Source organism: Sciurus vulgaris (assembly GCF_902686455.1).
Source record: "Sciurus vulgaris genome assembly, chromosome: 18".
NCBI classification, from domain to species: Eukaryota; Metazoa; Chordata; class Mammalia; order Rodentia; family Sciuridae; genus Sciurus; species Sciurus vulgaris.
Genome location: NC_136479.1, coordinates 9,231,071 through 9,297,014, shown reverse-complemented (window position 1 = coordinate 9,297,014; position 65,944 = coordinate 9,231,071). Strand labels below are relative to the sequence as shown.

At 44.9% G+C, this 65,944-nt stretch overlaps 1 protein-coding gene across 2 annotated transcripts; it reads left to right on the top strand.

The window, feature by feature from the left end:
- Window positions 1–29,950: 29,950 nt before the first annotated feature.
- On the top strand, window positions 29,951–62,943 carry ZC3H7A (zinc finger CCCH-type containing 7A). Of its 2 annotated transcripts, none has more exons than XM_079121399.1 (23): window positions 29,951–30,091; window positions 40,993–41,094; window positions 41,799–41,838; window positions 43,346–43,543; window positions 44,456–44,614; window positions 44,990–45,070; window positions 45,160–45,198; window positions 46,083–46,116; window positions 46,335–46,618; window positions 47,969–48,173; window positions 49,179–49,243; window positions 49,758–49,941; window positions 50,873–51,034; window positions 51,673–51,869; window positions 52,456–52,556; window positions 53,318–53,499; window positions 53,888–53,964; window positions 54,530–54,663; window positions 55,074–55,179; window positions 57,588–57,696; window positions 59,472–59,605; window positions 61,232–61,395; window positions 62,034–62,943. In XM_079121399.1, the coding sequence occupies exons 2-23, from the start codon at window positions 41,027–41,029 to the stop codon at window positions 62,221–62,223; spliced, it is 2,913 nt and encodes a 970-aa protein (XP_078977525.1). In that variant the 5' UTR covers window positions 29,951–30,091; window positions 40,993–41,026; the 3' UTR covers window positions 62,224–62,943. The 2 variants fall into 2 exon arrangements, with proteins under 2 accessions (XP_078977525.1, XP_078977526.1); XM_079121400.1 differs by lacking the exon at window positions 29,951–30,091 and adding an exon at window positions 30,513–30,926.
- Window positions 62,944–65,944: the final 3,001 nt, after the last annotated feature.

Below are 65,944 nucleotides of genomic sequence, written 5' to 3'. Positions count from 1 at the left end.
TCCTAGGTTAACAGCACCCAGAAGGCTAGGATGGCGAAGCCTCGGGAAGGGGTCACAGACACTAAAAATGCAGCTTCAAGGACTGGGGATGTAGCTCAGTTAGTAGAGCGCTTGCCTTGCATGCGTGAGGCTCTGTGTTCAATCCCCAGCACAGCAAAAAAAAAAAAAAAAAAAAGGCAGTTTCAAAATTCACTAGCAGCATGCAATTAAAATATCACATCAAATGCCCAGTTAGGAAAATATTGTCATGAAAGGCCAAAGCCACTAGGTCTTATTTATTTTTGGTTTGTTAGTTTGGTGTGTTTTTGTTTTGTTTTTTTTTTTTTCCGAGGTGCTGGGAATTGAACCCAGGCAAATGCTCTACCCCTGAGCTGAATTCCCAGCCCTTAATCATCAGTCTTTGTTTCTAAGTAATCTAAAATTTTGCAATGAACTCCGTGCCACTTAGCATGTAATCTGACAGTTAAAATTTTCATGTATATAATTGCAAAGACAGAACTACTTGCAACTGTAGAAATAGAGATCTTTGAAAATAAAACTAGGGCTATAGCTCAGTTGGTAGAATGCTTGCCTAGCATGCACAAGGCCCTGGGTTCAATCCTCAGCACCACCAAAGGAGAAGAAGAAAACTATAATGCTGGGTATGGTGGTAGAAGCCCATAATCCCAGAGACTTGGGAGGCTGAGGCAGGAGGATCACAAGTTCAATGCCAGCCTCGGCAATTTAGTGAGGCCCTAACCAACTTAGACCCTGTCTCAAAATAAAATATAAAAAGGCTGGGGATATGGTTCAGTGGTAAAGCATCCCTGGGTTCTAGCCCCAGTACCACAAACAAACAAAAACGTTCTTAAACGCATCTCTTAGATTCTAAGTCTGACGGCCACCAACATGCACTCACAGAAAACACATAGAGAGGCCAGGTGTGGTGGCATATGCCTGGAATTCCAGTGACTTGGGAGGCTGAGGCAGGAGGATCTCAAGTTTAAGACCAGCCTCAATAACTTAAGAGACCGTAAGCAACTTAGGGAGATCCTGTCTCAAAGTCGAAAATAAAAAGGGCTGGGTATATTGCTCAGTGGTTAAGTGCCCTTGGGTTCAATTCCTGGTACTGGAAAACAAACAAACAAACAAAAACACATAGACAAACTTTTCATGCTTTTCTCCTTGAACTTTTTTCCCATTCCACTTCCCCCTGGATTTTATATCAATGTAGCATTTTGTTTAACTTTCTAATCACCATATATCACTGCCATGAAAATGTATACCAATTTGAAATTTGATGCCCTGTGACTAAGCTTCCAAGTATTAACTCTGATCTATGATGTGGTTATAATTTTTAGCATCCAATTGATGAAGTGGAGTATATTATATATTTTGATGAAATCTGCTATTTCTGATTTACAGTAACTAGAAATGCCGGGAATTTTTCCCTGTGCCTATTTCCATCAATGATGATTACTTCCTGTTAGCCTGAGCCAGGTGTCAGCCTCTATTTCTTTTTTGTTTTCCCCCCAGTGCTGGGGATGAAACCAGGGCCTCTTGAATCCTGGCCAAGTGAGCTACACTTCAGAACCCATTGGATCCCGTGTTTTCTTTTTCACAGATTTAAGTGCAGAGACACCTGACAGTGGTGGATAAGAACAGAAAGAGGCCTGTAGCAGTGTGCTTTTTTTTTTTTTTTTTCCCCCTAAGATATTGATAGATCTTTATTTTTATTCTGTTATTTACATGTGGTGCTGAGAATCGAACCCAGTGCCTCACACCTGCTAGGCAGGCGCTCTACCATGGAGCCACAGCCCCCATCCCAAACCTTTGGTCTTGTTCAGAGTTATGAGTACATGCTCAATATTGGGCTAAGGATGTGGCCCAGTGACTTGCCTTCCACGTGTGAGGTCCATCACCAGCATCACAAAGGAAAGGGAAAAGAAAAGAAAGAAAAAAGAAGAATACTCAATATTACAGTGATGTCACTGAATCATTTTTACTGAGTTGTCAGCTTGACTTCCACTTGAGGGAGGAGAAGTACAGAAAGCAAAATCCAGAAGTACCCGACCCTAGAACAAAGTCACCCAGTTCTTGGTCACTTTCCCAGGACAGTCATCTGTATGTCAGCTTGGAGCGTCTTCCCAAGGGGCCCCATGGATTCGCGATGACTTAACTTTTCCTCTTTGGAGTTGGTTGTTCCACTTCAAATCCAATAAAAACCCAAACTCATGTAGCTGGGATGGACCAGGTGTGGTAGTAGAAACTCGTCATCCCAGCGACTCAGGAGGCTGAGGCAGGAGGACCTCAAGTTCAAAGCCAGCCTCAGCAATTCAGTGAGATCCTGTCTCTAAATAAAATATAAAAAAGGACTGGGAATGTGGCTCAGCGGCTGAGTGCCCCCCGGCTCAATCTCCAGTACCAAAAACAAACAGGAAAGGAGTCACCAGTTCTGGCCAACCGCATCTCCTTGGAGCATCTTTAGAAGGCATCCCTTGGAACTGTACCCTTGGGATACCGGAGAGAGAGAACATGGTGCCCATTGATAAGCGTGGGACAATTCCCAGCAAGGCGATGCGACTGACCTGTGATCTCTCGTTTTCTTCCCTCGATCGTGGCAGGAATGCGCCGGGATGCACCAGCCTCTCCAGCTCTGTAACCTCAGAATCAAGCTACTGAGAAGGCTGGAGGAGCCCAGATGCTTGTCCTCCTCCGAATGCCTGTTCGCCACCGGCGTGGGGATGCTGATGGTGACTCTAGGGATATGTGTCATTGTGCGCGACTTCTCTGACCCCATGGCCCTCTCTATTGGAATGACGATAATGGCGACGGGCTTTTTTTTCATTGTCCTCACTGGCGCGCTGGCTTTGTGTGCAGCCCGTCAGCACTTGCAGAGAGCCGGGAGGCAGAGACTGGAAGAGGAGAGAAAGGGGAGTCCCCCCGACGGGACTGGGCCTTCGGTCATAGCCAGCACCTTCCTGTGACTCCACGCTGAACCGGGACATCACGGAAATGCCAACGAGATTCCGGTCTTCTGAGCATTATTTTTAAATATAAATAAAATTTGCCTTTTAAACGCTTGTCTTCTGATTTCGTAAAGTTCTTGTTCAGTGCGGCACCATTGGCTCCCTCCGGAGAAGTCCTGATCTTCTCAAGGTCGGGTCGTGGGTCACCCGGGTGCTCAGGGCAGCACCTGCTCACCCTCCTGCTCTCGGCCTGCCTGTCCAGAGGTCAAGCCGACGCCCCTCGAGCTGGCTCTTCACACCGACTCCTGTAGGTCAGTGTGCACAAAGGTGACCAGAGGTGACCTGGAGGACCCCCTCCCCGGGATCAGAGGCGCCTACATACAGGAGGCATCGCATCCTCCAGGGATCCCCACACCCTCCTCCCGTGCACTGTCCCTGCCTTTGGGCTGTCAGTGAGCCTCTCCCATGGTCATGTCCTGAATCCTGTCATCACTGCCACCTGGGAGACCCCAAAATATTGTACACACCCCATTCTCTTATCCTCTCCCTGAGGTCCTGACCTTCCTTCAAGTCCCTCAGCCGGCCCTTCCTGGAGGGGATGGTTACCCGCCATGGCGGCTGCAGTCTCTGCTCTCCCGCGGTGACTTCACTTTCATCCAGAGCTACGTGGGATCCCTCTTGAAAACCCCCCAACTTGGGCCTCCTGCTAATTCCACAAGTCTGGAAGCCCATGAACCCGACACACGCTTCCCACTCTTTATTTTTTTTTATTTTTTTGGTGCTAGGGATTGAACCCAGAGGCGCTTGACCCCTGAGCCACGTCCCCAGCCCTTCATGTTTTTTATTTGAAGGATTTCTCGAAGTTGCTGAGACCTCACTAAATTACTGAGACTGGCGGTGAACTTGGTATCCTCCTGCCTCAGCCTCCAGAGTCCCCGGGGCTAGCTTCCCACTCTGGTATGCAAATCCGTAACACACATCTTGGAGGAAGTCAGGCCAAAATGTAGACTGGTGTCCTTCAAAGCCATGATCACCAGCCTCCGAGGAAACGTTCTACTTCTCTTTCTACATTTTTTCTTTTTTCTCGGTGGGGCTGGGGATGGAGCTGGGCCTGTACATTGTGCACAGTAGGCAAGAGAAGTGCTCTACCACGAAGCAATGGAGATTTTTTTTTTTTTCCTAAAGTAATATTTTCCCTAAAACCAATGTCAAGAAGAAGTATCGCAATAGGGGGGAAAATCTGGGGAGCAAGGGACTGCCACGATTGCACCCAGGGGCACTCTTACCACTAAGCTGTAACCCCAGCCCTGCTTTTGTTTAATTGGAGGCAGGGTCAAGGTCTGAGGCTGGACTCTAGACTTGCTCTCTGCCCATCTCAATTGCTGAATAGCTGCGACCACGCACACGCACCAGTGCCTGGCTAGGGTTCCGTTTTAATAGGATTGTTTCTGGGGGCTGGGAGAAATACTGACTTTTCTTTTTACTTGAATGGTTCCTACAGTTTCCAGAATGTACTCAAAGGATATGTATTGCTTATTCAAAAACCACAATTTTGTAAAACAAATAGACCTCTATAAGTGCCAATATTCCAATGACTTGGTAAAAGGTCATAGAAAATGAAAAATAATCCCAAAGGAAGAGACGTTCTCTGCCCTCTAGCAGCAAGAAGCTGAAAGCTGGTTTGTGGGTACCAGGTTCTCTATCAACCTCATACAGGCAATTGCTTTACGACAGTTACAAAGTCGCTTTTGGGGGGGGGGGGCGGGGACTGGAGAGTGACTCCTGGGGCATTTAGCCACTGAACCACATCCCCAGACCTTTTTATCTTTTATCTTGAGACAGGGTCTTACTAAGTCACTTAGGACCTCACTAAATCGCTGAGGCTAGTCTCTACCTTGCAATCCTCCTGCCTCAGCCTCCAGAGCCACTTTAATTACAGGCATGTGCCACCATGCCCCGCTCACCTGGGTTTTGCCATCACTGGAATACAGATGTTGTGGGAGTGACTGAAAATCTGCAAGAAAATACTACCCCAAAGTCACATTTTTCAAATGAAATAGTGGTGCATTCTCTGATCATCTTCTCTGCATATGTAGAAGCTTTTGTTTTCTTTTTATCTAAGTTTTCAAGGTTTTAGTGATGAAATTTCTGAAGTAGGTAGAAACATTCTCCTCTCCATTGCCTTTCTTTAATTATCTACAATTATTGGTAATGACTTCAAGTTGAAAACGCCCCAAAGCTCCCTCAGTGAGGGAATGGATGAGCCTGGTGTAACTGTACCTTGGGACACACGAAGAAACACGCTGCTATTCCGGAGCAGAGGCAGGAGGGGCCCAAGTTGGAAACGAGGCGAGCAACTTAGACCCCATCTCAAAATTTCAAAAGGTGGGGGGTATAGCTCAGTGGCAAAGCCCCCCCCCCCCCCCCCGGGTGCAATCCCCAGCACACAGGGTGGTCCACTGCATTCTGTTCCACGCATTGGACGCTTCCATTGTTTACGTGCCAGGCACGGGGGTGCTAGGAAGTCATGGCCCATGCTCTTTTCTGTCACCAGGTGAGCTCGCGTGTGTCTACAGAGAGCCACTCACCCTTGCAACTCCTCAGCTGTGAGTTTCTCCTGCGCTTTTTTTTAAAATTGTATTTTTCTTTGTCTTTTTATTTATTTATTTGAGATAAGGGATCTTAACCCTTTGTTCTCTATTTACAAATGTTGGGACTAATAACTAACTCAGGCTGACTACTTACTCCCTGGTGAGTGAGCAAGATCAAGGCCTCAAAGGCGGTTTCAAAAGTTAGTGACAGGGGCTAGCGAGATAGCTCAGTGGGTAGAGTGCTTGCCGCTTGTAAGCACAAGGCCTTGGGTTCGATCCCCAGTACCCTGGGGGGGAAAAAGGTTAATTTAATGACAACAGTTCCAAGAACGTGATCAGCTCGTGCTGAACCTCCATGCCTTGCTGACCTTTAAGCTGACTGGTTCCCGCCTAGCCTTCACCTACATAAAGGCTGTGTGACTTTCCCAATAAACAGTTCCTGCTGTGACTGGTCTCCCTGAGCATGATTGTCCTCCAGCTGGGAGGGCTGGGTGTGGGTGGTCAGTTGACCCCACGTTTCCCAGTCTGGCCTTGTTGGGGAGTGCTCCCTTCCCTTGTCTCTGGCTGAGAAGAGGAAGAGGGCTAAAGACCCCAACAACAGAAGGTACACCCCCCAGACTGACCTTTATCACAACTTTGCATAAGGTGTCTTGTGCTGTTGGGGCACATTTTTCCCTTAAGGCATCTCTATTTCACTGTTTCAATTAAAGAACAATGTGGGCTGGGGTTGTGCCTCAGTGGTCTTGCCCTCGCCTAGCATGCATGAGGCCCTGGGTTCCATCCTCGGCACCGCATAAAAATAAAGGTATTGTGTCCACCTACAACTCAAAAATTAAAAAAAAAAAAAAAAACAAACAAACCAAGGTTCAGATTATCTAGCAAAACTGAAGATAAATAAAACTTGACATTTAAACTGAAGAATAGGGAAGATTGGATGCAGGACATAGTGCCGCACACCTATAATCCCAGTGATTTGGGAGGCTGAGGCAGGAGTATCACAGGTTTGAGACCAGCCTCAGCAATTTATTGAGGTCCTAAGCAACCCAGCAAGATCTTATCTTAAAATAAGATTTTTAAAACTGGGGGCAAAGCTCAGTGGTAAAACGTTTGCCTAGCATGGGCAAAGCCCTGGGCTCAATCCCTAGTATTGCCAAAAAAAAAAAAAAAAAAAAAAAGAAAAAGACATAAAACTGACAAAAATGTGTAATTACAATATTGTTCAGCCCCAGGGCTGCAAACGCCCCAAGCGTATGGTTTACTGATCCCACAGAAAGAACTTGGAGTACCCAGCAGAGCGGGTTTGGACATTTTACCTCTCAGGGCAGGAGGTCACGATGTGGAGGAGGCCATCGCCATGGCTGCAAGCTGAGCAAGCCCCGGGCCCAGGTGGAGCAGGTGGAGGTCCGCAGATGTTTCCAGAGGACATGCCTTCGCTTTACAACCAGGGTCATCTGTTCAGAGACAAGGAAAGTGGCCAGCTGCCCTCTCCGTTTCCTTCCTCATCATGTTCTTTAGAGTCCTTTCCAGTCCTCTCTGAGCTCCCCTAAGCCCTGAACAGTGTCTACCCAACAAATAAACGCAATGTTGGTCATATAAAATTATAAGCTATATTATGATTCTACAAGTACATGTATTATATGTAGAATACAGGAGCAGAATGATAGGTAGCGAATTGAAAATAAGCATAAAGCTGTAGTGAAGAATATAATGATGAACTCCGTAGAGAACTTTCTCAAAAGAAAGAATATTATGAAAGCAGTGGGCCCAACCTAGATGTCCTTCAACAGATGAATGGATAAAGAAAATGTGGTACATATACACAATGGAATATTACTCAGCCTTAAAGAAGAATGAAATTATGGTATTGGTAGGTAAATGGATGAAACTGAAATATCATGCTAAGTGAAATAAGCCAATCCCAAAAAAACCAAAGGCCAAGTGTCTTCTCTGATAATCGGATGCTGATCCATATTGGGGGGTGGCAAGGGAAGAATGAAGGAGTTTTGAATTGTACAAAGGGGAGTAAGGGGAGGGGTGGGGCGATGGGGATGGGAAGCACGGTAGATTAAGACAGACATTATTACCCTATATACATGTATGAAAATAATTGTTTTTTAAGAATATTTATTACTGTCAAAAAAAAGATAATGAAAAAATAAATAAAAGAGAGAATACAGTGTCTCTTGAAGAAATTGTTTTGTGGTATTTCCAATGAAAACACAGAAATATCTGTGTGTTCAGGGCGAAAGCAGGAAAATCTGAGAGACAACTCAAAGGGAAAATTCCAACTGGCTCACAAGAGAGTAGCTGGGCGGGCACATCTCAGTGCTGGGGAAGAGGTGGGGGAGATCTGCCCAAGGGGGTCGGGCGCTTTCCAGTTGTGAGGGTGACCTTCCAGATGAATGGGGAGGCCGGATGGGAATACTTGGCTCTTTATTTAGGAGGACAGAACAGTTCATTTCGTGCTACGTATGACATTCTCAGTGGGTTCGAATGGAGAAAGATCAAAAACAGAGGGCTGGCCGATTGCTCACTGTCAGGCACCTGTCATCCATTTGCCTGCCTCCTGCCTGTCCATCACCTGCCTTTCACCTACCCATCACCCACTGCCCGAGGTTCACCTCACAATCATCCGACAGCAGTCAACAGACCAACTGCAGATCACCAGTGGAGCGCCAACTGCCTGCTGTTGCTGGAAGTCCACTGTCACAGTACCTGCAGGTTTGGCTGCCGCCATTTTGAGACAAGAGCCAGGCCCCGTAGGATCCCTGGTCAGACTGACTGAGTCCCGTCTCCAGGATCCCTCAGCCTGACCCATCACTCCCTGACTCCGGGGCCCTCACATCAACTGACTGCTCCATGCCACCAAGACCCCCAGACCAACTGATTGCACCCTGCCTCCAGGATCCCGCAACCAGACCAACAACACCCCACCTTCAGGACCCCTGCCCAACCAACCACACCCTGCCTCCAGGACCTCCAGCCGACCACGCCCACACCCCAAGCTGCAGCTCCCCATTTGCCAACACATTTGGAAGCCACAGTAGCCATCTTGGATTATCCTGGGAGCTGTATCTTCCATCTTTAGGTGGGGCAAATCCCATCCTGAGACGCCTGCTGGAGACTTGAAGCTCATTGTCAGGTACCTCTCATGCATCAGGCTACTGAAGAAGGAGGTCTGAATACTATATGACTGTTATAGTGCAGATTTTCTTTTTTCTCCTTATTGAAAAATTTTGTTTTAATTTCTTTACTTTTCTCGCTCTTTTCCTTTTGGTTACCTGTTCCCTCAGAGTCTCTTTCTCCCTTTTCCCATGCTAACAACCAACTTCTTTTGATTACACTCTCACTCTATTATCTAGAACTTCTATATATACTTTTCTTATCCCATTAAAGCTACATCCTACACCCCTCCGCATCCTCTTTGTCCTCCATTAGAAACTGCAGACCTTATTGCAAATCTATTTGTTATACTGAAGATAATAATTGAACTCATTCTGTTTATTATGACAATATTGTTAACGTCCTCATAGGGGCTATTTGGTCTACAGTTGCATACTCTCTGAACTGGGCACTGCTAATATTGATCTCCCCCTAAAGAAAAGGTTTTGGAAACCTATAGGGCCACTATAAGCCTATAAAGAAGAAATGGCAATACCCCAGATCTGCAGTGCTAGAGGGGAGGATACATGAACAACATGAAAAAACAAGGGAAGAAAATGATCTAAACAAATCTAGATTCTATATTAATAGAATCCAGTGATGGTACGGTAGAAGAAATGTCAGAAAAGAATTTCAGATTATACATGATTAAGATGATTCATGAAGCAAAGGATGAGTTAAGAGAGCAAATACAGGCAATGAATGGTCATACCAATAAGCAGTTGAAAGAGCAACTGCAGGAAGCAAAAGATCATTCCAATAAAGAGATAGAGTTCTCAAAAAAAAAAAAAAAAAAAAAACCAAATGGAAATCCTTGAAATGAAGGAAACAATAAAGCAAATAAAAAACACAATGGAAAGCATCGCCAACAGATTAGCCCACTTGGAAGACAGAACCTCAGACAATGAAGAAAAAATATTTAATCTTGAAAATAAAGTTGCCCAAACAGAGAAGATGGTAAGAAATCATGAACAGAATCTCCAAGAACTATGGGACATCATGAAAAGACCAAATTTAAGAATCATCAGGATTGAGGAAGGCACAGAGATACAAACCAAAGGAATGAACAACCTATTCAATGAAATAATATCAGAAAATTTCTCAAGCCTGAAGAATGAAATGGAAAATCAAACACAAGAGGCTTACAGAACACCAAATGCACAAAATCACAACAGATCTACATCAAGGCACATTATAATGAAAATGCCTAACATTCAAAATAAGGATAGAATTTTGAAGGCTGCGAGAGAAAAGCATCAGATTACATATAGGGGAAAACCAATACGGATAGCAGCTGACTTCTCAGCCCAGACTCTAAAAGCTAGAAGGGCCTGGAACAACATATTTCAAGCTCTAAAAGAGCATGGTTGCCAACCAAGAATTCTATACCCAGCAAAACTAACCTTCAGATTTGAAGATAAAATCCTTCCACAATAAACAAAAGTTAAAAGAATTTACAAATAGAAAGCCTGCATTACAGAATATTCTCAGCAAAATACTCCATGAGGAGGAAATGAAAAACAACAATGCAGATCAGCAAAGGTAGGAAATACCTTAAAGAAAAAAAACAATCAAAGGAGAAACCAAGTCAAGTTAAAAAAACAAAAATAAGCCCAAATGACTGGGAATACAAATTATATCTCAATAATAACCCTGAATGTTAATGGCCTAACCTCATCAATCAAAAGACATAGACTGGCAGAATGGATTATAAAGAAAGACCCAACAATATGCTGCCTGCAAGAGACTCATCTCATAGAAAAAGACATCCACAGACTAAAGGTGAAAGGCTGGGAAAAAACCTACCACATGCACAGACTCAGTAAAAAAGCGGGGGTTTCCATTCTTATATCAGATTAAGTGGACGTCAAGCCAAAGTTAGTCAGAAGGGATAAAGAAAGACATTTCGTACTGCTTAAGGGAAATGTCAATCAGGAAGACATAACAATCGTAAATATTTATGCCCCAAACAACAGTGCATCCATGTACATCAAACAAATCTTTCTCAATTCCAGGAATCAAACAGACCACAACACAATAATTCTGGGTGACTTTAATACACTGCTGTCACCACTGGATAGCTCTTCCAAACAAAAATGAAACAAAGAAACCATAGAACTCAATAACACAATCAATAACCTAGACTTAACAGACATATATAGAATATTCCATTCATCAACGAGTGAATTCACTTTCTTCTCAGCAGCACATGGAACCTTCTTGAAAATAGACCATATGTAATGCCACAAAGCAGCCCTTAGGAAATTTTAAAAAATAGAGATACTGCCTTGTGTTCTATCATTTTATAATGGAATGAAATTAGAAATCAATGACGAAATAAAAAACTGAAGTTACTCCAACACCTGGAGACTAAATAATATGCTATTGAATGAAACATGGATAACAGAAAACATCAGGGAGGAGATAAAAAATTTCTTAGAGGTAAATGAAAATGACACAACATATCAAAATCTCTGGGACACTATGAAAGCAGTACTAAGAGGAAAATTCATTGCATGGAGCACATTCCAGAAAAGAATAAAAAGTCAACAACTAAATAACCTAACATTACAGCTCAAAGCCCTAGAAAAAGAACAGAATAACAGCAAAAGTAGTAGAAGACAGGAAATAATTAAAACCAGAGCTGATATTAATGGAACAAAAGAAATAATTCAAAACACTGACAAAACAAAAAGTTGGTTTTCTTTGAAAAAGTAAACAAAACAGACACTTAGCCACGCTAACAAAGAGGAGAGGGAAAACTGAAATTACTAAAATTCATGATGAAAACGGAAATATCATGACAAACACCACTGAAATACATAACGCAACAAGAAGCTACTTTGAAAATCTGTATTCCAACAAAATAGAAACTACCGAAGACACTGACAAATTTCTAGAGACATATGCTCCTCCCAAACTGAACCAGGAGGACATACACAATTTAAACAGATCAATATCAAGCAATGAAATAGAAGAAGCCATTAAAAACCTACCATCCAAGAAAAGCCCAGGACCAGATGGATTCTCAGCCGGATTCTACAAGACCCTTCAAGAAGAACTCATTCCAATACTTCTCAAAGTATTCCAGGAAATAGAAAAGGAGGGAACCCTATCAAACTCATTCTATGAAGCTAATATCACCCTCATACCCAAAGCAGGAAAAGACACATCAAGGAAAGAAAATTTTAGACCAATATAGATGCAAAGATCCTTAACAAAATACTGGCAAACCGAATCCAAAAACATATTAAGAAAATTGTGCACCATAATCAAGTGGGGTTCATCCCTGGAATGCAAGGATGGTTTAACATCTGTAAATCAATAAACGTAATCCATGGTGTCAGTAGACTTAAGGATAAGAATCATATGGTTATTTCAATTGACGCGGAAAAAGCGTTCAACAAAATACAACACCCCTTCATGCTCAAAACACTAGAAAAAATAGGGATAGTAGGAACATACCTGAACATTGTAAAAGCTATTTATGCTAAGTCCATGGCTAATATCATTCTTAATGAAGAAAATTTGAAAGCATTCCCTTTAAAAACAGGAACAAGACAGGGATATGGAGGAAGGAAAGACTGTATAGAGGGAAAAGAGGGGTGGGAGGGGCGGGGGAAAGGGAAAAAAATAACAGAATGAATCAAACAACATTACCCTATGTAAATGTATGATTACACAAATGGTATGCCTTTACGCCATGTACAGAGAAACAATATGTATCCCATTTGTTTACAATAAAAAAAAAGAAAAAAAAAGAAAAAAAAAGGGGGGAAGGAAGGGTTTTGGGATGTATCTCAGTGATAGAGTGTTTATCTAGCAAGCATGAGGCCCTGTGTTCAATCCCTAGCAGTGCAAAAAAACAGAACAAATAACATGAGGTAAAAACTTTAGCCAGGCAAAATAAATGTCAACAACAAATGTCATTTCTAGAAAAAAAAAAAAAAAAAAAGACAGGGATGTCTTCTTTCTCCACTTTTATTCAACATCGTCCTGGAAATACTAGCCAGAGCAATTAGACAGACTAAAGAAATTAAAGAGATACGAATAGGAAAAGAGGAACTCAAGCTGTCACTATTTGCTGATGACATGATTCTCTATTTAGAGGATCCAAAAAGCTCCTCCAGAAAACTTCTAGACCTCATAAATGAATTCAGAAAAATAACAGGCTATAAAAACAACACACATAAATCTAAAGCATTTTTATACACAAGTGATGAAACATCTGAAAGAGAAATGAGGAAAACAACTCCACTAGCAATAGCCTCAAAAAAAAAAAAAAAAAATACTTGGGAGTCAATCTAACCAAAGAGGTAAAAGATCTCTACAATGAAAACTCCAAAACATTGAAGAAAGAAATTGAGGAAGACCTTAAAAGATGGAAAGATCTCCCATGTTCTTGGATAGGCAGAATTAATATTATCAAAATGGCAATACTTCCAAAGGTGCTATACAGATTTAATGCAATTCCAATTAAAATCCCTATGACATTTCTCATAGAAACAGAAAAAGCAATCATGAAATTCATCTGGAAGAAAAAAAGACCCAGAATAGCCAAAGCAATCCTGGGCAGGAAGAGTGATGCAGGAGGTATCACTATACCAGAACTTAAACTCTACTGTAGAGCAATAGTAACAAAAACATCATGGTACTGGCACCAAAATAGACAGGTAGATACAGGATAGAAGACACAGAGACATACCCACATAAGTACAGTAACCTCATACTAGACAAGGGTGCCAAAAACTTACAATGGAGAAAAGATAGCCTCTTCAACAAATGGTGCTGGGAAAACTAGAAATCCATATGCAGTAAAATGAAATTAAACCCCTATCTCTCACCCTGTACAAAACTCAACTCGACATGGATGAAGGATCTAGGAATTAGACCTGAGACCCTTCACCAAATAGAAGAAAAAGTAGGCCTGAATCTCCATCACGTTGGCTTAGGACCAGACTTTCTTAACAAGACCCCCATAGCACAAGAAATAAAAGCAAGAATCAATAAACGGGATACATTCAAACTAAAAAGTTTTTTTCTCAGCACAGGAAACAATCAATAATGTGAAAAGAGAGCCTACAGAGTGGGAGAAAATCTTTTCCACACACACACACTTCAGACAGAGCACTCATCTCCAAAGTTTATAAAGAACTTAAAAAACTTACACCCAAAATACAAAGAACCCAATCAACAAGTGGGCTAAGGAAATGGGCAGACACTTCACAGAAGATATACAGGTGATCAACAAATATATGAAAAAGTGCTCATCCTCCCTGGTAATTAGAGAAATGCAAATTGAAACCACCCTAAGATTTCATCTAACTCCAATTAGAATGACTATTATCAAGAATACAAGCAATAAGTGTTGGTGTGGATGTGGGGAAAAAGGCACACTCATACATTGCTGGTGGAGTTGCAAATTGGTGCAGCCACTCTGGAAAGCAGTATGGAGATTCCTCAGAAAGCTTGGAATGGACCCAGCATTTGACCCAGCTATCCCACTCCTTGGTTAATACCCAAAGGACTTAAAATCAGCATACTACAGTGATGCAGCCATATCAATGTTCATAGCAGCTCAATTCACAATAGCTAGATTGTGGAACCAACCTAGATGCCCTTCAATTGACGAATGGATAAAAAAACTGTGGTATATATACGCAATGGAATATTACTCAGCCATAAAGAAGAATAAAATTATGGCATTTGCTGATAAATGGATGAAGTTGGAAAATATCATGCTAGGTGAAATAGGCCAAGCCCAAACAACCAAAGGCCAAATGTTTTCTCTGATAAGTGCATGACAAGATATAACGATGGGGGCTGGTGTGGGGAAGAGAAAAATGGAGGAACTTTGGATGTTGAAGAGAAAAAGGGGTGGGAGGGAGTGGGAATGGAAAAACAGTAGAATGAAACAGACAGTATTACCCTACGTATATGTATGATGACATGAATGGTGTGACTCTATATCGTGCACAACCACAGAAATGAAAAGTGGTACCCCATTTGTGTACAATGAATCAAAATGTGTCTGTAAAAATAAAAAAATATATATTTTAATTAAAAAGAAAGAAAGAAAGAAAGAAAGGGACAGAGACAGACTTCTCCAGAGAGAAGTGGGGCCCAGAGCTGGGTGAGTGGATGTACCTTACTGTTTTATAGATCTAGAACCCCTACCTTCTCTTTCTTCTCCATATACAAGCTGAGGGGCAGGAAGGAGCATCCCAGGGGATATGTTAGCAACTCTCATCTGCCCAGAGGTCCGCTCTCCTTGTTGTCTTCTCCTTGACAGCCAATCATCTTCACCCCCACCCTGCATTACCTGCACTGGTTGCCAGGCCTTCCACACCCCTGCCTCAGTTTGCTGAGGAAGGTGACATTTCCTGTCCCCTCAGGCCAACTGGGGGTGCTGGCAGATTGTTTTTTAGCAAAGAAAGCATGTGGAGAGTCAGTACAATGGGCTCATTTGATAGAATTATTCTCTTCCGGTTCCCACCATCCTCAGATAGGGATGTGGGCTCCTGCTCAGCCCCCGGGCTTATCCAGACCTTGACGTTCTTTCTTCTAATCCCGGGAATTAGACTGAGCTGCGTCCCAGTTTTTCAAGCTTGTAGAGGAGGAGGTGGTAGCTGAGAATGACGTAGGAAGCACTTCCACAGATATTTTATAAGTGTATCCATTTATTTTATATCGGATTGCTCATTTTACTACTGGCACTTTCCCTCCTCCCATTACACATCTTCCTTCCTCCCTTGCGATGATAATGGTGGCTTCTGACATTGCTTATTTTGGCCATTACCAGAATGTTCTTGTGTGAAGCATGTCAACAGTCAGAGGAATCCACTTTTAGGCCCAGAAGAATCACCAAAGCTTAGAAATGCCCAGAGACTTGGAAGAATCTATTCTGAGTATCAAATGGAGGTGCAACCCCACTGCCTGACCATGATGTTATACCAAATTCGATATCTCAGGGTCTGTGGATCTTTTCAAATCCCTTGGAGTGCTGTTTTAAATGAAATAAAGTCTGACGGCTGAAAAGCCTGTTGTCTGGTTTTGGAATGGCCTGGTCCTATATGGCCTTGTTAGAGAGCTGGGGCCTTCCAAGAAACTGACACTGTGAAGACGCCCTCTGCAAACCCCGATTCTTGCTACCAAGTCAGGCAGATTTCAGACAAGTCGCTCAGAGTAACAGGAATGAGTTTACTGAAGGGACAGGAAAAGGGAAAGGGGACACTCTCAAGGGAGAGAGTGGGTCCTTTCCGAGAAGAGAGGGCCAACGTGCCTCTGTCCTGCACTCCAGTTTTACTGAGGAGCCCAGAGAAGTTTCCAAGAGTCCTGCCCAGCTCCACCCCTTGACTTTTGACTGACCTCAGACTTTCAAATCCCCACTGTCATGGCAACTCCAGGTCGCCTTTGCTCATGCTGACTGGTTCTAATTGGACTTTTAAAAAAAAAATATTCAGGGAACTTTATTTTTCTAAATGGATTCTTAGCTATACATTCTCACAGATTTTATGGTTAGGAGGAATTATTCTTATCTCCCGGAGTTTCAGAATCTAGTCACAAGTTTCCTGCGTTCCTCCTGTTGACATTATCTTGGGCCTGCATTTCTCCTGAAGATAACAGGAAGTTTGTGAGGAATGTGACAGATCCTGTCCATGGAGGCCAGGCAGGGCTGCAGGCAAATTGCTTCTCGGAAAAGAGAGCTTGTGGGGTCAGCACCATGGGCCCATTTTACAGAATTACTCTCTTAACCTCATGTTCCCACCTCATGTCCTCATCTGTCTGTCCCCTGTCAGCCTCAGTGAAATATCTATTCCTGTGAAAGGAACCTAGGGTTCTCTAAATCGCCAGCCCTTTTTCTCTTTTCTTTTGAGGCAGGGCCTTGCTAAGTTGCTTAGGCTGACCTTGAACTTATGATCCTGCTGCCTCAGCATCCGAGTGGCTGGGCCCCCAGGTGAACACCCGTTCCTGGCCTGAAAGTTTCCTTGACATGTCAAAGCGCTGGTATCACAGATGTGTGCATATAAAATCGTGAACTCTGCGAGTTGTTCAGATCTTACTTTCCTGGGTTTTTTGTGGGTACTGGGGATCAAACCCAGGACCTTGTGCTTACAAGGCAAGCACTCTACCGACTGAGCTATCTCCCCAGCCCCTACTTTCCTGGTTTTGATACTTAAAATGTTAACATTGGGGGGGCCACAAAAAGGAAGTTCGCTACATAGTTCTTGGCAACCTTCTTTGAATCTCTAATTATTTCAAAATAAAAGTTAGAAATGTAAACAATATCAAAACACAGAATATGTAAATGAAAACAAAAGTCAGTTTTTCTAATTTTACATTCAAAAGGGACACAAAAATGCTATTGTAATCATAAGACGTAGCCACGTGGGGTCGCCAGTGGTCTGTCATAGTCCTCTGAAATACCTCTGCCCTCCCCTCCACACACACAAAAAAGCTATTATTCATAAAGAAAGGTATTGACTGTCTTAAAGATTAAAGGATATAAAACATATTTATATCATATTTAAACAGTTTTTTTTTCTTCTTTTTTTATGATTTGGAGCATTGTGAAAAGTCAATATCTCACTCTCTCTCTCTTTTTTTTTTTTTAAGTTGAAAACACTGAAAAACCTTACAAAGGAATAGAGTTAAAAGGTGGCACATGGGACATTTCCTAGAGGAGTCTGGCTTCTCAAAGTGTGGTCCATGGACCAGCAGCACCAATAGGGTCTAAGGATTTGTAAAAAGCACACACCTCAACCCTCAACTACTAAATTAGATTCCTAACAGCCTCAGGGCACCCATGTGGCTGCGCTGTGGACCACACTTTCAGTAAGAATTCCAGGAGAGACCAAAGAGAATGGACGAAGCCATGGAAAACATCAGCAGTTGCCAGTATGATAAAACTTCCTAATTTTGAGCTCACTGAATTAAAATTATAATTTTTCATCTGGATTAGATTTAATCTAACAAATGGATCATTTGTGCCACATGCATAATTATAGACACAGAATATGCAGAATTATATCCACAGAATAAACGGGTCATGCCTGTAATCCCAGTTACTTGAAGCTGAGATGGGAAGATTACTTGAATCCAGGAATTCAAGGCCAACCTGGACAACTTGGAGAAACTTCATCTCTAAATAAGTAAATAAAATATGCACAGAATAATGGTTTCATGTATATAAATACACACATATATAAATAGATTTCAAAACTGTGTTTCTGCTTTTTTTTGGGGGGGGTACTGAGGGTTAAACTCAGGGAACCCTTAACTACTAAGCCACAACTCCATCCCTTCTTTATATTTTATTTAGAGACAGGGTCTCACTGAGTTGCTTAGGGCCTTGGTAAATCGCTGAGGCTGACCTCTAACTTGTGATCCTCCTGCCTCAGCCTCCCCAGTAGCTAGGATTACAGGTGTGCACCACTGCACCCAGTTTTGTTTCTGATTTTGCAAAAAGTTTTCTTTTTTTTTTTTTGGAAATTTACATCAAAACATCAATAATGGAAGCTGGGCATGGTGGTGCACTGGGTCAGTTACCCACTGTAGCACCTCTGTAATCCTAGCGGCTTGGAAGGTGGAGGCAGGAGGATCCTAAGCTGGTGGTGAACCTCAGCAACTTAGTGAGATCCCGTCTCAAAATAAAATAAAATTTAAATAAATATATAAGTAGAAATGGAACGTAGCTCAGTGGTTAAGCGATCCTGGGTTCAATCCCCAGTATTCCCAGCCCGGGCGATAAAACTAATAATGGTCGATGCTCACCTGTTGATTTTTTTTTTTTTTTTTTTTTTTTTTTGTACCAGGGATTGAACTCAGAGGCACTCAACCACTGAGCCACATCCCCAGCACTATTTTGTATTTTATTTAGAGACAGGGTCTCACTGAGTTGCTTAGTGCCTCGCTTTTGCTGAGGCTGGCTTTGAACTCTAGATCCTCCTGCTTCAGCCTCCTAAGCTTCTGGGATTTACAGGCATGGGCCACTGTGCCTGGCGATTTATATATATATATATTGTTGTTTTTTTTTTTTTTTTTTTTTTTTTAGTTGTAGTTGGATGCAATACCTTTATTTTATTTTATGTGCTACTGAGGGTCCAATTCAGGGGCTCATGCATGCTAGGCGAGCGCTCTACCACTGAGTCCCAACCCCAGTCCTCTGACCTGTTGATTTTTTTAGTTAAGTAGTGTATTCAATTATCATTACTGAATTCAAAGAAAATGTTAGGTGTCATTGCCTGTCTTTAGATTGGCATTGTTAAAATGCTTAATAACAGTTTTAAAAGTTACCAGGTTGCTGTCAGAATATTCTGAACAAAGCTGTCAGAGTTCAACGGGAAACATTTTCCCCTAGCACTTTTTAATGGTTTGATATTGGGTCATTTAGATCACTTCATTCTCTAGAAGTTCATGAGCACAGTTCCCTTTCCCTCACATCCTCACCCTGATTTGTATTTGATCCATAATATCCTGGAATTCCTCTTGGGTCTTCTGCCTACAAGAACGTATTCTTAGAAAGAAAGGTTTTCTGCCCACAAACTGAAAAGGTCCTCAATGTTTTAAAGTTGTTTTGTTTACTTCATTATTGGCTTTAAGAATTTACTTAAGCCAGCTCTGTATGGTGGCACATGCCTGTAATCCCAGCAGCTTGGGAGGCTAAGGCAGGAGGATCTTCAGTTCAAAGCCAGCCTCAACAACTTAGGAAGGCCTTAAGTAATTCAGTGAGACCCTCTCTCTAAATAAAATATATAAAAGGGCTGGGAGAGCCGGGGTTCTGGCTCTGTGGTAGAGCGCTTGGCTAGCACATGTGAGCACTGGGTTTGATTGTTGGCACCACATAAAAATTAAAAAATAAAATAAAGGTGTTGTGTTCATCCACAACTAAAATTTTTAAAAATTAAAAAAAAAAAAAAAAAAACAGGGATTGGGATGTTGCTCAGTGGTTAGAGCCCTTGGATTCAATCCATGGTACCAAACCAAAAAAAATTTACTTAATTGACTCATGAGGCAAATTTCCAGAGCTGCTGTTTTTTTTTTTTTTTTTTTTTTTTAACTGTGGTTGAGGGAAAAAAGTAATAAAAAGCCTCACAACATGAAGTTTACCACCAGAATTGCTGCACTTGTTTGTAAACACATTGACCTTTGTTGGACATTGGCTTCCTTGAAGGACAGTCTGCTCCCTGGCCAATTCCATCTCATTGTGTTTTTTTCCTTCCTTGTCTTTGCCTGTCATTTCCTGGCCTCTTCTCTGATCCTATCAGTCTCTGGTTTCCTCCTGAGCTGATCACTTCTCACACTGATGTCTCAATCAAGACAAATATAAAGAGTTACGCTTGATTGGCATAACTAAATATAAAATGTCACATGCACTTTTTGACTTACGTCTTCCAAGAGCCTTGATGCCACGTGGAGACCTTTTGGGAATCACCTTTTAAATTCTCCCTAGAAGTTCTGGATTGTAGGCAGGCATGGTGGTGCACACCTTTAATCCCAGAGACTCTGGAGGCTGAGGCAGGAGGATAGGAAGTTCAAGGTCAGCCTCAGCAAATTAATGAGGCCCTAAGCAATTTAGCAAGACCCTGCCTCAAAATAAAAAAATAATAATAAAAAAAAAATAGATCTGGGAATGTTGCTCAGTGATCCAGATTCCCTGAGTTCAATCCCAAGTGCAAAAAAAAGAAAAAATTCTTGTGATACAGATCAGTGGTCATCAAGGCAGGGCACATATCCATAACCAGTTCCTTTGCATGGGACCTGATATATTTCAGATTATTTCTCAGTAGTGAACTCTCCCTTTTAGAGTATATTTGTATAGAAATGAAAGACATTTCTCAGTAAATGGAAATACATCAATAGATACTAGGGCTGGGGATGTATCTCAGAGGTAGAGCACTTGCCTAGTATGTGCAAGGCGCTGGGTTCCAGCACTAAAATAAATACATAACATACATACATACCAATCCAGTCAACAAAATGTTGATTGAACATCTATATTATGGACAGTGTGGGAGCCAATAATGAGAACAAAATGTAGAGCCCCTACCTTTAGAGAGATTATAGTCCAGTGAGAGACCAACCTGAATCAAATAATCATGCCAACAAATGTAAGCTTTCAATGTGTTCAGAGAGATTTACCCAATGCCCCAAGTGCCTCCACTGAGATTCGACCTATTCAGGAAAGTTAGCACAGGTTTCCTTAAGAAAGTGTCATCTTAGGAGGGGACAGTCATGAGGTTCAGGAAGTTTTGGACATGTGGTATTGAAATGCTTTTGAGACACCTGAGAAGAGGTAAGTGGACTGCTGAACATATACAGTGTTGGACCTAGGAGGACAGAATATAAGCCATAGAAATACATGTAAGAGTCCTTGGGAGGCTGGGGTTGTGGCTCAGTGGTAGAGCACCTGCCTAGCATGTGTGAGGCACTGAGTTCAATTCTCAGCACTGCATATAAATAAGTGAATAAAATAAAGGTCAATAAACATCTAAAAATTTTTTTTAAAAAAGAATCCTTGGGCCTGGTGGTACATGCCTATAATCCCAGCTACTCTGGAAGTTAAGTCAGAAGGATCACAAATTTGAGACCAGCCTGGGCAACCTAGCAAGACTCTGTCTCAAAATTTAAAAATAATATTAAAAAAGGATGGGCCTCCTGCTCAGTGATAGAGTACCCCTAGTTTTAATCCCCAGAATAGGAAAAAAAAAAAAAAAAAAAAAAAAAAAGTCATGCATATAAGTGACAGTTGAAACCAAGAAAAGAAATGACATTGCTGGGGAAGGCTGCTAAATGGAAGAGAAAGGACCTTTATCAGTTTTTTGTTTTCTTGTATTGGTCATTCCTTTTTGCAAATGTCTTTCTTTAAAATCTGTTCATACAGGGTTGGGGCTGTAGCTCAGTGGCAGAGTAATTGCCTAGCAAGTGTGAGGCACTGAGTTTGATCCTCAGCAGCACCACATAAAAATTAATAATTAAAGTAAAAGTTTTTTAAAAAAATGTGATCAGAGCCAGGTGCAGCAGCACACACCTATAATCCCAGGGCCTCAGGAGGTCTAGGCAGGAGGACTGCAGTTCAAAGCCAGCCTCAGCAATTTAGTGAGGGCCTAGGCAACTCAGTGAGACCCTGTCTCTAAATAAAATAGAAAAAAAGGGATGAGGTTCAGTGATTAAGTGCCCCTGGGTTCAATTTCTGGTACCAAAAATAAATAAAATAAATAAATAAAACCTGTTGATATAAGTTTTTGCTATAAATCAATCTAGAGTAGCAGAGGTCGATTTGTGCTAAGTGTATTTTATAACAACTTCCTAGAAGGAAAAGAGGCTTTGGATGTGTTCATGGAAACATCTGTGTGACTACTTAAGGGAGGACTTGAACATTTTCCATATTTATGATTTCTGTGAATTTCGTAATGAGTTGTGGCTCCTTACCAAATGATGTAAAAGATTGAGCAAAATTTATGATCCTGATAATGTCTTTTTTAAAAATAGTCTGTGGGGCTGGGAATGTAGCTCAGTTGGTAGAGTTCTTGCCGTGCAAGCACAAGGCCCTGGATTCAATCCCCAGCACCGGAAGTCTGGGGCTGGGTTGTGGCTCAGTGGTACAGCACTTGCTTACCACGAGCAATGCACTGGGTTTGATCCTCAGCACCACATAAAAAAATAAAATGAAATAAAGGTATCGTGTCCATCAAAACTGAAAAACTTTTTTTAAAAGTCCAATATAATATTGATGATTAGTTGCATTAAAGGGGCCTGATGGTAGTTTCCATTAATCGAAGAAATAAGGATCTTTCGATCTGCAGCCAGTGGAGCTGTCCCCAGATTTTACACCGTCACTTACACATCTTGACATTCTTGTGTATTGGAAGATTAAGATCTTGGACCCTGTATCCCAACAGATCAGGTTCCCTTAATCTATTTTGCTTCTTCCTGTGTCACAGTTCATTTCCATACTTCACAGCTTGGGGGATCCTCAGCAGGTTTCATTTCGTCTCCTGAGAGTAGAAACCAAGCTGGTGTACTGTGGGATCCAGCACGCTGCTCTGAACACGGTTGACACTTGGTCTGTTGACAGATGAATGGAGCTCCTTCCTTTCCGTCTATAATTCCACGAAGACTAGTTCCAGGTGGTTTGATTTCCAGAGCTTGAAGGTGGCAGAGATGATGGGCAGGAATCACTCCATGCGTCAGAGAATGGAGGGAGGAAAAGCCCGCTGGGAATAGGTTCAGGGTTAAAGGCGGAACACACGGGAGACGGACCTGTATGCCAACAGCGGACCAGGGAAGTCTGGGAGAGAATTGGACACCCATCTGCCATGGGAACACTGATGATTTCCCAGGCTCCTCCACTGCCAGAGGGTTCTGAGAGTTAGACTCCTCTTCTGCATATTAAATGTGTACTCTCCCCAAAAGTAAGCAGGGAACTGATAAATTGTGATTTTTAGACTTGGTATCAAATCTAGCCTGAAAACCAAAGATATTCCTTCCAGAAGCAAAGATCTGCCTTCCCAATGAGCATGCAGAATATGTCCTTTGGTATGGCTTCTAAGAATTACTGGAAAAAAAACAATGGCAAGCAAAATATACAGCCTACCCTATTATCCCCCAAATATGCTCCTTTTACTAGGGTTCTGCTTCCTACGTAATGCTTAGGAGCTAGATTGCACCTAGTTACACATTTCTATTCATGCTCAGGCGATCAGCATCTGGGTAAAGTTTTTAAAGGCTCCCGCCCTTTTTTTTCAGAGTTGAAGAGCTCTCAATAAACAGCAAGAGAAAGGAGAGAGGAAGCAAATGCATAAATCCACACAGTAACTAAAAAAACAAATACTTTATACATTTCTTCAAAGCAAAACTTGCAAGAAACATAATCCAGGTGATTTCTAGTGATTATTCAAATCAGAAGGAATGTCATAATTTAAGTTTTTTCATGCTGTGCACTTAGGTTCCAGCAGATTTCCAGATAAGTATTGACAGAATTTAGTGCATATGGCCTGTCAAAGTATCAGGTGGTCATTTGGCCAACACATACATATGGCCAGGAACTGTGGTGCATGCTTGTAATCCCAGCGACTCCGGAGGCTGAGGCAGGAGGATTTCGAGTTCAAAGCTGGCCTCAGCAAAAGTGAGGCACTAAGCAACTCAGTGAGACCCTGTCTCTAAATAAAATACAAACTAGGGCTGGGGATGTGGTTCAGTGGTAGAGTGCCCCAGAGTTCAATCCCTGGTACCAAACAAACAAACAAACAAACAAACAAACAAAAAACCCTATGTATATACCTTTTATACTTCCTTTTCTGGTCCAGGTATGCAATATTTGCAAACAGATGATTTTATTATTTGTTCTTATTTGAGGTTGGATCTGAGGTCAATACATTCCAGTGAATAACTTGTGCTGATGGTCCTCAGAGGGTGGGATGATCTCCTAGAGTCCATTTCTTTTTTTTTTTTTTTTTTTTTTTTTTTTGTGGTGCTAGGGATTGAACCCAGGCCCTGTACATATGAGGCAAGCACTCTACCAACTGAGCTATATCCCCAGCCCTAGAGTCCATTTCTAAGCTGGTGACTTTCAATCATTTTTTCACCTTAGTGCACCTGAGGGATCTATCACCCTCCTATCATGCCCCTCAGGAAGTTTATCTGAAGGCAACTAACCCAGAGGGACCTGGGATCTGGCCTCACAATCTGTGTATGTGTATAGAGGGACGTGAGGGACTCTTTCCACCCCAAAGACTACTGCTGGAAAGCTGATTTCATCCATCAAAAGGTAGGTGCTGTCTATTGAAAGCATCCTCTGTGCTAGGTGCTGGTATCAGGCTATTTAATCCTTGCTGTGCCAAGAGTATCATTACCCACATTTAAAGATGTGCTCAAGACTTGAAAGGAGTCACCCAGGACCACCCAGATAGGTGAGGAGGGAGCCAGGATTTCCGTCTATGCCTCCTGGACTCTAGCACCCCTCTTCCTCCACCATGGTGGTCCTACTCAGCGCTTAAACGTTCACCTTGTATTTATTTGGAGGTGCTTGAGTGAGAGAGAATGGTATTTATCACAATACAGAGCCCTTTTTCCTCTGGAGGGAACTGAAGGTGTGAATAAACTTTAAAAAACCAAAACATGTTCACTACGTGTGTCTGCTAACTTCAGCTCAGGCAGCTAGTATTGCCCGGGGTGGAGCTGCCATCCAGAGACCCCGTGGACCAAGGAGAAATCACCCCACATTTCCAGATGGGTTCTAGGAGACGAAATTGTTTTCATGAAGACACCTAGGTTGGTGCCCAGCTGAAAAGAAAACGTAGGCAACCTGAAATAATGCTATATACTGATTGCTTCTGTGGTTCAGAATAGGAACACCAGAGGCTGGGGTCTCCAAAGTGGACAAGAAGACTGAAACCACAAGCAGACACAAATCCCTCAGAAAAAACCAAACGCCATGGGAAAGAACAGCCCTTGTTCTCTTTCTCTTGTTTAGAATACAAGTGTCTTGCCCCTGGGGACTCCACCGTGTGTGTGTGTGTGTGTGTGTGTGTGTGTGTTTCATGAATCTGGAAGGTCTGTCTTAAGAGCTTTTCAAATCCGTTTTAGTTCTTCTCCTCCTCCTCCTCCTCCTCCTCCTCCTCCTCCTCCTCCACCTCCTCCTCCACCTCCTTCTCCTCCTCCTCCTCCTACTTCTGCATGGGGGTTTAACTCAGGAGCAGTTTACCATTGCACTATAGCTATGTCTATACTTGGCCCTTTTTAAAATTTAATTTTAAGACAGTGTCTTGCTAAGTTGCTTAGGGTCTCGATAAGTTGCTGAGGCTGGCCTCAAACCCATGATTCTCCTGCCTCAGCCTCCCAGTTTGCTGGGATTATGGGTTGTGCACCACTGCGCTGGGCTCCTTTTTCATTTTTAAGACAGAGGTTTGCATGGCTGTCCCATGGACTCCATGCTGCCTGTGAACATGCTTTTTTGTAATACACAGTGTTTCTTTTTTTTCCTACTGAATTAACTTTTTAAAATAGGGATATTTAGCTAGGCACAGTGTCGCACAACTGTAATCCCAGTGACTCAGGAGGCTGGGGCAGGAAGATTGCAAGTTTGAGGCCAGCCTCAGCAATTTAGCAAGACCCTGTCTCAAAATAAAATGTAAAAACGACTGGGAATGTGGCTCAGTGATAAAGCACCAGTACCAAAGGCATAAAATAGGGCTATTTGTTGTAACAAAATCCCAATTTCTAGTTTATATTGAAATAAGCTTTGGAGTTCAACACAGCTGAACGTGTGAACCCTATGGCAGCCATCAGAGGTGCTGAGAAGCGAGGCTACCTTGGCCAGAGCAGGGCTTCTCCAGTCTTCCCAGTCCCCTGGACAGCCTCACTCCTCTGTCACCAGCTGGACCCCTGCAGGGACATGAGTTTGCAACCCCTGGGGTATGCCTTGGCTCCCAGACCATCTCTTTTATGATGTCTTCTTTCAGCATTCAATGACTAACCACCCCTTTCACTGCTCAACCTGGGGTCTACATCCTGCTCTTAATTAATGCCTCCACTTTCTGTGTTGCTGGCATCCAACACAGGCCTTTGTTCATGCCAGGCGAGGGCTCTACCACTGAGCCACCTCCCCAGCACCCCCACTTTTTCTTTTCAAAGGCATAGACCGGGGTTTATTTAGGAAAGTAGATACACTTTCAGGAGAGAAGGGGGGCAATCTCAAAAGAGAGGTACGTTTGGCATAAAACAGGGAGTGTGCACTCAAGGGAACATGTGGACTATCAGCAGAGACAGCCTCCAGCCCTTTTTTAAGAGCCAGTCTCACTAAGTTGCCCAGGCTGGTCTTGAACTTGCAATCCTCCCGCCTCAGACTCCCTGATTCACTGGGATTACAGGTGTGCACTACCATGCCTGGCTCCCTCTTTACTCTTTTCTTTTTTTGGTACTGGGTAGTGAATCTAGGGATGCTGAACACTGAGCCACATCCCCAGCCTGTTTTTTGAATTTTATTTAGAGACAGGGTCTCACTGAGTTGCTTAAGGTCTCACTAAGTTGCCCAGGCTGATCTTTATCTTGTGATCCTCCTGCCTCAGCCTCCCAAGTCCACACAGGTGTGCGCCACAGTGTCCTGTCCTCTTTACTCTTGATCCCCTTTGGCCTGCCTTTTTCTTTCTTCTTTTTCTTTCTTTCTTTCTTTTCTTTTTAACAAAACACTCAGTGTCATCATTTAGTTATGAGGTGTCCTGTTAATGCAGGACCATTCAGAGGTGAAGGACTGCATTGTGGAAGCTGTGACCTAATCTGTCCATCCTGATTTCAATGGGGTCTGTTTAGTCATTGCCCATAGAGTCTGGCCTACAACATATCCATGGAGTCAAATCTGTCAACCCATCACACAATGTGATCTGTGTTTTGAATACCAACACACCTAGTTTTTGGAGCAGAGGAAGTCCTCAGTAAATACTTGTGGATGGGATGGTTACCCTTGGGCTCCCCACTGTGCCCTGCCTACCCTGTGGCGCCTGGGCTCACTGATGCACCCAGCTGGTACAGGGCAGGTATCTCTATTCAGCTTTGGCACTTCAGAGAATGTACACGTCCATTGTAACAACCAGCAAATGATCTGAAAACTTCTCCCCACTAGGGTAGAGCCCGAGGAGGGAGTGACCCATCTGTTTTACTTAGCACTGTATTGCCCAATGCTATCAGAGGCAAGGGTCACCACCTTGCTGGGGGTAAGAGGTGGAACCCCGACAGTTGGTCCAGTCACACTCGCCCCTGCTTGGCTTTGCTCCCTGTGGCAGGCAGGATAATGGGTCCTCAGAGATGTTCACTTCCTAACCCCAGGAACCTGTGAAAGTGCTACCTCACCTGGCAAAAGAGAATTTGTAGGTGTGATGAAGTGAAGGATCCTGAGATGGGAAGGCCATCCTGGATTATCCAGTGGGTCCAATGCAACCGCAAGGGCTCTAACAAGGGAAGGAGGGAGGCAGAAGAGTCGGAGCAGAAGTGCTGATGGAAGCCCAGAGAGACGCGGCAGGAGCAAGGCCCGACTCGCCACTTCTGGCTCTGAAGATGGAGGAAGAGGCATGATGCAAGGACTGCAGGTGACTTTTAGAAGTCACAAAGACAAGGGAACAGGCTCTGTCCCAAGGCCTCCGGGAGGAACAGGCCCGGCTGGCAGCTTGACTTCAGTCCAGTGAAATCCATCTCAGACCTGGGCCCTCTAGAGAGGTAAGATGAACTTGTGTTGTTTTAAAAGCCGCTGCATTTGTTACAGCAATGGTAGGAAATAAGCAATCCCATCTACTTTTTCCTTGTACGGGCAGACTCGTCTCCAGCTTCCTGTGGTCTGCATCTCTGATCTCACCTCCCTGACATCTTGCTCAACACTCTGGGGCCTACCAGCTTGTCCTTGAGACTAACTTGGGTTCTCTGCTCTCTCTCCACACCCCCTTGCCTCTGTAAATCATCCTTCAGGTCCCACTCCAAGGTTCCATGAGACACCCATTCAAGAAGTACTTAGGGCTGAGAGCACTATTCTGGGACGGGGAATGTAAAATGAAATGAGCAAGGTCTCTTCTCTCCTGGGAGGGGACAGGCCCCAAACAAGTACTCAGATGACTAACCAGGTGATTTCAACAGTGAGAGTACCTTGTTTGCATCCCTGGATCTTGGTGGCATTGGCAATACCAAGCTGTGAAGAACACGTAGGGTACTGTGCTAGTGAGCAGATTTTAGATGGGCTGTCAGAGAAGGCCTTACCAAGAAAAGCCGTTGGAGCTGAGACTGAATGATAAGCAGCCTCAGGCAGCATGACGAGTCCCTTCCTAAAACCTCCCTAAAACCACTGCCCTACCCCTCAGCTCTCCTTGAACTTTTCTGGCTGTGTTTACCTGGTGTTATTGGCTGAGATGTGTCTCGCCAAGTTCTTAGGTTGAAGCCCTAAGCTCCAATGTGTACTAGTAGTAAGGACCTTTAGGAGGGAATTAAGGCCACATGAAGTCATAGGGAGTAGGGCCCCAAACTAATAGGACTGGTGTTCCTATAAGAGGAAGAGGCCAGGGATTCACGAACTCGGAAAAGGCCACAAGAGGACAAGGTCAGAAAGCAGCTGTCTGCAAGCCAAGGAGACCCCAGCAGAAACCAGCCCTGCCAGCACCTTGCTCTTTGACTTCCAGCCTCCAGAACGGTGAGAGAAGATTCCTGTTGTCCACGCTGCCCCATCTGAGGTATTTCTTGAGGCAGAACAGACTGGTTTGTAAATCTACATCACTGGTCCACCTAGTGGTGGTGGAAGAACCACCTAGCGGGTCTCCTTGCTTGTCCCTTCTACAGCCCACTCTCTCTGTAGTAGCTGAGAGAACGTTCTACCGCGGACCTCCCAATTCCAGACTCCTCAGCGAGTGACTCCCATCCCATACATAGGGAATTCCAGATTCCCCACGTGGACCTGTTGCCCGGATCTTCCTCCATCGCACATGCCAGCCATCCCAGGCCTTCCTTGTTCCCTGGATAGCATGCTCCAGCCTCAGGGACTTGGCATTTGCTCTGGCCTCTGACTGTGGCAGTCTTCCTCCTCTCCAACGGCTGTCATTTCTCAGAGGCCTTCCCTGACGTTCCCCTTTAATGCAGCCTGCCACCACTGCCACACCCTGGTGCTCTAGTTTCTTGGGTCTTTGTGCGCTCGATGGTGCACACTCCCGCTCCCCATCCCAGGGCGCCGTGGCTGTGTCTTACACACAAGTGAGCCCTTGCACCGTGCAGAGCTCTACCGCCAACCTGGCCACTGAATACAGGAAGAAGCAGCTGCCCTCGGGCTGCAGGAACGCGGGCCCGGCAGCCACTGAGCCTCGCGCTTCCGATTCCTCCTCTGTAAGAACCGGGCCCACCTAGGTGGTTTCGAGGATGCAGAGTGACCACGCAGCGTAGGACGCAGCGGAGAAGGAACGGCGGAGCTAACAGGCTCCCGGAGAGTGGCACCCTGACGCCCGGATCTAGGTCACCTCCCTGCCCGCTGCGCTTCCACCTGCAGCGCCTGGGCCCAGGGCGGCCGGGGACACGCCGGAGCGGGCTAGGACGCTCAGTGCGAGCGCGCCGGGCACCACGTGGCCTCGCGGCCGCCGGGCTCCCACTGCCCGCGCACCGGGTGGCCAGGTCGCGCCCGCCGCTTCCGCCGCCGCCCCCAGCCCGACGTGGCGCCGCCGCCCGAGCCCGACGCTCGCGGCGCAGCCAATGGCGGCGTCTCCCGGGCGCCCGGCGCGGCCTCCCGCCGCCAGGGGGCGCCGCTGCGGGCGCAGCCCAGCCGCCACCGCCGCCGGTCGCCGAGGGAAGCTGCGAGCGAGCGCCAGGCCCCGCCGCCGCCGCCTCCGCGCCCGCCGCCCGCGTCCCGCCCGGCCGGCGCGCGTCCCGCAGGTAGGGAGCTGGGCGCCGCGGGGAGGGCGCGCGCCGCCGCCTCGGGCCCGCGCGCCGGTAACGGGCGCGGCGGGCGGGGGAGGGGCGGCGGGCGGGGGCGGGGGCGGGGGGCGCGGCGGGGCCGGCGGAGCGCGCGCCCCGGGCCCGGACGGCGCCGCGCTCTCCCCGCGCCCGGGGCAGCGCACCCGGTTCCGCGAGCCGGGCTGGGGGCGGGACGGCTCCTCTTCGGTTATCGCACTTAAAATACGTCCCCCCCGTGCTTTCTGCGTGCGCCGGGGGTCGCGGGGCCTGGGGCGGCCCCGGCTGGGGCGGGAGGCGGCGGCCGAGGGCCGGCTCGCCCTCCGGTGAAGCCTCTTGGGTCTGCGCGGGGCGCACCGCTGGGTGGGTGGCGACTGGTTTCCGGCATTTATGGGGGATGCGGGGACTGCGCGGTTTTAGGTTTCTTCTTCCCACCCGTGAAGAACGAAGACCTGTCAGTTCCCATTAGCGGGAATTTCCGGTTAGGGGTGGTCATCGCAGGGGTGTGGTCAGGCTGGAAGGGCCTGCGGGCCCGAGGGGCGGCGCCTGCCTCCTGATTGGGCGCGTTTATGGGGAGTTGGGCATTTCGCGGTGCCGGGTGTGAGGGATGCTAGCGGGGAGCCGGCCTGGGTATTGCAAGAGCCAGGGTCTGCCCAGACTGGACCTCAGTTGCCCACCAAGGTGACCACTGGCCACGTGGGACTGCTGAGCCCTTGAATGTGGCTAGACCGAATCCAGATGTACTCCCGCTTGATTGTTTAAAGTCTGGTTTTAAAGGCTTAGGATGAGGAAGAAAAGGACAGAAACGATCTCATGGGTAATCTTTTATACTTAAGTACACGTCGAGATGATCATGTGCGCATGTTGGATGGAGGTGCGAGGTCAGCAGCACTGTCCCCGCCTTCCGTTCACTTTTTGGTGTGGCTACTTGACAATTTAAAACGGCACGTAAGGCTGGCATTATAGTTCTATTGGACAGCGCTCAACTGGAGCATCTGAGTGGGGGAGGGGCCGGGGCCTCTGCCATCTGCTTGTCTTCCTGCTTGTCTGGAAGCGGGCCTGTGGCCTCCTTCCCTGGAGGCTCTCAAGGAATCTGCTGCCTCGTCCCCCACACTCTCTCTTGAACTGATGAGCCGAATTGCTCAGTGGGGGTCTTGTCCTAATTTGCATAATTCAAGTTAATGGACTGAATTGTATCGTTGAAAAATGCCCCCTTATCTGCTGTGTGCTTTGTGCTGGAGACTGGGACTACGTTGTACAGGGGTTCAGCTCCAAATAAGATTATGAATCTTGAGGTCGGACCGTTATCAACGTGTGTTCTGCAAAGAGCCTGTTGATTGTCTTTAGTCCACATGTGCTGGAGAGCTCCTGCCCTGCTCTGCATTACTGTGACTTTTGCTCGGTATTTATGCCCTGATTTCCACCCTCCTTCCTGTTCCCCAGGTAGTGTCAGTTTCCTAGTAAGAAGGGTGGTTCCTCAACCACAGGGCCCACAAGTGTTAATCTTACCCATTTTTAAATCTGCCAATTTGTTGTAAATGTGTTGTAAGTGGAAGGAATCAATTAGAATCTCTCAACACTGGGCAGGGTTTGGATATTCCAGTGAACAAAGAAACTGAAACCAAAGGTTGTGTGGACTGAGTTGCCACAGATGCTCCAGGACAGACTTTCTAGCTGGGTGGGAGGAAACTGGTCTTCTAGGTCATCTCTAGAAGTGTTTTGCTTGGGTGGACATACTTTTTCTCCAGAATCTTAGAAGTGAAATTTGTTCCTATTAAAGCTGGAGGTGTTTACGAATCAAGAAAAAACTAGATGATATTTTAAGGGCGGGGGAGGAGGGGGAGAAGGAAATATTAAAATATTAATCCAGAGGTTTAAAAGTGAATGCTAATGTAGTGTTTCCATTTTAATTCTCTCTCACACAGCTCATGTGAGGTATTTTCATTGGTGTAAGGAGGTGGTGTTAGCTATCTTTGCCAGGTTTTGTCGCAACAAGAAATTTGCTTTTTAATCTTGAGAGTTTAGCAACGTGTTGTCTAGTTAGTCAAAGTTAACAAATTTCACATGCCTCTAGTGAGGCTTCAGGACCCAAGGGATGGAGTTACGTATAGGAGAGGTAGAGAATTTGTTTCACACATACAAAAATGCAAGCTTTGTGTTTTATGAAAAGACCTGAATTTGGAGTAGGGTGTTAATCTGGCCTTCTAGGTGAGAAGGCAAGAATGTTTGGGGATATCATGTCACTCAGCTTTGACAGGAAGACATCATGAGGGTCCTGGGCCCAAGTGATCCCAGGCAAATTATTTACCATGATTACACATGAAATCTTTCTGTTGCATCCTCCTACAGAATTTGCAGATGGAGTTGATTCACAGGGAACAAAGTCTTATCCACAAAGTAGGGCTGGGTGCTAGAGGAGACTTGGCAGATGTTTTATCTTTTGGAATCTGAAATCTAGCAATTTCAAAGTGAACAGTTCCTGTAGCAGGAAAAACCTGGCCCAAACCTTCCCCAAGCCTTTTGGCAAGTTTCCATTGTGAAGTTTTCAGTAAAAGGAGAAACTGTTTCAAGAAGTGTCCAGTAGCAGCTTCTCTGTTACGCGGTGGTCCAGAGCCTTTGATAATGCCTCACTACCTGGGCTTGCAGCCTGCTGAGCTAGGCATTGTGCCTCCACACCCCCAGGGTTCTGGCAAGTGTTGCAAGAGTTACTTAGTACATTGTTGCAAGAAAAGGTTGAAAATAATGTTACTCTAACTACTTTTTAGTTTTTTGGTTTTTCAGTATTGGGAATTGAACCGAGGGTGTTCTACCACTGAAACACATCCCCAGCCCTTTTTGTTTTTATTTTGAGACAGGGTCTCGCTAAGTTACTGAGGCCAGCCTCCAATTGATGATCCTCCTGCCTCAACCATTTTAATTAATAGTCGGGTGGATCACAGGTATTTGTTGTCTTAAAGCCATAACATAGAGAGGTGAGGCTGGGGATGGACCTGAGCCTAGATATGTATTTCCAATTTTTCACTTGAAACACAAGTGTACCTTCTTAGGCAGAAACAGAAACAGTATCCTGGTGACCTGCTGCCTGCTGTTTCTATGTTAACCTGGTCCTATGTTAGAATGTCTTGTGAGTAAAGCTGCTTAACATTAAATATTTTATCCAAATGCATTACAGTCTGGGTAGAGCATCTTCCCCTGGCAATGCTGACTCCCTGAGTCCACTACATTCCTGGGAAAGTCCTCTGCTTTGTCTGGATTGCTTTAAATGACATCCCTGGAGTATGTCCAGGGACACACGTGTGCCTCTGCATGTTGATTGCATTCCTCCTGAGTGGTTTTGAAGTGTGGGTCTGTTTGTCTGAACCCAGGCCCTGGCCACCTGAGACAGGTGTGGCCCTCCTTGGGTTAGCTTGGGTACTTATGGTGTGGATGAGAGGCCGGGCTGTCTGGCTTTGACTTCTAGCCCTGCCACTTCCTAGCTGTGTGAGTCTGGGCCAGGTAAGTCATTTCTCTGCATTTATTTCCTCAGAGCACTTATCTCTCAAGGTAATCAGGATCAAATGGCTTAATAGCATAGCCCATGGGACAGTGGTAGCTGCTGTTGCTTTTGTGGGATTTTTTTTCCCCCCAGTACTGGGTAGTGAACCAGGGATGCTCTGCCACTGAGCTATATCCCCAGGCCCCCCTTTACTTATTTATTTTATTTTTAAATTTTGAGATAGGACCTCGCTAAGTTGAAAAGGCTGGCCTGGAACTTGTGATCCTCCTGCCTCAGCCTCCCAAGTCTGTGGGGTCACAGGCCTGCCTCCCTCGGTGTGCCGCAGTCAGATTTGCTAATCTGGGTGTCTTCTGCTAATGGGAGCTAGTTTCCTGGATCTGTCTTGACCGGCTTGACCGGCTTTAGGACACTAAGTTTCACCTAATAGACACTGGCTAAACCTTGACAGAATTGCAGTGAAGATCCAGGGTACCTTTTGTCCTTACAGAACCTCCAGATGAGTAGGAGTTTGTGTCAGCCAATCCCAGAAAGACGATATTCCAGCTTGCAAGAGTTAGTTCCACTACATTAACTCAACTCCTATTTAATTGTGTCTGCCTGAAAGTGTCCTGTTCAAACTCCCACTCCCAGGGAGTTTCTTGATATTTAGGAGAAGAGGCCTGAAAGACCACCTCACTGTGCTCCCTGGGTGTCCCTTAAGGTTCCAGGTCCTCTGCTGCCCCCACTCTCTGAGGTGCACCCACCCCGCTGCCCACCCTGGCCCCCCGGCATTTCTTTTCTGACACCTCCTCTCTTGCTTCTTTACCCGCACCTTTCTGCCAGGTTCCAACTCTGGACTTGGTGGGGGATGTCCTCTTTCTACTTGGCTACTTCTCTCTTTCTTCCATTCCAATATTGACCTGGACCCAGGTATTGTTCAGACAGTATCTGAGAAAGGAAGACTGAGACAAGGTACCTGCTTAAGGGTGTGGTGGCAATTTAGGGTGGTGAAGGAAGAGGCCTAAGAATGTCTTTTAAGCCAAGATTCCAGAATGAAAAGCAGTTCGCTCGGCAAAGGGCTGGGAAGTGCATTTTGGGCAGATGGAACAGCACACAGGGTGGCTCAGAAGCGTGGAGTGCTTGAGTGAGATTTAAAATACGTGAAATTCTCCTGTATCACTTCTTTTTTTTTTTTTAATACATTTTTTAGTTGTAGATGGACACAACAATTTTACTTTATTTCTGCGTGGTGCCGAGGATCGAACCCAGGGCCTCACAGTGCTAGGCAAGCACTCTGCCATGGAACCCCAACCCCTCCCATATCACTTCTTGCAGTAAAATGGTAGACCCAATTTTAACAATTTAAACCATGAAACAACAGATACTAGAAGAAAACACAGAAGTGTTTTATAGAGATACCAAAGAGGCTGGGCTGGGGCTCAGTGGTAGGGCGCTTGCCAAGCATGTATGAGGCACTGGGTTCACTTCTCAGCACCACATTAAAAAATAGATATTGTGTCCATCTACCCCTAAAAACCTCTGCAACTTTTAAAAAATATTATTTCTCAGATGTCAAACTCCAGAAGACGTGAAAGAAAATATTGATAGATTGATTAAAAAAAAAAAAATACTGTCAAAAAGCCTCACAAGCCAGGCGTAGTGGTGCACACCTGTAACCCCAGCAGCTCTGGAGGCTAAGGCAGGTGGATCTCAAGTTCAAAGTCAGCCTGCAACTTAGGGAGTCCCTAAGCAACTTGGCAATACCCTGTCTCTAAATAAAGAATAAATGGAGCTGGGATGTGCCTCAGTGATTAAGTACCCCTGGGTTCAATCCCTAGTGCGAAGGGAAAAACAAACAAACAAACAAACAAAAGCCTGACGGACTCATAATCAGTCAACCTTGAAAGTGGAGGTGCACACCTATAATCCCAGCCACTTGAGGCTGCCCAAGAGGATTGCAAGTTCAAGGCTAGCCTGGGCAATTTAGCAAGGCCCTGTCTCTAGAAGTAGAAAGGGCTATTGTGCGTGGTGGTGCTGTATTCCTAGCAGTTTGGGAGGCTGATGCAGGAGGATCTTGAGTTCAAGGGTGGCCTCAGCAAGGCCATAAGCAACTCAGCAAGACCCTGTCTCTAAATAAAATATGAAAAAGGACTGGGGATGTTACTCAGTAGTAGAGTGCACCTAGATTCGAGACCCAGTACCACCACCAAAATAAATAAATAAAAATTGAGAAAGTCCTACAACCAAAGCCGAAACATGTGGGTGTCATGGAATACTTTGTTCACATGTACTGATATGAAGTGACCTACAAGACTGGGTATATGGTGCAAAGAGCAAAGTCCAGAACAATCTTAAAGGCCCTGGTTTCTACAAAAAATACAAGCATAGAATACTTCTAACTTTTTGTTTAAGATAATTATAGACCCAGGAAATTGCAAAAGTAATACATGGAGTCCCATGAACCCTTCACCCTGCTTCCCCTATTGGTGACATGAAACTAGCACACGTTACAACCAGGAAATCGCCAGTAGTGTGATACCATTGACCAAACTGCAGACCACACTCGTTCTCCCCAGCCCTCGTCTGTGTTTTGGGCGTGGTTCTGTACGTGGGTTCACGTGACCATCCCCACAGTCAGATACAGAAATGTGCAGAGTATCTTCAGCAGGACACGTAAGAGACTGGAAGCAAAGATTGGCTGCCCTCAGGGAGGGCCGTGCGATGGCCAGATATGGCAGGGCTCCTCACTGTCAGGTTAAAATACTCTGAAAACAGTCTGAGATGCCCGACAGTCAGGTGGAACTATCAGATAGACAGAGGGTGTGTCTGCTGCTCCCCCAGAGCTCTGCCCGGGAATGGACGGGGCGTCCTCAGGGCTCTAGATGAGGTCGCTGACATCCGGGCACTGCAGGAGAACTCTAGGGGAGAGGATGGGGGCGTCTCCAAGGGGTTTGTGACAAATCCTCAGGGCTTTCACATCGAGAGCCCAGGTAGAGGTGGAGCCACAGGCTTTGAAAGAGCTGTGGCCTGTGGGGTGGGCCAGACCTAGCAAGGGCTGGGACAGGGAGGGTGCCACCAAGTTTGAGTGAAAGCAAGTCTGTTGGATCTACTTTGTAAAATTTTTTCTCCATTTAAAATTGAGGCCAAACCAGGCATGGTGGTGCATGCCTGTAATCCCAGCAGCTTGGGAGGCCGAGGCTGGAGAATGGCTAGTTCAAAGCCAGCCTCAGCAACTTAGTGAGACCTGTTTCTAAATAAAATATTAAAAAGAGCTAGGGATGTAGCTCTGTGGCTAAACCCCTCTGAGTTCAATTCCTGGTGCCAAAATAAATAAATAAAAGATTTGTACAGAATGCAAAAAAAAAAAAAAAAAAAAAAAAAAAAAAAATTGTGCAGAGGTGCGCTGGGGTGCAACTTGGTGGCAGAGCACTTGCCTGGCATGCCCAGGGCCCTGGGTTTATCTGCAGCACCGCAGAAGGCAAAATAACAAAAAATCCAAAACCAAGCAATGATTACAAAACAAAACCATCAAACCAAAACAACACAAAAATAAGGTGGTATACCAAACGAAAGGGAGGAGGAGTTATTTCACAAGTAAAACTAATCTGTGGTAGAAAAAAAATGGAAGAGTGGCCACCTGGAACTGGGATTGCCTGGGAAGGGGTCTGTACCTTAATGGGAGCCTGGATTATAGGGAGTTGGTCAAAACTCACATTCACATTTATGCATGTAAGGCTGGGGTTATAGCTCAGTGGTGGAGTGCGTGCATGAGGCCTGGGTTTCCATCCCTAGCATCCTGCAGAACTGCAAAAAAATTGTGCATTAAAAAAAAAAAAAAAAAAAAGAAAAGAAAAAAGGGCAGAGGTAATGCTATGTTTGCTGAGACGTTTGGGAATGAATTAGAATTGAGGTCTGCAACTTACTTGGAAATTTATCAAAATCAGGAAGTGGATTGATGGCAGGTCAGTCGGACAAGCAGATGGATGAAGATGGGAAGATGATAAATATAGGAAGATGTTAATTGTAGAATATGGTTAATATATGTATATAGTCTTCATTGTTTAAAAACGTTTACTGAATCAGGTGCACACCTGTAATTCCAGGGACTCAAGAGACTGAGACGGAGGATCACAAGTTCAAAACCAGCCTCAACAACTTAGTGAGGCCCTAAGCAACTTAGTGAGACCCTGTCTCTAAATAAAATACAAAAAAGGGCTGGAGATGTTGCTCAGTGGTTAAGTGCCCCTGAGTTCAACCCCCGGTACAAAAAAAAAGAAAGAAAGAAAAAAGTTTACTATGTGTTTTGAAAATTTATGTTAAGATTTGGGAAATAATTTTTAAATTGAACTTGAAATGGTCTGTCATATGTAACTATTGCCTTATTCTGTGTCCCCAGATCCTTTTATGTGTACAGGAGGGATGAGTTTATTGCTGCTAAAAATGTCTGCATCTTACTTCCTTCTAATCACTTGGATTGTCAGCCCTTTGCACCATATGCTTTGTAAAAGGTCAAGGTTCAAGGTTTTCTAGCACTTTCTGGAGAAATAGCTCTAAGGCTATTAACTTGGCAGATTATTACTACCCAGGAGTGCCTTCTTAGCCAACAGATTTGCTTTATGAGTGAACTTCAAATTAATTCCTCCCCTCAGCCTGGCAGGCTGAGAGCAGGGTATATCACTAGCCCGAGAAGTGGGGTAACTGTGGTGCTCTTTTCTTGCTCTGGGACCCTTTGCTCTATGAGTCTGTCTCTGAAGAAGTTGGCCCAGAGAGGGTTTGGGGTGTAGCTCAGTGGTGGAGTGTATGAGTTTGATGTCCAGCTCCCTCTTCCCTCCAAAGAAAAAATAGGGACCCCGTCCTGCTATCAGGGAAGCAGGAGAGGTTGCTGCTCCTGTGAGTCATCCTCCTGAGAAAGGCTGCGTGGACTCTTCGTGGCTGGCTTGCACATGCGCATCGGGTTGGGGCTTGAACCCAGGACCCCGCACATGCTAGGCAAGCACTCTTCCAGGGGTCATTAGCGTTACTGCTGGAATGTCCCATGCTTCTGTTTGGAGCTATTTCACGTGTATGCAAAGAAATGAGTCTACATAGTGCTTCCCGAAGTGACTTTATACTTAGGAGTACGAATTTAAAAGTCTTCCTTGACCTGGTGGTGCAGGCCTGTAATGCCAGCAACTCAGGAGGCTGAGGCAGGGGGGATTGCAAATTTGAGGCCAGCCTCAGCGATTTAGTGATGCTCTAAGCAATTTAGCGAAACCCTGTCTCAAAATTTAAAAAAGGGCTGGGGATGTGGCTCAGTGGTAAAGCACCCTGGGGTTCAATTCTGATATTAAATACATATATATATATAATATATTTTATATATATATATATTATATATATCTCAGGGAAATGCTCAGACACATGCAAGTGGCTAGAAGTGCTGACGAACCCCGCATACTGCCCCCCAGCTCAGCAGTCACGGATTTTTCTGGCACCCTGTTTCATTTCTACCCCTCCCACCTCTGCCTTTGGCTAAACAATTCTTCTTCTTTTTTTTTTTTTTTTTTGATGGTACTGGGTAGTGAACCCAGGGCCATTTTACCACCGAGAACATCACCAGTCCTTTTTACATTTTTTTAATTTTTTTTTTTTTTTTTTTTTTGGTGGTGCTCAGGATTGAACCCAGGGCCTTGTGTATGTAAGGCAAGCATTCTACCAACTGAGCTATCTCCCCAGCCCCTTTTTTTTTTTTTTTTTTTTTTTTTCATTTTTTTAAATTTTGAGACAGGGTCTCGCTTAGTTGCTGAGGCTGGCTTCCAACTTGAGATCTTCCTGCCTCTGCCTCTCTACTCTGGGAGTACAGGCATGCACCACCCCCTGGGTTTGCCTAAACTATTTTTGAAAAAACTTCTCCAGAAATAGTGCCATTTGACTTCTGTGCCATGGACTTCTTGAATTTCGTATTTTGGAACATTTCAAATATGTGCAAAGTAGAGAGACTAGTGTGAAGAATTCTTATCAGTATTCTGTTTGCTCCCTGCCCCCACATCCCTTTTGTAAATTACTGGAGTATTTTTTTTTTTTGCTGAAATATTTTAAAACAAACTCCAGACATCATGTCTTTTTCCATGAAAACATTTCAGTGAAGTACCAACTTTTAAGAATAAGATATGGCTTTTTAGAACAGACAGTATTTAAAAGATAATAAGATCTATCACCAGTTGTCAGCCTCTGGACATTCCAACCCCCATCCTATCCTTACACTTCAAAAAAAAAGGTAGATTTAAAAACAAAACTACAAGTGGTAAATAATAATGAAACTCAAAAGTTTCAGCCACACACTTGAAGTATGGATGGAATTTCCCTTTCTGTCACCAGGTACAAATTTGTGATTTATGTGATAAGAGTCGTCTTAGTTGGGCGCAGTGGCGCACACCTGTGATCCCAGTGACTAGGGAGGCAGAGGCAGGAGGTTTGCAAATTTCAGGCCAACTTGGGCAATTTAGGGGAAAAAAAAAAAAGGTCTTAGTTTCAGGTCTTATTAGTCCTCAGTGTGGGTGATTACATGCACCCCCTTCCCCTCCACTGCTTCCCCCCAGGGACATTGGCTGTGGTGTAGGTCAGGGTGCTACAGGCACGTGTGTAGAGGCCAGAGATCCCGCCAGCTGGCACCCTGCAGTGCACAGGACACTCCGCAAATAAGCAGTCACCGGCCAGGGTCCTGCGGCTGGCAGCCTGGGTGCAGGACGACCGGGGGAGGGGTGCTTTATCTGCGTCTCTTCACAGAGCTTCTCCCTGAACTTGGGGGTCCTGCTCAGTGAACATTGGTCACTGGGGGGTGGACACCAGCAACATGGACACGTGTCGCTTGTCAGTATCAGGTTGAAGGCAATCCTTAACTATCCAGAAAATACCAACGGAAGTAATTTTAGATGACCGTTCATCAGTAGTACCAATGGGACGGTTCAGAAGTTTGGCAAAACAAGCGTATGGTTTAGAATCTGCTTACAAGGAAGCCAAGCTCCCCGGGAGGCACTCAGACATGAGCGCTTTCTCCTTCTTGGAGAGCTTCTAGAAGCAAGGCAAAGGGACCAGCGTTCCAGTGCATGCACGTGGGCCACTAAGGACAAACGCGGCCTGCAGCTGAGGGGAAGGAAGGGAGCAGATGACTTTTCCTCGAGACCAGTTAGGAGGGACAGACAGGCGGTGCATTGCCTTTCAGCCCGGAAGAGAATGGACCTTGCTTGTGGGGCTCAACCACAGGGGCCCAAGAGATCACTCCTCGAGGCCACTGGGCCCAGGCCCTAGACTAAGTGGGGGATGGGCCTGTCCACAGCTCCCAGTGGGACAGGGCCTGGAGTTATGGGGGTTTTAAGGGTACCCAGGAGCTCTGGTGCCTGATGTAATTGTGTGCCATGTTTCTTTCCAGATTGTTCACTTAGAAAGTGGATGTGTGGGATAACATGTCCAGTGTGTCCGAGGAGAGACGAAAACGGCAGCAGAACATTAAGGAAGGACTGCAGTTTATACAGTAAGCGCTGAGTTCATGGCCTGGGTTCTTGTCACGTGCTGGTTCTTTTCTTACGTGGCCTTACCTTGAAAGCAGTTCGGTCATGTTCAGCCCGGGTCCTGTCGATCTGGGTCAGAGACGACACCCTCCGGTCTGTTTGCGGCTCTTGTCTGCAGTGGAGCCCACTGTGGCGGGTCTTGGGGTGAAGTCCTTTGTATCCCCCAGAGCTGAGGTCTTGGACTTTGCTCTCGTGAGAAGGGTTCTAATGAATGAAATGTGATGCAGTCTTACCTCTGCCCCCGAGGGCTTTCACCCTCGGATGTTCCTGTGAGGAAGTGCGTTGGTGACAGACAGCCCTGGGCTGGGTGGACATGTCCAGGCAGAAGGGCCTCTTTGTTCCCTCGTGGGAAGGAGACATTGTCCTCTGTACTGCACTAAATTGGATCAGATAGTGTTAGTGGCCTGTTCTATTTTTAACCTTTTTGGCATTTGAAGAATTAGGCCTTCTTTTAATAGAAGTAGATTTGAAAGAAAAGTGAGTGCTTAAGAAAGGCTATAGGAATAGTTGGGATCTTTGCTTCATGCCTGCAGGCGCACGGGTACTGGTAGAGAAGAGTGTCTTCAGATGTGTTTCGCACCAGCGGAAGCACAGTTTTAAGATAACTTCTGGCTGAACAGATTCTGATAGGAGCCTGATAATTCACAAATGATTTGTTTCTTCTTAGGTCGCCGCTGTCATATCCAGGAACCCAGGAACAATATGCGGTAATGACCCGGGAAGGTCTGCCTGAGTCTGCAGAGGCTCACGGGCTGCGATCTACGGCAGGGTTGGCAAACCTGGCTGGGTCAGAGCTGGCCGCCGCCCTTTTTTGTGAATGAAGCTTCATTGGAATGCAGCGACACTCAGTTGCTTATGTATCATCTCTGGCTGCTTCATGACATGAGGGGGTGGTGACAGAGGCCATAGGCCTGCAAAACCTAGGACAGCCATTACCTGGGCTTTTACAGAGGCAGTTTGCCAACCCCCGTACTGGGCCAGCCTTCTGGGGGAGGGGTTGTACCTGGCCAAGTGTCCTGAGTTTTCTTTTCCTCTATTAGTGTAGTTTGAATTAGTGTGTCTTTTGAGCCCTTTGAAAATGACAATTTTATTGAAAATAAGTGGGACAGAGTTTGATAAGAAGAATGTATAGAATCTTCTATTTTTATTTTGGAGAAAGTCCTGACAGCAGCACTAAGGGGGACTGGAAGGCCTGAGGAAAGAACCAACAGTGGACCTGCCAGTGAGACGCAGGGAGCAGGCCCTTGGGTCACCTGTGGCCTTTGGCTCTGGGGGTTTGGGTCCTTCCCAATGTCATTTCTCTCTGTCTGGTTCTTCCCTTCCTGTTCAGTTCCCTCCTCCTCTCTTTTCCTCTCTCCACGCAGGTGTAGAGGCAAAAAACTGAGCTAGAAACCACTTGGAACGATCCTCTCATTTTCCACATGTGGAACTGGGGCCCACAGAGCACAAGTGGCATGTCACAAGTCACACCAATTATTAATGGTCGACATGTCCTGTTTCCTTAATAGTCTAGTCAGCTTACACCTGAATCCATAAAATGAGACCAAAAAAGTTGAGTATTGAATAGATCTTGTGATGGAAAAGGGCTTTTAAGATTTTGAAGCCGTGAGAGAATTCAGAAGGAAAATTAAGAACTCTTGTACAATCCAAAGGATGTGTGTAGTTACTTGAGACTGGCTCAGTCCCAGTCCCCCTGGGAAGTGACCCAAGCAGGCAGTAGACGAAAGAAGAAATAGAACAGGCGCAAACGGGCGGGAAGTCCAACTGTCCTGTGGGGACATGCAGATTAAAAGGACGCTGTGTTCGCTCGGCTCCAGAGGGATTTCCTGTGCATGTCGCCTACGCACGTGCCCCATACCGTGCGGCAGGGGAAGGTCCACGAAGCTGTTGCTTTCCCGGGGTGCTGGTCGCAGCTCTGAGCGTGTGTTCTTGAGCCGAGGGCTTCCCTGTGCTCATCATCCTGGTAGGATCAGGCTCGGATTTGCAGAGCCTTTGCTGGGCTTTTCTTGAGAAGGAGGGAAAATTCTCTTGTAAAAACCAAAAAAGCAGCTCAGGGGAGCCCCTCGCAGACCGCGCAGCCCGGCTCACGGGCCGCTTCTGCAGCAGGGCTGCTCTGTCCAGGCTTTCTCTGAAGTTTGAGGCATGACCTTTAAAGTGGACCTGGTCATTGCTGTGTCCGTAAAGGGCTTCAAGAGGCAACTTTCTTTTTTCAAGGTGTATTTGCGTGCTCTTGTGAGAAATCTTTTTAATGAAGGAAATGATGTTTATCGGGAACGTGACTGGAACAGCTCCATAAGCCAGTACACAGAAGCTTTGAATATAGCTGATTATGCAAAGTCTGAAGAAATTTTAATCCCTAAAGAAATCATTGAAAAACTACATATAAATCGTATTGCCTGCTATTCTAACATGGTAAGTGTGGTGTATTTTTTTTTTTTTTTTTTCTTTTTTTAAAGAATATTTCTAGGAGCCAGGCACGGTAGCACATGCCTGTAATCCCAGTGGCTCAGGAGGCTGAGGCAGGAGGATCGCAAGTTCAAAGCCAGCCTCAGCAAAAGTGAGGCACTAAGCAACTCAGTGAGACCCTGTCTCTAAATAAAATACAAAATAGGGCTGGGGATGTGGCTCAGTGGTTGAGTGCCCCTTAGTTCAATCCCTGGTCCCTCCCCACCTCCCCCAAAACAAGAATGTTTCTAGGAGAAAATTTACCTCTGTGTTGTAGTACATTAATAAAGAGTAATTTTCTGCCAAACATGGAGGTACATATCTATGATTCCAGGGACTCAGGAGGCGGAGGCAGTAGGTGCTAGGGGTTCCAATCCATTGCCCTTTTGTTTTTAGTTGGTACATCAAAAGCACCCGTGTCTACGGGGTGCTCAGTGAAGCATCGGTGTGCAGAGGCGTGCAGGGCAGGGCTGAGCCGGGCAGCAGCTCTGTCCCAGCCGTCCTCAGTGCTCTGGGGCGGCTTGGGATACACTTGTTGTCATGGCTGCCACGATCCCCACAGGGTGACTGCAGAGGGGAGGCAGAGAATGGAGCCTGGCCCACGGGTCTTCCGTTTTATTTCTAGAAGGCTTTATTGGCCATCTGGGGTCCTTATGGTCAGATGCGAACACTGGCCTGATAGGTGGTAGGTACATAGAAGTTCATGATATCCTTTCCGCCTTTGTGTATTTGAAATTTCAAAACAAAACTCATTCTAAAAAAATAACACCGCTGACTTTGAGTTTTAACGGAGTACAGCAGGCAGGGTGTTAAGGTTGTTTCCATTGTGAGAAGGGAATTGTGTGGTTGCTGACTCTCTTCTTTGGCCTTGCCCATCAGGGTTTTCATGAGAAAGTTCTAGAAGACTGTAGTGCCGTCCTCAGTGTCAATGCCAATAACTGCAAAGCTCTGTATTGGAAATCTAAGGCTTTGAGCGACTTAGGAAGATACAAAGAGGCCTACGATGCTGTGGCCAAGTGCTCCTTAGCGGTGCCTCAGGTATGGGATTTAAATGTTGGTTCATGTGTTTACATCATGGCTGTAATTGCTCGCATGTGAGTGGCATTTAAAGAGTTAAACTTCTGAGAGTGTGGTTGTCCCAGTGGCTGGAGAGGCTGAGGCAGAAGGATCAGGATCGATTAGGCAAAAAGGTTGATAGAGACCAACCTCAGCAATTCAGGAAGACCCTGTCTAAAAAAAGAAAAAAACAGAACTGGGGATGTGGCTCACTGGTAGAGCACCCGGGGCTCAGTCCCCGTGCAGCCTCCAGCCGCTCCAGCCAGTGTCTGGACAGGAAGTGTCCCCTGGCTGCTGGTTCTGCTGCGTGGCCCGTCAGTAGAATGCTCTTCTAAGCTGTGTGTGGACTTTTTTCAGGATGAACACGTAATAAAACTGACTCAAGAACTAGCTCAGAAATTGGGATTTAAAATAAGGAAAGCATACGTCAGAGCCGAGGTAAGCTGAGCTTCCCTCCCTGAGGGCTTTGCATTTTGTTTTATAAGTTGCAGTAACTTCAGTTTTTAAATTCATGCCTTTTATTTCAGCTCTCATTGAAATCAGTTCCTGGGGACGGGGCGGCCAAGGTAAACTTATGATTTCTGTAAGAAGCATATTTACTAGAAAAGGAAGAGTGGAATTCTTAGCAATTCTGCTTTTCCTATTTTTAGTATGTGCCTCTTTTCATCCTCATGTAATTGACCGGAGCTTCCTGTCACTTTAAAAAAGAAAATAAACTCAAGTAATATATTTTAGTCTTAACCAGCATTTCCTGAAATCCACTGGAGCATTTCACAGGATGTGAATAGATGCTAGTTTTTATTTGAGAAACGTGGTCCAGGGCAAATACTAGGGTACATTGAAAAAAGAATTATTTTCTTTTTTTTTTTCAGCCAAGTCTTCTTAGAGATAGTAGAATGCTAATGGCCACTGTGAGTGTGTGTGTGAGTGAGTGTGTTTGGCGGGTGAAGTGGTGACTAGATTAGGCCCTGGTATTCTGCTAAAGGTCCTTTGAGAAATTTCGGACCACAGGAAAATAAGTGGGCAGCTGGACTTGGTTGCACACCCATAATCCCAGCTGCTTCGCGACTCAGGTGGGAGGTTCGCTTGACTCAAGACCCCCCGGGCAATATAGCAAGATACCCCTGACCCCCTTAAAAAAAGAATTGCTGGCCTAGTGCACGCATGTTATAAAGGTTTAAATACTCCTTTCCCCTCCACTCCCTGCCCATGGTACTAGGGAGCGAATCCAAGGGTGCTCTACCACTGAGCTACACCCCCAGCCCTTTTTATTTTTTATCTTGAAACGAGGTGCCAAGGCTGGCCCCAAATTTGTGATCCTCTGCTTCAGCCTCCCAGGTAGCTGGGGTTGTAGGTGTGTGCCACCAGTGACCAGCATTCCTGCTTGAGTTTATAGGTGCTTCACCATTTAGGACTCTGAAAATGTGACTCACTGTGGTTTGATTTCTAGGCTGTGAACTGTTCTGTGGAAGACATCGAGCCAGGTATGTTTCCACATGTCATCTTCACCGGCTGACGAGTGCCGGCTTTGGACTTGACTTTTATGTGGCATTGTAAATGAGATCTCTGCGTGGTTATTAAAGTGAGAGTGTAATTACTGTCGTGTTTTCACCTAGCTCTTCGTGTCCTCTGTCACTGACTAGTAACACTAGTATTGTGTAAGTTTGGCACAAGTGAGTGAGTACATTTCCATCTGTTACAGATTTGTTAACTCCGAGGCAAGAAGCGCTTCCTGTTGTTTCTTTACCTGCATCCAGTTTTTCTCATGACATGGGAAATGAGCTGGTCTCAGTTCCTATCATGCCCTTAGCTTCTGTTTTGTCCCTGCAAGTGGAAGAGAATACTCTGCCATCCTCAGTGTTGGCGAATGGAGGGAAGATGCCCTTCACGATGCCCGAGGCTTTTCTGGATGATGGAGACATGGTTCTTGGAGATGAGATCGATGACTTGCTTGATTCTGCCCCAGAAACTAATGACACTGTTATGGTAAATAAGTTCAGTGCTTTGCTTTACTTCCAAAGATGCAGTTACCATTTGTTTAAATTGTCAAGTAACTGGATAGATATTTTGATGTTTTTGGGCTGAATTTTGGATTTCTGACTTTGAAAATTATTTTTGTCCTTTGGTAACTGGATAATTAGGTCATTTTTAAAACAAGAAAGAAACATGCTATCTAGTCTGCCAGTTTTTTTTTTTTTTTTTTTTTTATTTAAAGAAACAAGTAAATATAACATTCCGAAAAAGAATAAACATTCAACATTTAAGGAAAAATTAGTTTTATGGGTTAGGAACTTCTCATTGGCTTAAGGAAATTCTCCACTGACCATATACCATAAAACAGAAATCTGCAGATTAGCCCACATTCCAGATGGGGCCCATTGCCTACTTTGTGTGTCCCACAAACTAAGGATCTCTCTACATTTTTAAAAGGCTAGAAGAACAAAAAGACAAATTATATGAGCTGACTTAGTGTCCATAAAGTTCTATTGGAAGCCAGCACAGTCCTCTTTGTACGTCATCGGCAGCTGCTCTGCACTGCAGTAGCTGAGTCGAGGAGTTGGAACAGGGTCCAACTCGGCAGTCAAAATACTTAACTTCCAGCCCTTTATAGAAAAAGGCTTCAGACCCCTGCCATAAAGTATATTAAAATCAAGGCCCCTGAGAGGGAGAAATTCAGAGCTGCTTTCTGGTGGGTGATGTCTCTGAGGGTTGCTTGAGGTTAGAAGTGTCTGGAAAGGCTGGCAGCTCTGGGTTTGGCTCTCAGCAGCTCTGTGGTCTTGGGCAAGGCACTTTGCTCTTGGTGTCCCAGCATCGTCTATTCAATGGCAGTCACAGGCACAGATCTGGGAGGGTCCTAAACACCCCCCTAGGTGGCCTGTAGTACCCACTGTGAGGCACCTGGGGGCGTTCACAATTCACTGCTCTGAATTGGGAGGGGAGGTGGGAGCTACAGTTGTCCTTGGGAGATTGCAAGTTTCACCCCCAGAGAGGTGGTTCCAAGTCCCTGGGCTTTTCTGGCTTCCTTTCTGAATCTCCCTCCTCCCGCCACATCCCACTCATCCCACCATTCCTCTCTAGTAAAGCAGATTCTCAGGAGCAGATGAGTGTAATAGTTGGATGAATGCAATATTAGACCTCATACCTCAATCATTTCTAACAATAGGACTTGGAAATAAACTCCATAGCTAAGGTTCTTCAGTGAATCTTGATTTTGATTGTAAAGTAACATGGTCATCCCGCGTACTTTTTATTTGCTGTGTTGAAAGCAGGCCAGCTAAACTTATGGCGGAGTTTTGAGATTCTCAGTTCATCTCTGCTCCATCTCTTCTCCTGCAGCCGTCAGCCTTGGTCAGAGGGCCGCTCCCGGCAGCCAGCGTCGCCCCCAGCCTATCCTTTCCAGCATCTCTGCTCGGGACCTTGCCCGTGGGTGCGAGATATGCTCCTCCACCCTCCTTTGCAGAGTTGTATCCACCTTTGACCTCATCCTTAGAAGACTTCTGTTCTTCTTTAGATTCATTTTCAATAAGTGAATCCAAACGAGGTAAGACTCTAGACTCAATTGTAAACAATCGCAGTTAATTTTCTAAAAATGAAAATTTGTATCTGGCAATTATGTAACTAACGCTAGGCGGCAGGTACCTGGAGTTTTCGCAATAGAGCTAACAATGTGAAGACTGAGCTTTTAGTTTTGTGTTCACCTTGACCCCACAATACTGTTCCGAGAGCCAGGAGCAAAGGCACAAGGGTGGAATGAACGTGGCACAGGTCCTTACCTTGGACCGCTTGTTGAGCTGGGTGCTCCTTGTTCTGGGGTGAAATGACTTAATGTGTTCTTCAGCAAAGGTCTGTCCCATCCTAAAGGGTCTGAAAGACAGGTTGTCTTTTTGAATCCTGAACTGGGAAAACACAAATTTCAGATCTGTGTTTAGAATGGTAGCAGTTAACCCTATTTTTGGCTTCATCTGTTAAGCTCATTAAACTGCCCCTGGCCGGACTCCTGTTTCTGCAGTCCCAGGTTTAATTACTTTGAATAGTAATGTCAAAAATCTTCATATTTTCCTGAGACATTGTTGCATGGCTAAAATGGCAAAACTTTAAATAACTGGATTAAATATTTACAACTGAAAAGATGGAAATAAATGGGAGACAGACAGGCGGAGAGGAAATCGAGTGGTAGGCCAAGAAAAACAGGGTTTGAACCTTAGCATTGGGCTGAGTTGCTGCTTCACTTCTTCAAAGGGGAGGCTCTGTTCCCATTTTGAATAATTTTCTTAGTCTTTTTACAGTCCTTTACAGTCCTACTCAGTAGGCCCTGCCTTAGGTCATTTCTCTAAAAATAACTTTTCATTTTAATCTGTTTGACTAAGGGTTCTTTATGCCCTTGGTTTCTAGAAGCCCTCTTTGAGTGTCAGTGATAAGTAAGAAAGCTCCTAGGAGCTGGGTCGGGAAAAGGAGGTGGGAAGCCATAGCCGTCAGCTGCTGGGCCCTGTGTGTGTGTTACCTGACGAGAGTGAAAAGTTCTGTTGAAGTTTTTTTATTATTTTAGATCTGCCCACCTCAACTTCTAGAGAGGGAACAACGCTTAACAACAGTAATTCTTCCCTTTCACTTGTAAGTGCCACTTCCTCTTTTGTAAATACGTCGCTTAAATTGAAATAGGCCTGTACTTAAGTAACTGAATTATTTGAATGAACATGAAGGTCTCCCTGAAGTTTCGTGTGTGCTGTGGGAAATGGTATGTCAGACTCTTGTAGAGCATCCAGTACTAAATGCTGTGCGTTTAAGACTGGATCTGTCATAGCAAATTAGTCACTGTCGCAGATGCTTAGAGGCGCTAACGCAGCACAAGCAAATCAGGGCATGTCGGATGTTCATCCACAGGCTCAGAACAGTGCGTCTTACTTTAAACAACCTAGGGAGGATCACCAACGGGGGGCCTGGAGACCAAAGAGGAAAATGTAGACTGAGTTGGTCTTTTTAAAGAAGGGCGTGGAGGACGGGGACAGTACCGACCTCACCTTGCCCTTCGGATGACATCAGCCTCTTGTTAGTGGTAGTACAATATATGCTGCTTGTTTGTTTCTGTTTTTTTTTTTTTTTTCTTTCTTTCTTATTTTTCTTGCAGATGAATGGACCAAGTAGTTTATTTGCTTCTGAGAGTTTCCCAGGAATTTCGAGTCAGCCTAGAAATGACTTTGGAAACTTTTTTGGAAGTGCGATCGTGAAACCATCATCGGTGGCTCCAAGGCACCCCCTCGAAGGAACCCACGAACTGAGACAAGCTTGCCAGATCTGTTTTGTCAAATCAGGTCAGGACCAAACAAGTGGGCAGAGCGTGTTCAAGCCAATTCAGACCCTGGAAGTTGTTAAAAACTTGTAATTAGATGTCACCAGAACTGCTGTGGTGGCTGTTCATCACCTGCTTGGAGTTCTTACTAAGGAAGCAGGGGTTATCGATGGGGCATCTGGAGACTAACGGGATGAGTAACTGCTCTGATATTGAGTATTTACCTGATCTTAGAAACTTATTGAAGCTTTTAGGAAATTCCTTATGTTCTAAGCATATGTGTAAGAACCTGATAATTTTCAAATAAAGCAAGAACTAGGAGAAAAAAAAAATCATAAGATCAGTATGTGGCCAGGTATGGTGGTGCACACCTGTAATCCCAGCTGCTCAGGAGGCTGAGGCAGGAGGATTGCAAGTTCAAAGCCAGCCTCAGCAATTTAGTTGAGACCCTGTCTCAAAAACTAGAAAGGACTTCCTCTTGATTTTGTTTCAAATCAAGTGATATAAATAATTCTGGTCTGGACCCAACTTTTACTTTCTTTGTTAGTTGTATTTCCACCCCCTAGTTCTGCAGATTTTAGTTGACTTTATTTGAGATTCTAGAATTGGTCAACAATCTGGACCAAAAATGGTCCTTTATAAAAATAAGCCTTCAAAATTCCTATCCAAATGATTTCCCTGACAATTGAATAAGGGGATGTTTTGGCAGGACTGATGGTAAATAGAACTTGTGTTGCCTGGCAAACAACCAAAAAAAAAAAAAAGTCAAAAATCTTCTTTGGTAGTCTGTTTCTGTTTTGATGAAATTGGGGGATGGTAATGAAAATCACCATATCTGCCCAGGTCTGCTTATAAATTGATTGTAGAAGGAGGTTTTTTTGTTTTTTTTTTTTTTGTTGTTGTTGTTGTTGTTTTTTGATGCATATCAGCAATCTTCTTTTTATCTTTTTCAGGCCCTAAGTTAATGGATTTCACTTACCATGCTAATATAGATCATAAGTGTAAGAAAGATATTTTAATTGGTAGGATAAAGAATGTTGAAGATAAATCATGGAAAAAAATTCGTCCAAGACCAACAAAAACAAATTATGAAGGACCATATTATATATGTAAAGGTATATATTGTAATTGTGTAGCTATATAAGTACTTAAAGTACATTATATAAGTAAAAACTTAGATTTGGTACATCTATTATAAGCATTCTAATATTGACTTTATAAAAATGCTTAGACTTATTAGCAAGATCCTTGCATTGAGATGTTAGTATTTTTTCTGTTATTCTTACTGTTGTTTTTTAAAAATCTTGTGTATATTTTATAGTTGTTTATGGAAACAGGGCTTCAGCCAAGTTTTAAACAGAAAACTCTGAAGCTTGAAGTGTTGTCTACAGAGAATTGGAACACTGGACTAAAGCTTTGAAAATGTCACTGTGTTTGAGATACGTTGGGGAGAAGTTGTTTTTTTCATTTCTGTCCCAACCACTTAGTCTGAATATACTTGGAATGTCCCTAAAATGATTTTTTAACCTCAGATGGAGTACTTGAGAATATTGAGCCATTTTTCCCTTTTGCAATAAAATTCATTTAGGCTTGGAGATTTAATTCCACTCCCAGAGAGTAATAAGTGCATAACTTCTTAAAGCTGTCTATGGAGTATTATAAAATGTCAAATGATGCGCTCAGTGTGATCAGTGCTCATTGGCTGTGAGGAAAGGTCGCATGGCTCAGTGTCTCCTCACGCCTTGTCCTCCAGATGTCGCTGCAGAGGAGGAATGTAGATACTCAGGCCACTGCACCTTCGCTTACTGTCAAGAAGAGATAGACGTCTGGACCCTGGAAAGGAAGGGGGCGTTCAGCCGCGAGGCTTTCTTTGGTGGCAACGGGAAGATCAACCTCACCGTATTCAAACTTCTCCAAGAGCATCTTGGAGAATTTATATTCCTTTGTGAGGTGCTTTTTCCAAGACTTGTATTCTGCTGTATAATTGGTGGTAGCATCGGGGGTGTAGTGCAGTGGTAGGGCTCCTGCCTGGCCCTGGTTCCCTCCCCAGCACCACACATACGCACACATAGGTGATGGTTTCTGATTTGCAGAGAACTCAGCAGATCCTACCATGTGATAAAGCTTTCACTCAGAAAGCAGTAGCTACTGCCAGGCCTGGTGGCACATGCCATAACCCCAGCAGCTCAGGAGGCTGAGGCAGGAGGACTGGAAATTCAAAGCCAGCCTCAGCAACTTAGCAAGGCCCTGAGCAACTCATTGAAACCCTGTCTCTAAATAAAATATAAAAAAGAGCTAAGGATGTGACTCAGTGGTTAAGTGCCCCTGAGTTCAATCCCTGACACCAAAAAGAAAAAAAAAAAAAAAAAAAAAAAAGAGTGGAAGTTACTATTGTATCAGAAAGAATGATAAGAAGACTTCACATTGGCTGTTAATTGACACAGTATGGAATATAAAGGTTTATAAACTAAGGCAACATTCTGGGCACAAGATTCAGTCTGCATTTGTGTGATAAGCCTTTTTCTCTCTGTTCTAGAAATGTTTTGATCATAAACCTAGAATGATAAGTAAAAGAAATAAAGATAATTCTACTGCTTGTTCTCACCCGGTTACGAAGCATGAATTTGAAGACAATAAGTATGTTGGTTGTTTTTAATTTTTGTAGTGAAAAAATAGATCCTTTTCATAGATTCAAATAAACCAAAAGTGGGACTGGGGTTGTAGCCCAGTGGTAGAGCACTTGCCTAGCACATGTGAGGCACTGGGTTCAATTCTCAGCACCACATAAAAAATAAACAAATAAAATAAAGGTATTATGCCCCTTTATAACTGAAAATATTAAAAAAAAAAAAAAGGTGTATGCCCAGCATCCCCACTGCTTCCATCATTCTGTCCTTGTTTTCAAACACGATGACTATTTTAAAATCTTTTAAGCTGGGCATGGTGGTGCATGTCTGTAATCCCAGCAACTGGGGAGGCTGAGGTAAGAGGATCACAAGTTTGAGGCCAGCCTCAGCAATTTAGTGAGACCCTGTCTCAAAATAATAAATATAAAAAGGGCTGGGGATGTGGTTCATTGGTTAAGTGCCCCTGGGTTCAATCCCTGGTACCAAAAAAAAAATGTCTTTAAGTGGATTTGACTGGGAATTAAGTAATGAATTATTAAATTGATTCTTTAATGTATAAAAACATTGAGTCTAGCAGTTCATGACATGGATTTAGGTGTTTTTTGGTTTAAAATAAAATTATCCCCCCATTAATCCAACAATTGCATGTGCTGATTTAATATTTCTCATAAAGGTTTAGAATGTTCTCAGTCTAGAAATGGATAGTGTGTGTGTACACATTTTTAAAAAACTATGACAGAACAATATCAAAATGTTCCCGTTTCCTCTTAGGTGCCTCGTCCACATTTTGCGAGAGACAACAGTAAAATACTCCAAAATACGTTCTTTCCATAGTCAGTGTCTGCTTGATTTGTGTCGACACGAGGTTCGCTACGGCTGTTCAAGGGAAGACGAATGCTTTTATGCCCACAGTCTTGTGGAGTTGAAAGTCTGGATCATGCAGAATGAGACAGGTGGGTCTGCATGCCTGAGAACTGTCTCCCGGAGCAGAGGGTGATGGGACAGGGACAGTAGTGTGGAGGCCCGCCTCCTCCACCCCTGTGGGCGCTCTGTTGGACTGTGGGGTCGCTTCTGGTCTTCTGGTCTTCTGCCTGTTTTGGGTGTGGCCTCCTGTCATTAGCTGCTGATACAAGTCTATCCATGTTGCCTGGATTTGGGGGGAGGATCCCTGAGGAAGCACTGACTGAGAGCTGTGTTTATAAATTGCATTTTGAGACAGAGTCATGTGGTACTCATTCTTCCTGGTGACAGACCAGGCTGTCTGAGGGCAGTGGTGGGTTGACAGTTCTCCAGGTCTGACTCTGACTAGACTGAATTTAAGGAGACTCCTACCTTTCCCAGGTATTTCCCATGATACCATTGCTCAGGAGTCTAAACGCTATTGGCGACATTTGGAAGCAAACGTACCTGGAGCTCAGGTATGTCCTCTGATATCCTCCATGTTTTTTCTAGAGGTGTTGGTTTCCTTCTGGAATTGCCTAGAGGATGTTGCTTGGTGGAGGAGGCGGTTTACATGTACTATCCAGTTATTTTTTTGTTCATTTGCCTGAGTAATTCTTTTGAAAAGCAATTTGTATTTTAGTTGGTTATGAAACAAATTTTACCTGCCCATAGTATCATAATGTCCACCCACAGCATAGGATACTGTTTTTCTTATTTAGCTTATTTGATGAAACAGTGGGGGTCTTGGGCTTAGGGGATTCTTGGACTGAGGGAGGTAGTTTTATTGTAGTCGTGCATCCCACCTGGCATAACTTGTTAGTCCACTGTCTCCCCCCCAAAAAAAAGAAAACAATTCCAGGCTTCAGAATGGGAGAAGAATTGGAGATTTTAATTGTCAGACCGTATTGATAACAGTCAAGACACCAAGCCAGACCCCCTCCTTCCCAAACATTGTATACTATTATGAAAAAGATGTATGGTGCTTTAGTATTTTATTCTCAGAAAACTAATGTTCTCTTATAAATGATCTCTTTGTTTAAGGTACTTGGCAATCAGATAATGCCTGGATCTCTTAATATGAGTATAAAATTTGTGTGTGCTCAATGTCTGAGAAATGGTCAAGTCATTGAACCAGACAAAAACAGAAAATATTGTAGTGCAAAAGCCAGGCACTCGTAAGTATCCTGTGGCAGCGTGGAGGTATACCTTTGTGATCACTGTTTCATGGGTATGAAATCTTTCACCTCAGAAGAAAGATCGAAAGAAAAAAAGATGACCACTTTGAAGAGAGGAGTGTATGATTTATGTGTACTTATAAAACAAGAGGGAAGAGATTTTGAAGACCGAGTAGCTAAGAATCCAAAAGTAGTGCTTTTTCTATACTTATCAATTATTTGTTGAGGATTCCTAGGGAAGGTTGGTAAATGTCCTCAGGAAGTGAAAGTGTAGCATCAGAAGCCATTTCTTTTAGAAGTGTTGAGGGGGAAAGAGGATCTCTGGTCTTCAGGTGCCGACTTCGTACCTCTCCCCTTACATGATGCCTTTTCCCGGTCTGTCTGCTTTTTCTGAACTCCATTTTCCTTAGGTGGACCAAAGAGCGCCGAGCCATGAGAGTGATGTCTTTTGAACGTAAGAAGTGGATGAACATCCGTCCTCTCCCCACAAAGAAACAAATGCCTTTACAGTTTGATGTACATACGTAATTTTTAAGCCACTTTTTTAAAATTAGGCATTTCAAATCATTAGAAAGTAGTAAATCAGTTAAAACTCGAGCCCTTTAAACAATGCTCATCAGTAATAATGAAATTTAAATGGGTCCTCTCTTGTTTTCCTTCCCCTGTAGTATGTGTGTGACTCTTTAACAATTTGCATATTGACTGGAATTTTAGATACTGGAATTGAGAAAGAAGTTATGGGCATAACTATGCTTTTGGGATGGAAGGAAAGATTTCCATTTAATTTTGATTCCTCAGGTTTGACATCAAACCCAGGGCCTTCTGTGTTATTGTGAATGATATTGATGGGTTTGTTTTTATCCTACTTTGTCTGTTTCACTGAATCCAGCGATATGAGCTTAAAAAATACTCAGCGTTGTAGGCCCTTCTGAAGGTAGCCCAGAGGAAGGCGTTCAGGGCCAGAGAAGTACGTTCCCCAGCACCCCGCAGGGTGGAAACAGCAGGCCACCTCCAGTTAGGGCAGAGCTTCCCTGGCGCAGAGGCATGTTGTATCGCAGCACACCATAGCGGTCACGTGGCCTTGGTCATGACTGTCCACGCAGACCACTTGAGTTGTCTCTGGACTGTCCTCTTTACAAGAGAGGGGCTCTGGAGAGTCCTGAGGTATTTCATTGTGTGACCTAAGGGACAGGGACAGGGGGGCATCACAGGCGGTCAAGTGTCTACCCCCATGGAGAAAATATGGGGAGAACCTTCTGCCTAGGGAAGTGGGGCATTTGAATGTCAATAAGCCATCTTCTCCAAATTGCCAAAAAGAGTTGAGGAAGAAGCCAATGAATTTTTCATCACCTGCAGTATCTTGCAGTTTTACATCAGTAACGTGGTCAGTCCTTGCAAGGAAGCAGTGTGTGTGTGTTTTATCCAGAATAGGTCGAGGCTCTGGTTTAATCATGGGGTTTCATGGGGGGGGCCCAGGGTTTATTGGAGCCATATCTTGGGCTTTAAAAGCTAATGTATCAAGGACATGGTTAAGATGAGGGCATCTGAGAACCATTCTAGTTCATGGTTATTCTTCTCTTGCCTGCGTTCTGCTACTGTGCTATCTGACAGGGGCTTATTTCCTTTACTTTTCTCTACCATACTAGGTATTGCTAAGGGTCCTTTTTCTAAAAGAAAAAATAATACTCTGGGCATGTCCGTGTGTAGAGAGTGTGGTGAGGTGGAAAGAAGGTAGGCTCAGAGTCTGCCAGAAGGGCATGTGGCAGTTGCTCGGCCTCCGTTGGGCCATCTGTCAGTGGGAACACTTGGGTCACAGGAAAACTTCAGTGCAGTGCTATTCTGTAAAAATCCAGAACAGTGCCCGTCTTTCTCCTTAAGGCTTCTCCTCTCCTTGCTCCTCCTCCTGGGCTTTGAAAGACAGTGGCAAAGTTCTCTCATTGCACACCCTGAGCACCCCAATAGGGATCTAACTGGGACAAGAACGTGGCGAACGAAGTCGGAGCTGCTGGCTTCACGCAGGTTTCAGGGTGGTGTTGCTGACGCTGGTCCAGGGGAGCAGATGTGCCATGTACTTTCGAGTGTTGCAAAAGCAGATGCTGAGCATTCGCTGCCACGTGAGCTGAGCACATGGGCAGCTTCTGTCAAAACCTTGACCCGCTAATCATTCGTTCTACTAGGGTTTAGCCTGTAAAGACAGGTTGGCTGCAGATACTTGAGAGAGAGCTCTCTTGGCAACCGAGGTTTGCTTGGCTCTGGAAGGTTGATTCTTGGGAAAGTCCACATTCTGCTGATCACTATAACTTTATTTTCCTACCAGTGTTACCGTATTTCCTTTGTTAAATAAAAATGTACATGGCCAGAGAGGTATTATTTGGAAGCCCTGTAACTCCATGTGTGGTGCAATGATTGCCTTCAGATAATGCGTATCTAGCAAATCGTGGCCAAGGTTAGCTACCAGCATTGACTATCAGTAAGTTAAGCTTCCGAAGGGTCCCTGGCCCTAGTTAGGGGGAGCAGGCCGCAGTTCCTTTAGTGCTCTCCAGGGCTGACCCGGAGGTGGCATGATGTAACACGGGAAAGGAGAAGCCATCAGAGGGCCCGAGGTTTCATGGCAGAGTTTCAGTGTTCTGAGTGAATGAGTTTGTTGACATTTTCTGGTAAGAAAATGTTCTGTACTATAATTCCATACTTTACTTCCTTCTGGGGATTTCATTTTGGAAAATTTTGACATAGAAATATTTACCATCAATGTCATCTCAAGTATTTTGGGCTTAAAATCAATTTGAATAGAACCAAATTAATTCTTAAAATTGTATTGCTAAGTATTAGCACCAGTAATAAGACTTACTTTGCTTAAATTAAAAATTAGTTTTACTAAGTATGCTCTGACTTAAAACCTGTTTGTGTATCTATTTTTCATACAGCTGTGCAACCATATTGCTTCTGGAAAAAAGTGTCAATATGTTGGGAACTGTTCCTTTGCTCATAGTCCTGAGGAGCGAGAAGTGTGGACTTACATGAAGGAGAATGGAAGTAAGCGGATGTCCTCACTGTGTCCTTGAGCTCTGAAGTCTAGCTTGCGTGCAAATGCTTTTTCTCTATAAAAACGCCAGCTTCGCTTGCACAGAAAGCAGTTTGCATTCTAGACAGTTTTGCTGTGGTGGTGACAGTGGCCAGAAAATGAGACCTCAGCCCCAGGGAGCAGAGTGAGTCCCAGCGTGCTTGATTAGGCCAGCTTTGGTCTGGCTGTGGGTCTGCCGTCATGTGATCTAGCAAACGTGGTCCCCAAAAATGGTCTAGAGAAGCTCAGTCCTTGTGTGACTTTTTAAACCAGATGGTCTACTCTTGTGGCAAACAGTTGCGCTCTGAAGCAATGGGGCAGATGGGAGGTCTCCACAGGGAGTCTTCACTGGTAGAGCAAGGCCAGGTTCAGAGGCCCAAAGAGAAAGCTTTTATCTTGGTTTTACCTTGGTCGAGTTTCAAGTTCATTTTGGAGCCTTTGAGAGGAGCCACAGACCACTTCTGTGCTTTTTTGTTTGTTTGTTTGTACCAGGGATTGAACTTGGGGGCACTCGGCCACTGAGTCACATCCCCAACCCTATTTTGCATTTTATTTAGAGACAGGGTCTCACTGAGTTGCTTAGTGCCTCATTTTTGCTGACGATGGCTTTGAACTGCCAATCCTCCTGTCTCGGCCTCCAAGCCGCTGGGATTACAGGCGTGGTCCACTGCCTTTGACCATAAAATGTTTTACTGCAAGGAACATTGCTGTTTAATCTCGAATAAACAAGTAGAAATACACTGACCACAATCTCTGGATGGCGAGAATTATTGGATTCAAGGCTGCCAGCTGCTGTGACTTGTGTGGCAGTCCCGCTGCTGTCTTGCTTACTCTGAGTAAGGACGTACAGTCAGCCTTGCTGAGACCTTGCCGTCACTCCCACTGCTGCTTCTGAGAAGATTCTCTAACTTCTCCCACTTTCTCCTGATGACCCAATGTTAGAAACCCTCAAGCAGACATAGTGGCTATCTAGGGGACAGATTTTGCCCCTCAGCTTCCCTCCTTCTGGGGACAGTTGGCAGTGTCTGGAAATGCTTTCATGGTGATAACGTAGGGGAATGTGCTGCTGGCTTCTAGTGATTGGGCAGAGTCTGGGGATGTTGCTAAGCATCCCATAATGCACAGGGTAGCTGCCAGCAGGAGAGAATTCTCCAGCCAGCGTGTCAGTGGTGCTGAGGCTGAGAAAGCCTGGTTTTAGCACTTGGTGGCAAAGTGGCCTACTACCTGTTCTTGCCACAAGGTGCAGCTGTCAGCCACCGCCAGGACCTGAGCACAGTGGTGGTGCTGCAGCCTGCACTCCAGCACGTGGGTGCTCTGACCTGTCCTGATGGATGGGCTCCCATCAGGGCTGGAATCCTGATGGGTGAGAGGCCGGGAGTGTGTTGGCTCCGAGCCCCCCATGATTCACAGGTCGGCGGCCTCGCGTGGTTGTGGCACCGACAGTGAGTGTGTAATGTAGGGTGGCAGGAAGCCGTGTGGAGGTTTTTTTGACAACACCTTTATGATGGTTTGAGTTTTTTAAACACTCCCAGAGTGTCTTGCAAATTCAAGGAGCGGTGAATTAATATTGAAAACTAACGTTTGTGGTTTAATGGTCCTGAAATTGGTTCTTACCCATGAGAATTTATCTGCAGCTCAGGCAGGACCACCACCCTGGGCCCCTCTCGCCTTTGTTTTGAAAACATGCTGACTGATAGAAAAAGTGTGCCTTTCCTTGTTGCCGCTGAAATGATTCATTTTTCTTTAGTACAAGATATGGAGCAATTTTATGAACTCTGGCTGAAGAGTCAAAAAAATGAAAAAAGCGATGATGTAGCCAGTCAGTCAAACAAGGAAAATGGAAAACAGATTCACATGCCGACAGATTACGCTGAAGTTACCGTAAGTACCCGGGTCGTCTGAGCCCACCTCTGCCTGACAGCGGTTGATAGGAGCTTTGTTCTTCCCCACCTTTTTGAAAATGGGACTCCATTTCCCACTGCCCGCTCTGCTCTGGGGCCGTCTTCTCCCCTCAGGGGTTTCCTGCTGTTAGCTTAGGTCTTAGGGATAGGACTGCCTTGCCTCAGTCCTTTTTCTGAATCGTGTCCAAGGCCTGTTCCTCTCCTCACCAGCCTGGGACCCTGAACAGATTAACCTCCCTCTAGGGGGCTCATGATGACTGTGACTGAAGTGTGGGGAACGCAGGACCCAACCTCAGTGGCGGGCCACAGGAGGTGCTCGGGATGTGCCCTGCTGTCCCTCAGGCCCTGCTCCCTGCTGACCTCCCGTGGTCTGGCCTCTCTGCATTGTGTGGAGACACCTCGGTTGCTGATGGGCTGTTTCCACTTTGGTCTTCTTTTATTTTATTTGTTCTTTTTAGTTATACATGACGGAGCGTATTTTGACACGTCATACATACATGGAGTGTAACTTCCCATTTTGTAGTTGAACATGGCGTGCAGTTTGCTGGTCGTGTATTCACGTATGAACATAGGAAAATTCCGTGCGGTTCATTCCACTGTCTTTCCCATTCCCGTCCCCGCTCCTTCCCCCCACTCTCCCTGTCCTCTGTTTTGGTTTTCTTTTAAAATTTTCAAAAAGGTAAAGTAGCTACTATAATGGATGGCTTGAGCCCGCCATGCCAGGTCACCAAGGTCAACGCTTGTCTTTGCTTTTGTAAAATAAATAATGTTGCAGATAAAGTTGGAAGTCCATGTGTTCCCCTTCCCAGAGGAACCAGATCCAGTGTGTTTGCAGGCCGTATTCACATATCATTGATACATTTATTCTTAAACAATCTGCAGTTCTACCCGATGTGTTTTTAAACTCTATACAAGTGCACGTGTTGTCCTGCTTGCTCCTCGTTGGGTTTTGGGCACCTCCCCATGCTGGCCAGGCCCATGAGCACAGCCCACCGCAGGCCTCCTGCGTGGCCTTGTCTGGCATGTGTCTGCACAGGGCACTTGGGAAATGACTACCCCAAAGCCTAGCGTTCGCACCTGTCATAGCACTTAAATCCTAGTGTGACAGTTCTTCCTGGGGAGGCCTGTCCCTACAGGGCCAGCATCTGTACTTTTTCTGGTTCCTCCTGGCAGAAACCTGACCCATTGTCATGGCTTGGTTCAGGGGCGTGGGGTGGAGCTGCTGCCAGTCCTTCTGGAGTGGGTCTGTGCTGGTCTCTCATCCTCCTGTCTTCCTTCATGGTGCCGATTCTTCATAGAATCCTTACCTAGCCTGCCTCTTGTCCTCTCGACAAACATCCTTGTTTGGTCAGTGTCTTGCTGGCGGCTTCCTGGGTGCCTCCAGGAGTTGACGCCTCCTCTGCTGTCTGTGTGCTGGCTTCCATCCCCACACTGTGGTCTCTTCCTTGTTCCTGCTTCCGGCTTTGAGTTTTATGTTCTTGCCTTGCTTCCCAAGAATAGAGCTGGGCCTTAGATCAGGTGGCATCCAGACCTCCTGGTTTCCCTGAGCAGTGACAGAACACACAGACAACATCACTGATGGCCACGTGTCTCTGCCACTCACCAGGTGGACTTTCACTGTTGGATGTGCAGGAAGAACTGTAACAGTGAGAAGCAGTGGCAGGGCCACATCTCTTCAGAGAAGCACAAAGAGAAGTTTTTCCACACGGAAGATGACCAGTACTGCTGGCAGCACCGCTTCCCGACAGGGTATTTTAGTATTTGTGAGAGGTACGTAGGTTTGCACAGTGTCCCTGTGGAAGTTGCTGATCTCATACGCCTTCATGGATGTTACCAGTGGACAGTATCTGGTGGCATGGCGGATACTCTCACACCTGCTAAGCACGTGTGCTACCATCGAGCTACTTCTCAGACCCGGTTAGGAATCTTAAGCCTAGGAAAATGAATATTTTGTGGGCATGACATCTATAGAGAAATTAGTACTTTAAGTATTTAAATGTATTCAAGAAAAGTACTGATTGGGGCTGGGAGTGTCCTTCAGTGGCCAAACACTTGCCTAGCATGCATGAGGCCCTGGCTTCCTCCCAGTGGTAAAGTGCATACTTAGCAGGCCTGAGACCTTGGGTTCAATACCCGGCACCAAAAATAAGTAAATAAAAGATCCCTGAGATTTACATGCAAACCATAATGCTAGTGAAATATGTATTTTCAAGAATTGGGACTGGGGCTGGGGCTCAGTGGTAGAGCGCTTGCCTGGCATGTGTGAGGCCGTGGGTTTGATTCTCAGCACTGCATACAAATAAATATATAAATAAAAATAAAGGCTCATCGACAACTAAAATAAAAGAATCATGGCCCAGAGTTTGTAGATGCCTTGTGATCCTTACCAAGCTGCCTCATCCCAACAGGTATATGAATGGTACCTGCACAGAAGGAAGCAGCTGTAAATTTGCTCATGGAAACGCTGAGCTTCATGAATGGGAAGAAAGAAGAAATGCCCTAAAGAGGAAGCTCAACAAAGCAAGAAAAGACCACTTAATTGCCCCAAATGATAATGACTTTGGAAAATATAGTTTTTTGTTTAAAGATTTAAACTAATATGCTGGCTTTTATGTAACCTAATCAGAGCATTGACCAGAAAGATTGAAAGTGTTCTGAGGCACGTAGCAGAGGAGCTGCAGATTTTCTGCTTGTATTGGCGTGTATCGTTCCTCCTGAGCAGCAACCCACAGTAGGTAGGAAAACGGGCTGTTGAACAGGTCCGGCCAGGCTCTCACCCCCCATTGGCATCAAATGGTGAAGTGACTGCCCCCAGGTGCCCTCTGTTGAACAGACTTTTTGATGGAGTGTGTTGGGAGAGGATAAGGTTATGTCTAGGACGATTCTTTGAGTTGGTCCTGCAGATAAGCACCATGATGGAAAGAGAATCAACACTGGTACTGGGATCAGGATACATGACGGATGAAGTCCTTACGTGTTTTAGCGGAACGAATTTGTTTAATATAATAAAGTTTGCTACTTATCTGTATGTAGGTTGCTAAAAAGGATTTTCTTAACTCAGATTTTAAGCCAAATAACCATTTAACACTAGTATATGTTAAATGGGGTATTTTTCTGTATTTGTATGTTTCACTATAATAAGGGAACTGAGGATAATGTGCATTGAGAATATTTTGAAAAATAATCAATTGACTCAAATTTTATTTCTTGGTCTTTTGCTGTTTAAATGATGATTTTGAAAGATTAAACTTGTACTGTTGGTATCGTGTAGTGTATGGACCAATATTGCCTGTAATAAAAAATTTTATATATAGATGACTTTGAGTTTTTTGGTGTGGTTTTCTTCGCCACAAAGAATTGCTGAAACTGGGTATTAAAACCTCAAGTTGGCTTTTTAAAAAATTCAGATTTAAGCAGTAAATGACAGAATGCCACTTGGAAGGATACGAAGGCAGCTTTTCACACATCCACTCCTCTCCTCTGGATTTGGGCTGAGACCTCCTGTGTGGAATGATGCAGTGACCCTGAGGGACTCTGCTGTTTTCTTCAGAGGAGTTACTTAACAGGAGGAGTGACCAGCTGGTCGAAGTCCACCGAGCACCCTCAACTGGCTCTGGGATTGCTAAAAGGGACCATGGAAGCCTCAGGCACCGTGGGCTGCCAGAGACACAGAAATGACTACACTGGCCTAAAGGGGACCAGGACCAGTGGGCCAGGGAGAAAGGCAGTGGTGGGTTTGGGCAGCACACTGCCATGGGGAGGGACCGGCTGGAGGACTCGAAGGGCAGGGTCTGTGGTGCACCAACCCTTCAATCCCTCAGGCAGAATTACTTCCTCATGACGGGGTGGGGTGCTGAGAAACAGAAGCGCGTCTGGGGCGAGCTTCCGGTAGTGAGACTGGACGGAAGTGGGACACTTAGCAGAACCAGCAGTTCAGAGTGGGAGGAGTCCCCTGAGACTCCTGGAAGGTGTTGGGAGAGCCTCTGGTTTCCCTCCGTGTGGGAAGGCCCTGGAAACCAGTTCTGGATTGATTCATTAGTTGTAGATGGACACAATGCCTTTATTCGATTTTTCAGTGGTGCCGAGGAGCGAACCCCATGCCTCACCTGCGCTAGGCAAGTGCTCTACCACTGACTACAACCCAGCCCCCAGTCCTGTTCTTTTAAGAGAGGGTCTCACTAGGTTGCCCAGGCTGGCCTCAAACTCCCAGGCTCAAGCAACCCACAGGTATCACTGTTAGTTCACAGATGCTTTAGAAGCAAATCTTACTTAGCAAATCCATGATCTGTTAGGGATGGTATTTCCTGCAGAACAGAATGCTAATCATTATTCTGCTGTTTCCCTAGTCTGATGGTCTTCAATACATTTACTTTTTTTTTTTCTATAACTTTTTCTTAAACTCCTTTTGGCCTTTTTTTTTTTTTAATAGAAAATAGGAGATCCTAAAAGTTTTCCTTGGTGCTCTGTTTCAGTTGAAAGATGAAAATGTTGGTTGCTTTACACTTTGGAATCTAGAAAACTTATTTTGAGATCTTATGAGTAGTCAAGATCCACCCCCACCCCTCAGGCTCCTCTCCTCTGTCTGTGCTCAGCTCTCCACCTTCTTGGCAATTCTCTGTGCTCGGAACGGTCCTTTCATAAATTCCACTTCTGCCTGAATCAGCCAGTTTCATGCTCTGGTTTGCAGCTAGGAACACCACTTGCCACAGCCTTGGTCACAGTATCAGGAAGTCAAGGTTAATTATTCTGTGGTGAGATCGCACCACCATCCTGCAAATGAATGGCTCATTGGGCACAGAAAGTGGCGTGAGGGGAACAAAGGAAAGGGGGGAGAAGGCGTGAGCGACAAACTTCCAATTCCGTGATAGAGGAATAGTAATAATCAGTGTGTCTACTTGGACACCTTATCTCCATGGTGTGTGTCGGTTTTGTAATAGCAAAGTATTCTTAAGATAAAACAAATGTCACCATTTTCAAGAATACAATTTAGAGATTTCAAAGTATATTCATGGGCAGGGGTTGTGGCTCAGTGGAAGGCATTTGCCTAGCATATGTGAGGTGCTGGGTTTGATCCTTAGCACTATAAAAAAAAAGTTAAAGTATATTCATAATGTTGTGCTAAAATCACCATGATCCACTTTACAATATTTTTGTTGCTTTTTACCCTCATTTCCTGAATCTCCCCACCCCCCTGCCTCTCAAACTGGCAGCTACTAACCTGCTTTCTGTCTCCAAATTCTCCTGTCCTGCCTATTTCACATCAATGGAATCATACAATATGTCCTTTCACGACTGGCTTCTGCCATTGAGCATTTTTTCAAGGTTCACCTGTTTCTTAGTATGTATAAGTATGTCATTTTATGGTTATAAAAGCACTTCATTGTATGGCCACATTTTGTTTATCCATTCATCAGCTGGATGTGTGAATTGTTTCCACTTTTTGGATATTATGAATATCCACATTGTTGTGCAAGTTCTTGTGTCCATATAGAGTTTTGTAGACTGAGCTGGGCATGGTGGCAGATGCCTGTAATTCCAGGTAGTTGAGAGGCTGAGGCACAAGGACTGCAAGTTCAATGCCAGCCTGGACAACTTGGTGAGACCCTGAAGGGATAGAAATGTAGCTTAGTTGTACAGCACTTGCCCAGCATGCATGAGGCCCTGGATTCAATGTTCAGTACAGCAAAAAAGAAAAGGAAAAAAAAAATTCTGTTGTCTATAGTGAGTCATCCTGTCTGACTCAAAGAGGGAGGTGGAGGCTGCAGGGGAATCCTCCCTGTTCTCACAGACTCCTCCCTCTGCCTAGTACTCCCTCTCCACCCCAACTGAGGTGTCCTGGGTAAGCAGGCTGCACTCCATCACCTTTACCTTTCCTGGGGCCACCTACCCTATCAGGGCTCTTCGAATAGTCTTTGATGTTCTGACTAAGTTTCAGGGAGCTGCCTCAATGAGAAACTGCACTGCCTGGGCAGTTAGTGCACATCGCAAACTTCAGCAGGGGAGGTTAGAATACGGGCCTTTTAGGAGTATTTGTTGCAAGGAATGAATGCCAACCTGTAGAAAGCCCATTCTGGGATCGTGATACAAAGTCTCCGAGAAACAATTACCCAGGTCCAGAGTTGGGCTTCTCTTCTACATTACTGCTGTCCTGGACCTGTTTTGTAAGTAAATGCTTGGAAGCTTTAAAAATTAATGATCATTATTTCTCTCTAGTTTCAAGAAAGAATTAGTACCTAGGGAAATAAGTACATTGTGTGTGTGTGTGTGTGTGTGTTTCTTCCCCCATCTCTTCCCAAACCCCTCCAACTTGATCATGGTG

What these genes read in the sequence shown, in the direction of transcription:
- ZC3H7A (XM_079121399.1), top strand. Translation starts at nt 41,027, where the DNA reads ATGTCCAGTGTGTCCGAGGAGAGACGAAAACGGCAGCAGAACATTAAG. An exon ending in CTGGGGACGGGGCGGCCAAG is followed by an intron (nt 45,199 to 46,082) that starts GTAAACTTATGA and finishes TTTGATTTCTAG; the next exon opens with GCTGTGAACTGTTCTGTGGA. An exon ending in GATCTGTTTTGTCAAATCAG is followed by an intron (nt 49,942 to 50,872) that starts GTCAGGACCAAA and finishes TATCTTTTTCAG; the next exon opens with GCCCTAAGTTAATGGATTTC.